Source organism: Astatotilapia calliptera, chromosome 9 (genome assembly GCF_900246225.1).
Source record: "Astatotilapia calliptera chromosome 9, fAstCal1.2, whole genome shotgun sequence".
Taxonomy (NCBI): domain Eukaryota; kingdom Metazoa; phylum Chordata; class Actinopteri; order Cichliformes; family Cichlidae; genus Astatotilapia; species Astatotilapia calliptera.
The window spans coordinates 10,394,753-10,455,700 of record NC_039310.1 but is presented as its reverse complement, the minus strand read 5'-3'; the positions used below and the strand labels follow the sequence as shown (position 1 = coordinate 10,455,700).

At 39.4% G+C, this 60,948-nt stretch overlaps 1 protein-coding gene and 1 long non-coding RNA gene across 6 annotated transcripts; one reads left to right on the top strand and one right to left on the bottom strand.

The window, feature by feature from the left end:
- The first annotated feature begins 3,243 nt into the window (after nucleotides 1-3,243).
- Nucleotides 3,244-24,421, top strand: rnpc3 (RNA-binding region (RNP1, RRM) containing 3). Of its 5 annotated transcripts, none has more exons than XM_026179650.1 (16): nucleotides 3,244-3,290; nucleotides 4,111-4,261; nucleotides 4,361-4,408; nucleotides 4,507-4,616; nucleotides 4,755-4,844; nucleotides 8,110-8,221; nucleotides 8,865-8,933; nucleotides 10,916-11,058; nucleotides 11,952-12,077; nucleotides 12,463-12,608; nucleotides 16,645-16,842; nucleotides 18,858-18,952; nucleotides 19,613-19,671; nucleotides 21,651-21,783; nucleotides 23,871-23,948; nucleotides 24,094-24,351. In XM_026179650.1, exons 2-15 carry the CDS (start codon nucleotides 4,115-4,117, stop codon nucleotides 23,937-23,939), a joined length of 1,545 nt encoding a protein of 514 aa, XP_026035435.1. In that variant the 5' UTR covers nucleotides 3,244-3,290; nucleotides 4,111-4,114; the 3' UTR covers nucleotides 23,940-23,948; nucleotides 24,094-24,351. The 5 variants fall into 5 exon arrangements, with proteins under 5 accessions (XP_026035435.1, XP_026035436.1, XP_026035434.1 ...); XM_026179651.1 differs by lacking the exon at nucleotides 24,094-24,351 and adding an exon at nucleotides 24,358-24,421 and having other exon boundaries at nucleotides 3,255-4,025; XM_026179649.1 differs by having other exon boundaries at nucleotides 3,255-3,448.
- Nucleotides 24,422-27,974: 3,553 nt separating this feature from the next.
- Nucleotides 27,975-30,227, bottom strand: LOC113029056 (uncharacterized). Its single transcript, XR_003273335.1, has 2 exons — nucleotides 29,780-30,227; nucleotides 27,975-29,253 (listed from the first exon to the last, which is right to left on the bottom strand). It is a non-coding gene; the product is annotated as an uncharacterized LOC113029056 (long non-coding RNA).
- Between the last annotated feature and the right edge of the window lie 30,721 nt (nucleotides 30,228-60,948).

Genomic DNA, 60,948 nt, shown 5'->3' with positions numbered 1-60,948 from the left:
GCCGCTGATGAAGTGAAGGAAGAATATATAAAGAATTATTTTATAGTGAAGAGGAAGAAAGTATTAAAAACAACAAAAACTTGCAGTAAACTGTCACCGTGTCTCTTTCTAAGCCAGGATCACTGTCACGTGACTTACAGATCTCAAGAGGTTTCACACACCTGTTTGGGCATCTTGGTCACAATCCTTACACCTGACACTCACCGTGTTTTTTTTGGGGGGGACTGCTCAAAAGTACATCTGCAAAGGTCATTCTGACAAATACCTACACAAACGCAGTACCACAAATCCCGCATTAGCCTCATTTAGCCTCAGCTAACTACCCAAATCAGGATATCTCCTTAGGATTTAATATCAGTGATTACAAATAGAAAACCCCTGCCTCTGGTCTTGTTCATGCCTTAATCACACGTCAAACACCATTTCCACAACACTGTTCATCACCAGACCTCACCTGCCTGTCCTGCTCAGCACTGACAAAAGCATTTATAGTTTTTTCTGTGCAAAGACCAAAACGCATTGTTGTTGTTGTTGTGTGGCAGGAGGGGGGAGCGAGCCCACCTTGTGCCAAGTCTACAAGAAATTTCATGAAGTAGAGGAAATCAGAAGACTACAGATTAAGTCTGGGAGATTTACAGGCTTGTTGTTGTTGTTTGTTGTCATGTTTTAATACCACACTGATGGCACAGCAGTAAGAACTTACATACACTTTTCCAGAGGATGTTACTTTAAGTGGACACCTTCATATATGCAATGCTTTTTTTTTTTTTTTTTTTTTTTTTAAATACTGAAATACAGTTGACATATACTATCCAGATCAACTCAGCTCATGTGCCATGATTGTTATTGCTTTCTACTGCTTCCACCAACCAGTTTCCTGGCTGTAGTAACAAATGTCGAGTTAGCAGGCATAAAAACTATCAAAATGAGCTTTGGAAATAAAACAAACAGTAATACTGTGTTTTCTGAGAGAGACAGAGAAGCAGTGCAGCAGTGATGGAAATAAAAATAATAGATCTAACACCTCCACTTAAAAGGAGCATGCTGCTTCTATATTGAGCCTTAACGTCTCCAAATGACTCTGTTTGATTTTCCAATAAATCACTGAAAGGCTGCTAAGCTTTTTTTCTTTTGGGCTGAAATGAGAATCTTACTCTGCATCCCAAAGCTGTAAGTGTGTCTGGATGAGAGGATTGGCTAAATGACAAGTAGGAGCATCAATATCTCCCACGGGGGCCTCTCTGCATTTAAAATGTCCTACTGAGAAAGACAGGGGCCTTTTTCTAATTGTGTCATTTCCTCAGATTTCTTACAGAGGCAGCCACAGCCTTTCATCTTCATCTCTCTCACTACCTGAAACTCTTTTACAGTTTTAGTAGTCCATGCCCTGCTTTTCACCTCTTTCCTTAAAACCCATATGTAGGGTGGGGCTTGCATTTTATTAACGGTGCGATTGAGCCACCTCTGATATGTCAAACATCACGATTTCATCACAAATTATTAACAATCTGCATCTTTAGTCCCTGAAATAATGCTCTCAGCACAGTCAACAGATACTGAGTCAGTGCTCCACACTCCGCATTTTTTCTCTTTCTCCATGCAGCAGCCACATTCCCGCTTCCTCAGGCTGATGTGTTACACTGGAGAGGGGAGGGAGGATCGAGTGTCCGCCGTTCCTCCCATCACCTGTGAAATTTCAGAGCCAGGCCACGGTGAAAGGGGGTATTGTGTCCCCCTGATGAGGAATGCCCTCGCGTCGCTCGTCAAAGAAAAGGCCTCATTTGGCCAGGAATTTGGAGGGACCTCGAGAGGTGTAGGGAGATTTTCTCAGAGGTGGGGATAGGAACCTGGATGTTTTCACGAGGCTGGACAGGAGAAGGACAGATCTTAACTTGAGTCTCTGTGACAGTAACAGATCAGAATTCATACAATATAAACAAACAAGAACACTGTAAACTTGTTTTTCTTAGAAAATGGTCAGTTACATTAGACAGGTTTTTTTGTATTATTAAAACACGCTTAGCTTTAATCACATCGCATTGTTTTGTTTAATAATAAAATACAATATAACTGTGGCTTAAGGGAGAATCTGGAAGTTACTGCTGAACCTGCTTAGAGCAGTCAGACTAATCAGAGTCTGATGTAGTGAGTATGCCACCTGCTGGTGAAAAATCACCACTAACGCATTATACTGCATAGAGCTGTGAATTTATTGTGCCTCTGAATTTTTTTATAGCATTTATACATGGATTGTACTAAATGATATAGAATCCATGACCGGGAAAGAAGAAGAAAGTGTGTACTTTATTGTACTTTTGAAAGAGCAATTAGCATAAAAAAAATATTGTTTTCAGCAATTTTGTAACAAATTTCTATGAATCGATATCTACGTATTGTGATTTAATAATTTAAAAAAAGAAAAAATAAGATTTTTTTTTTTGGTACAGGAAGCTTAAATATGCTTCTTCTTCTTTTTTTTTAAATCGTAATGTATCGGCTGGACGTGTGGGTGCACAAGAAACCTCGAAATGAGCAGGCACGCTGACAGGTTCCCGTATTTGTTTATTTCCTCGATTTTTGTCGTTGTATTTTGGAGGTAGTCATTGGAAGTGTCCACGTGCTCTCACCTTTGGCTTGACGAATTTAGTCATTCATTGTAACCACTAGAGGGCGATAAAAACACGCATCTTCAAGTAGCCATCTCTGTGGGAAATGAGAAGGTATCATGTCAGTCTTTACTGTAACACGTTATCGGCTTATTAATTCGACTGCTTTGCTCAGGTTTGCCTCCCATTGTCAGTCTTCACTTGAAGCCACTAGTGCGCATCATTTTAATACTTAAATCAGTATTAAAATGATGCGCACTAGAGGAACAAGGAATACAGAATGCGAGCTATAATTTAAGTTCATCTATAAAACATGAGACCAAAACTAACCATTTATTGTTACCGTGTATGTTCTATAGTGGTCTAACTGAATGACTACACCAACTACTTCCGGTATTTCCTTCATAATAAACACTAGAGCTTTAGCTTTCAAATAAGTGATGAAAGAAGCTTCAGTGAGCTATGTATTACTATCAAATATTACATATTAGTACTTTTTAAAATTATATTTACATATATGCGTGTTCTGTACGAGAGTCCCGGAGGAAGGGGGACTCGCAAAAAGAAGTTAGGCATTTTATACTCCAGTCCACAGGGTGGCGCTAATGTACATTCCTGATGCTGTCAAACGTTATAAGAAGAAGAGAATACGGAAGTGGGTTTGTTTACTGGCTGGTTTTGGAGGCAAGTTTCTGATCAGAAAGGTTTATTGCGGTTCGGAACTCTGTTTTATGTTTTAAAATCTTTACTTTGGTTCTCGAAAGTGTCCAGAACATATAAAGGCTGAGATAAATTAGCTTAACGTTAGCTCCGTGTAGCACCAGCGTTAGCGGCACATTACGGTAAGGACTTAGTCATCGTGGAGTAGAGCAGCTATTGGAGGAAAGGCATATTAAACTTGGCTTTGCTAGTGGAAAAAGCAGCACGTCTTATATCGCTTCACTTCAGCTTTTTTTTTTTTTTTAAATGACCATAATTCATTAATTAATTCGGCATCATTTGTTTAAATAAATACCAACGTTTTTCTATAAATGAGCCTAAACCTAGTACCTCAGCCTGCAGTCACGCACATTTCTCATTGTCTTTAACGATTGCTAGGGGTTGAACAGAGGCTTGCTCAGCCTGTTAGAAGCACGTGTCAGATGTCCAGTCTAATACATCAGCGTTAGTATCAGACTGATGTGCTGCATCTGGTGTAACCTAAATCTTCACTACTCGTATGGTCACAGGACTATTATATATGATTGTATGCGAAGGCTGGCACCAAATTAAACGATTTAGATATTGAACATAGGGCCGGTCAAAAGCATCAGTGGGGCAGACAGTATCAAGAGGCATTGCACCACCAGTTAGCCTGTGAAATTGCTCTTTTAGGTGAAAGGTTGCTTATTAGGTAGTGGTTATCACTGGACACAGGAGGTGAGTGCTGCTCACTGTTGGAGGTTTGTGAGCTTAACTTGCTGCCATTTCTCTTGCTGCCATTTCTCTTACTGCTGTCCTGCAGCAAAATGAATGAAGACCCAGTCCAAACAAACTGCAGTAAAACACTGCTTGTCCACCACTTACCAGCTGAGCTCAGCGAGGAAGAGAAGGAAGACCTCCTGAAGTATTTCGGAGCTGAGTCAGTCAGAGTCTTCTCAAACAGGGGCCGCTTGGTACGTTTCTCCTCACCGATTATCCCATGAGCTGTATCTCACATCCTGACATTCATTTGAGTTGCCAGGCAGTCTGAACATGTTTGTCCATTTCCACAGAAACATGCAGCCTTTGCAACGTTTAGGAGTGAAAAGTCAGCGGCAAGGGTAAGCGTTTTGTTTGAGACTTCCTCTCGTTTTTCTCTCACTTTGTCCTGTATGGTCTTTTTCAGTCCCCTTAACATCTTTTTTTTTTTTTTTTATAGGCTCTAAGCAGACTCCATCAGTTAGAGGTTCTTGATCAGACACTCATTGTGGAGTTTGCAAAAGGCCAAGATCACATAACAGTGCTAAAGGACCCGCCTGTGTCAGAAAGGTGAGCTGTCTGAATAACCCCGGGCTGCACAGACCTTCATTCTTATGTAAATTGATGGACTGTTAATGCCTCTGTCAGTTAACAGCAGATGATTGCATCCCTTGTAGTGGTCTGAACCTCCCCTCTGCCTTTCTGTAGCGGTGAAAATGTCAAACAAGAGCAGAAGAAGCAGGAGAGTAAAAAGCCAAATATTCCCATCATAGAGACGGGCGTTGCACCGAGTCTCGGGTAAGAATGAAAGCATGTCATCATGAAGCTGGTGTGACATGAGGGAAGGAAACATTTTATTTTTATCACTTGTTTTGTTTTTTATTTTATTTTTATTTTTTTGGCTGATGTTATTCTCTAGTGCATTATTCATTAGATACCTTGTAGATTTCTAGTCTTTGTTCTTTTTGCCATTTTGTGGGGTTAAAAAAAGAAAACAAAAACACTATATTGCATTCTGCCTTTTGGTGACAGGCCCTGTCTCCCATTACCCAGAGTTTGTGAGTCATTACCTGCCCAAACTCTGTCTTATTCGATTAAATATGTATGTGTGACACATGTTCTCCAAACTGCGGTCAGAGTGTTGCCAGTTTGGCTATGCAGAAACTGCCTGGAGGCTGGCTGACAGTAAACCTGGATGAGAATCTGAGAGCTGTAGTTGGGAGCTGTCAAACGCCTTGTGTCCAATTAGATAGCCAGGCCGCCACTGAGCGCCTGACAGGCCGTCTGTCCTGCCAGTTGGTGGGACCAGGTGGTCTTTGATACCTTTCACTCCATTTCTGACAGTTTGTCTTGCTGCTGCTGCTACAGCAACCCAGACTTAAGAGCTCCATATTCTAATACTAGTCTGCACAAACTGAGAGAATGTGCTGTCTGGTTAGACGAGTATATTGCATTTAGGTGTGTTAGAGCTTGTAGAAAGGTTGGATTAGGGACAAATTGAGATGTCCTGCTAGCTGCACTTGCTGGTTATTTTGAGCTTGAGTTCACCAATGACGGCGTATTTTAAATCTCCTGTACAGCAAAAATGTGATTGCAGAAGGAGAACTCTGATGTTTTTCACTGTTTTTCACTAGTCTTTGGTTCCTTTTATGGACTAAATAATACATTGAGGGATATTAAGTGAATTTAAAATACATTAATCTGTGCTTTTAAAAAAAGGGGACTCTAAAATAGTGGTCAGCTATGCTCATTTTCTTAATTCAATCATTGTATAAGCAGAAAGGCTAGAAATGCATTTTGTACACATTTACATTTTTGCAATTTGTTCTGTGGCAAATTATATGCTAATAATTAAGAAAACAATTTTACGTTGTTTTCTTTAGAAGAAATAAGTAAAGTCTGTTTGAGTAGGTGCAAATCAGACAGACTCATATGCTGATGCGTTGCAAAACATGTATTTTTTTTCCTGGCCATTAATAATTAAAGAGCAGAAGGGGAGATTTTAATCATCTTGCAAATTTCACATTGATGCAAACTGGAAAAAACTGAGCTGGGAGAGGCATACAACCACAGTCCGACTTTATCGGCGACCCCTACTAGCTGTTTGCTGCTAGCAACCAATAATATTAGCTGCATTCATAATGGTCGGTAAGGGAACGTTTTAAAAGTAAAGAGGAAATGGGAGAAACACCCTTCAACTATATTATGAGTGTTGATGTTTCATAGTTTGCCCACCAGAGGGCGCTTTGCAACATCCCTGTTTTTCAATTTTAAACACAAGAAGCACGTGTTTGGAACCACAAGCACAACAACCAGCTGATCCAGTCAAGTCGGGTAAATAAATGACTACATGTTGCAAATGTTTGGAAAATCTAAAAAAAAAAAAACAGTGGTTCAAAAGATAAGAATGACTTTTTAAAATCCTTAAATATAAGATAAGATAAGATAACCTTTATTAGTCCCACACGTGGGAAATTTGTTTTGTCACAGCAGGAAGTGGACAGTGCAAAAGTTATGAGGCAAAAATTAGAATACAATAAGAATAAATACAGTACACGGTTTTACACGGTGTTACAGTACAGTACATATCAGTATCGGTCGGGCTCTGTGGTTAAGTCCTTAACTTCAGCTTGCTTTCATTCTAATTGGAGAAGTTGTGGTTGAGCGCTGGAACAAAGGAGAAATGTTTGTGGGGAAAAACATCTTGCTGATGACGTGGCTTCAAGCCGCAACACAACAGAATCTACATTCACTAAATCAAATGATGACGAAGGTGAGTTGGAGTGCTGTTAAGGCACCATTTACCAGGCCTCCGCACCTTTAACTGCTGTTTCTAGTGGCAAATTAAATAACTCTCTCCTACCTTCAGTCTTTGCTCATTAGTCTTGAGTGTAGGTGAATTTGTTGTCCCATGCTGTGTAGATTGGCACCTTAAGAAATCTATTTCCCGAGGACCAACCTTGCTGTGCTGACACGGCATGGCTTGTGCTTTTAATCTTAATGACAGGCCTCCTAGCAAGAGGTAGGGCCACTGCCTGGGCCACACACTGATGTGTGACTGTTTTGACATATAGTCATGTGAAGAAGTTTATCCCATAAAAAGTATTTGAGAAAGCAAACGCGTGATTATCTTTGAACAGTGCTTATAAAAAGAACAAAAAACAAAACAGGGACGTGTTACATAATTGTCTGCCAGTCTCTGACATCATCTTGCTTTAACTTTTGACCAATTTATATGCAATATTCATTCATTCTCAGGATGTTTGAGGGTTTTCTTGCATGATTTAATCCCATGATTTCAGTGGGATTAAATCTGAGCTTTGACGAGACCGTTCCTTCTCCTCTACCTCTCCGTTTCTCATGCCGAAACCATTTTTTGGTGGATTTGCTGCTGTTCTTAGGATCATTATCCTCTTCAAAAGTCACTTCTGGTTCAGCATTAATTCTTGGAGCAGATGGCCTAAAATGATCTTCAAGCAGTCCTTGGTGTGATGCAGACTTTACAGTTGAATCAGAGACTGCAAGGGACATGCTCCGTAAAGCCATAAACTAACAGCGTAACCCCAAAACACTGTTTTTGATTTGCTAGTACAGAGCACATTATTCCTAAAGGTTGGGTGTTTTCCTGTCTGGTCACCGGCCAAGCGTGGTTTAGTCCTTTCTAGGATTTCTTGGCTTCAGACCGTTTCCGCCTGTCGTTCCCCAGAGCAGACTCGGATCACTTGTGCTTTAATCTGGATTCCAATTTTAGATTTGAAGGTGAAGGAGATAAATATAGAAGTGTACATGCTTCGTTCCCGTTTGACTGCTTTGTGTATAGAAATTGAGAAAATGACTGAATTTGTTTAGAGTACATCACCTTCATCTGTATGCACTCATTTGAAATGGATCGAGTGTTTGCTCCTTCAGATGTATTCAAAACGTCAGTTGTTTCCACGCTAATTTCCATACTTTTTTTTTTTTTCTCGTGACTGTTTTTCAGTGAAGGCTTTATTGTGTTTAAGGCAGAGAGTTGCAGGTTTAAACTAACACTCTTTTTTCCCCCTCTCTTTGTCTCCTACAGGTTGAAGTTTCAATCAAATCCCACTTTGAAATATTTATATCCACCACCCTCTAATGGCATTCTGACAAATATAACACACGCCCTCATGAGCGTGCCAAAGTTTTATGTTCAAGTGAGTAAACACAGCTTCCTTTGTGTGGTTTTATTTGTTATTTTACCTTGATGCGCAGATGCTGGCCATAATAATGATGTCCCTGTGTTCATTTTTGGTAAGTGGGAATTAGTGCAGGAAAGAAAAAACTCAAGCTAATGTGACAGCATTTCGAGTCCCTACATTTATATTGTAAAATAGGAATATGATTCTGGAATAAGTGTCCCAGAGGTTTTTGAACTGCATCCAGGCTCTTAAAGATCAAACAGCAAACATTTGCCTTTTAAATCTCAATTTGGGAAGCAAGTATTAATAATAAACCATAAGTGGGCGGCATGAGTTATGGGTTTAACATTTCCCTGGGAGCCGCGCTGCCTGGATTTTAATTGCTGCTGTTCCCCGTGTCAGCAGCTTGGTGGTGCTAGTGTGTTTCGGAGAAGCTCTCCCGGTGCTCTGCCTCATTGTAGGCATCTCACTCGAGCCTCAATCTCACCTTGATCCTCGTATTTGTATGCGAAAGCCTGGAAATCTGTTTTACATATGGAGCCCGAGTTTCCGGCTGCCTGTTTGAGAGCGGCAATATATATTTATATTACCTGCTCTCTCCCCCCAGCCTGTGCTATGAATTTTCACTGTTCTCAAACTCGTATCTCAAACTATACAGGTACTTCATCTGATGAACAAGATGAATTTGCCATGTCCTTTTGGCCCAATCACAGCCAGACCACCCATGGTAAGCTTCTGTACACCATCACTGAATGTAAAGCTCTTTCCAAGTGTGTAAATGTGAAGTTTTTTTTTTATTTTTTTATTTTTTTTTTATAAAAGCAGGTGTTATGTTTCACAAAATGTACTTCTGAGAGTTAGACAGCTTGTTAAGGCAGTAACACTCAGCTGTGTGTCTTTAGGTTGATGAGCAGAACTATAGATCCCTACCTTTCCTTAACTTTTTGACTCTCCCAAATACGGAGACTGAAAGTTCTTAAATGTAAAAAGAACATGTTTGAGCAGTAAATGTGAGCACTTTTCCAAGATCAGCCAAAATATTCCTACTTTCTTTTCATTCATAGTTCATATTCTTTTTTTTGTCAAAATGCACATATAAATATACAAATGTACTAGTTAGCTTGTTTATTAATCATTAGAACTTTCATGTGTTCACGTCACACTTTCAGATGCAGGAACACTTTGGTATGATCAGTATTTCTACACTGAGTACTCATAAAAGGTATTTTATGAGTACTTTATTCAGACACAGTCTGAGTAAACTAATAATACACAAACAGGGAAAACTAATGAGTAAATATTCACATTCAGAACTTCTCCAAAAACTACTTTGAGTTTGGTGTTTCAGTAAAGCAGATGCAGGTGCTGCTCTTCCCTCAAATGATTGGTTGGCATGAACCATACCTCAACAAAATCACAGCAGGCTTTATACCCAAAGCTGGAGAAGGCTGCAACGGCCGTTCTAAAGACCTGAGTGCTCATCAGTCTGCAAAGTGCATACAAATAGGACAAATTCAGGACAGGTTGCTACTTTAGCTGAAGTGGAGTGGGCAAAGATCACACAAGAACACAGTGTGCAGTCCTGCAAGAAGTGAAAAAACAACCCGAGGGTAACATAAAAGTACCTGCAGAAATCTCTTGGTAAACTTGTGAAATCCTTTTTGATGTCTCAACTGTTAGAAAAGCGCTGAGAAAGAATTGTGTTAATGGAAGGACACCCCAAAGCGCTACAGTCCACAAAAAAGGTTTGCAAAATAGGAAAAGAGAAAAGAAAATCAACCGCCTGTCCCAAAACACTTTCCTTTGCTATCATTGAAGGAATAATGAATTTTACAGGAGAAATGCAGGCAAGAAGTCCATGCCCTGAAGTTCAGGGGAGGTTGGGTGATGCAACAGGGCAGTGACAAAAAGCACACGAGTAGATCAACAGAAGGATGGTTAAAAGGATGAAACTCGCAAGACAGAGACCTGACCTTAACTCGGTTTTCATTCTGTGGCATGACCTGAGGAATTGTGTTTAATCAAAACATCCCAGAAATATTGATGGACTGAAACAGCTTTGTAAAGAGGAGCGGTCCAAAAAGATGCCAAAAACCATTTGGAAGTGTCAGAAGCAGCTACAGCCAAGGTCTGATGGAGGCTGCTGCTATTAGAGGGTCCGTTAATTATTAAAGTCAGGCTTTCACTCGTCTTTTCCAGCCTTAGTGATTACAAAAGGGTTCATATACTGTACACATGCAAGCAAAGCAGCAAAAACAGCAGAGACAGAGAATACAACAGAAACTTTACATTTAACTGTATGTAACTGACATGGTGGTTCAGAAGCAGAGCAATGATGCTCAATATTCAAGGAAATTCCAATGTTCAAAATGTCAAAGTCATAGACAAAAAAAACAATTGATAGGATGTGAAGGGCGAGATCCTCTCTCATGCAAAATGTCCGGGAATGCTGTGTCCAGCTGTGCTAGGAGTTTCCTTTTTTCCTCTGACACGTTGGTTCTATTGTGCGCTCATTTTCTTACATTTTATTAGTTATTAGAAGCTGGTCGTCAGGTTGCTCAACTGCAAAAATAATTGTTGTTTTTAGTACCGTAAAGTCGTCTCCTTTGACTGTTGTCGAATTTAAAATATCTGTATTTAATTTAAAATCAAAATCAGCCATCGCTTCTCCCATTTGTATGCTAAGCCATGTAATTTTCTTTCCCGCAGTTTGAACTCCTGCCTCCTGCTCCACCCATCCCCATGCCTCCTCCCTTCCCTCCCGATTATCCCCCTTTACCAGAGGAGGAGATGGAAATGAGCAGCGAGGAAGAATCCGAGTATGAGAGTGGAGACGACGAAGACAAAGAGAGGTGAGGCGACGACAGAGTGCAGCACAAACACTGTTTGAGACAGTCAGACTGGCTTTCAGATAGTTTTGCACCTCATCATAGCTAACGGTCATGCCGGCGTATTAACATATTATTCATCAGTATTAATCTTTCTAGAGAAAAGATTAGTTGCAAACGTGTGTGGAGACTTTCACATCTGTATCTCACTCCCTGTCATATTTTCTAAATATGCAGAAAGCTCGTTTAGATCCACAATTGTGTAAATGCAAAGATTTTCGTGTCTGACTTTTGCTCCACTTTAGCAGCAGGTGACAAACTAAAGGGCAAATATGAATCTTTGAACCTTACATCGACGGCGTTGGCTGGCTGTCAGTGGAATGATACTGGCATGGTTTGGGTCACTGCCAATCGATATGAAGTTGCTCTGAGTGATCACCTTTATGGTGTGATGAAACATTCCTGTCCTGATGGGAGTGGTATCTTCCAGAAAGGCTGTGCCTCCAGTGTTAGGGTCTGAGGATGCTGAATGGTCTGATGAGTAAAAAAAAAACTAGTGTGAATCATATACTATTGTCTTTGCGGTCACCAGGTCTCCTCCCTAGTTGACCACCTATGGATGATTTTAGACTGACGTGTTATAGAAGATAATCACCAAAGTGATGTCCCAGCCCTCCAGCTGAGCTCCAGAGACCTGGAAAATCAATGATCCTTCTGCACATTTACAAATCAGAATATAAATTTAGAGAATTTTTTTTTTTATACATTTCTAAATCTGATTACAGCAGATATTTAACTATCCATATACATTTGCAAATGTGTGATTACAGTACTAGCTTCATAGATTTTTTTATTTTTTATTTTTTGGACCAAGTTGGACGATTTCCCCCTTATTCCCTATGCTTGGTTTATTTCAGGATTGTTCGTCTGATGGGCCTGGTCAACCAAGCATGCAAGCGACCCTTGAGACCAAAAACAGCTTCAAAACGAAAGAAGCCCAGGATCAAGGATCTACTCTATGCTCCCAAGCCAGACTCTCAGAGGTAGACCAAAGGCACTCATGCATGTCACAGTCCTCACGCATAGCTCATCTCAGGACAGTATTCACAGGCAGCTAAAGAGAGAGGGCAAAAACCTCCAGATAATAAGTCTTCCTCATAAACACAGCCTCGTGCGGCTCGGAGACTTGTTGTTTCAGCATCACACACTCACACACTCCCTTAATGACAGGCCACAAACTCTGTTACTAAACTATAAATATACACAAACACACAGTCTCCTGGCCACATGTTTGTGGACTGGGAAATATCTCAGGTTGACCAGAACAAAATATCCTGAACCGTAAGGGGCTCAGGAGCTCAGTTTTATTGTAGGTTATTTTTAGAGATTGCAGTAGAGGGTAGCAGTGATTGTCTTTGTTGTCCTCAGTGCTGCGACTCTGCAGCCCTCGGATGTGTTTGAGCAGCCCCACGCCGCCGGTCCGAGGAAAATTGAGTTCCGCATTTCAGCTCCGGATGTAGCAGCTGCTGTTGAAGGAAGTAGGCCAGCTCAGCCTGAAGACGACGAAGGCAAAGGTAATCCTCCCTCCCACAATTTCTGCTGTCAATTATGTTGGCTAGTTTTACTGGATTGAGCTTTTTTGTTGAGTCATGACAGTTTCCAAGCTGATGCCTCTGAAACTGAAGATCGAGAGATATTCAGTTTCGAGTAATATAAAGAGGAAAGCAGGAGGAAGTTTAGAGTAGTTAATCAGTTGTAGAAATTCATGATGGGTTTTTTTTTGTTTTGTTTTTTTTGAAAAGGACAAACAGAGCTGAGATAAAGGAGCCTGCCATTGTTGAAGGGTAAAAATAACTGTTTCACAGAAATGGTAACAAAAAAGGTACAAAAATGAAATTGAGACTTTTTGTCCCAGTTATCAAAGTTATTGTTGGTCCTTCTCTTGACTGAACTTATTTAAGTTGTACTGATGACGCTGGAAAGATACAGTTCAGCCAGAGTTACTGTTTGAAAAGGAAATTGAGATAGAAGAAGTCGTCCATCAACCACAGGTGGCTTTGCAAGACCGTAATTAGTTTGTGTTTAGTTATGCACAAGACATGAAAGCTTGAGGCACAGACGATGATCAATGTAACATAATATGATTAAAGGATTACAGAATGACAAGGATCATTTCACAGTAAATTATCTGTTTTTAATTTATTTACATTTTAAGGTACCATCCAAATGCTTGTGCTTAATTATCACAAGATATTTATTTATTTTTACTTTTAATCGCTGCTTAACTTTTAGTGCGATTCCAAAGAGGGATATACAGACCTTTGCTAAAGGTGGATTTAATACTTCCAACTAGGGCTGCTCGATTATGGCAAAAATGATAATCACGATTATTTTCACTGAAATTGAGATCACGATTATTTGACGATATTTATTTAACCCTTTAAGACCTACTATAGAACCAAGTCCACCAGAGCTTATATTATTTTTATTTATTTTTTTTACATGCTGTAGTGCCATTTGTGGGAGCATTTCAAGTTGCTATACATCAATACAACTGTTATAGCCCATATTTTAATAATATGTATGCATTAAGTCCATAGTAATTACATAAATTGCAAAAAAGTGCAATAAACTACAAAAAAAAATTGAAAATCGCTTTTGTTTTGTTTACATATATTTCTACTTGGAGAAGTTTAAGAGGTTTATCCCTCAAAACTTTAAATACAAAAAAAGTTGCAAAAAATAGTTTCCCACCACAGGAAATTTATTTTGAGTGTCTTCATAGTTTTATTTTGGAGATACAGCAATTTTTATATACTGCAGGAAAAACAAAAAACAATCCTATGATGCAAATTTGCAAAGAAAACAGCATGTGCATCATTTCACTGTAGGAAGTGTTACGAACAGCTGATAGGAACGGCAAAGCGTGTTTCTGGAATATTATGTTTTTGTTCCTGCAAGCGCTTTTTATGCAATTTTTGCAAAGCTATATGTGGAACGAAACCGTGACCGAGGACAAGCTGATGGCATCAGATGTAAGTACAACTCCTCCGGTTTCATATGCAAAACAAATTATTGCGCTAGCTTACACGGTTCAGGTTCTACAGGGATTTAAAAATAGTTACGCAAAACGGAGCGTGCTGCTCTGACCGGCTTTAAAGGGTTAACAATGACTTTAAAAAAATAATATAAAATAGTGTGCAACACCACTGAAGTTTTTTTTTTTTTTAACTCTTTTCAACCAACGGCAGTCACTCTCCAAATAACTTCTGCTTAGCTTTCCGAGCTTCCCTCGGGTCCCCTTAATCAGCGGTCTCCAACCTTTTTTGCGCCACGGACCGGTTTATGCCCGACAATATTTTCACGGACCGGCCTTTAAGGTGTCGCGGATAAATGAGGGAGGGGCTAATAATCGGCTCAGTCATTTTTAATGATCGTTGAAAGCCCAGATCGTAATCGTGATTAAAATTCGATTAATTGAGCAGCCCTACTTCCAACAATAAAATATGATCTCTATAATTTGCTTCTTCCAACCTGCTGCCAGAGCTATAGAGCTCTCAGTGAGTTACTAATAAACTTTATGAGGATGTAGAAATGTGGTAAAGGTGAAGAGCAGAAACTGTAGAAGGAGGTAGGACAGGTCATCTACTAATCGGAAGGTTGATTCTTTGATCCCAGGCTGCTTCCAGTCTGCATGTCAAATACCTCTGATCAAGATCCTAACCCAGAGCTGCTCTCCAGTGCACCAATGAATGTGTGTGCATGTTCGACAGAGAGCACGTGCATGAATAAAAGTGAATGATGAAAGTTGTGTAAAGTGCTTTGAGTGTTCAGGTAGAGTAGAAAAGCTCCAGACATTTACCGCGTGTTTTAAATTAGCATAAGCAGTGTTAAAATATGACATCATTAAGAAATGAGAAGTGGCAGCCATGACAACTATGTAATGATGCAATGTTAATTAGTCAGTTTCCAATGTTGATTGTGCTAGTTAACCATGATCACACATAGCTTTCAAGCACTTTCTGTCATTGACACATGCTGATGGATGTATTGTCCATGTCCTGGCCACGGATATTTCAGCATGTGGATTGGAGAAGTCAGGGATCAACCCACCGGCGTTCTTTATGTGGATGACCCACCCGAAGTTTGCTTTTCCCCCTCTATTTATAAAAAAAAAAAATCCACATGTGTACTGAGCGACAGATGTGGAAAATTGTTAAATCTCTAGCATGTGAGAAACAAAGGCTAAGTTGTATTAAGACATGCAAAAAGCTACTTTTATAGTTACCGTTAAGATAAATCAGACCAATGCTGCAGTCTCCAAATATATCGCAAAAGTTTAAAGATGGGTTTGCGTATGTCCTTCTGTGCAGCTGAGGCAGTGTAGGGATTTAGTTATTACTATACATCATGTTTATTATCACATTGATGCAGGAGGTGTTTTGATGTTCCTATTGACATAAGTTAAAGCCCGCACCATGGACGAAGTCGCAGCCAAGTGTTACACAGCAGTATATCACGGTAGAAACTGCCACCAAAAAGGTTTAACCATTATCTGTATGAGCAAATGTCATTGAGGGCACAGTCTGTGTTACTTGTCAGCTGTGCAGTTCCCTGTTTGCCTTATCTCCCTGCTCTCTAGCTACAACTTCACTCTCTGGCAAGTCCCTGCGAAGTAAAATAGATCTCAAAGTCAAACACAAAAGATTTCCTAAAGGCAGGGGAAAGATAAACTATGACAGGTGGCTTTTTGGATTAGTCTTGTTTTGGGGAAGTGGAGGTGTGGGATCCGATAAACAAGCTATTTAAATGAAAAGGGGAGGTGGGGGTAGATAAGGAGAAGGATAATTTTGAAAGCAGCGATCTAGTTCTCTGCAGAGAGTGTATCAGAAAAGCTCCCCAACGCTGCTTGCTCCAGTGCACACACACATACACCTTGCGTGGGTGACAACTCCCCCCACCCTCCTCGGATTTGTAGAGGCTCACTGCTCTTAGTAATTCCATCTACAACGTGTGTGTGTGTGTGTGTGTGTGTGTGTGTGTGCATTCATGTGCTCCTCAAAAGAGTTATCCTTCCACCGCCTTTCAAACTCATGTTTGCAAAATAGGAGGGAATTTTGATTACAGTTCTTTATTTCACAGAGACTGAATGTGCTTATGTTTGCTCGTCTTCCAGTAGTCAGCGCCACCAAGTTTAACCTTCCACCTTTTTCATTATTTCTTTGCCTTATGAAACCCTGTTGTATTAATCCCGACAAAGAAATCATTATTTCCAACTCGGATTATACTGATGCCACAGTTAGAAATTTAAATATCAATATGTTAAACTAATTGTGACCAAGAGGATTTGCTTCCACCCTCCCATCCCCATCCAGAGCTGGTGTTGTTTACTGAAGAGGATAAACATTTTGGAAGTGATTATTTCACCATCTGCTACTGGTAAACACTTTGAAAACCTCAACTGTGCTAGAGGGAGAGTGTCATCCTCCTGTTTTTGATACCATAAAGCGGTTGAGCAGATCTAACCTAGTGGCACATGAGAAATACGTGCATAATTAATGTAACAATGTGATACACAGGTTTTAGCACGCTTACACTTTTCTCCCTTAGCATCGTCCATTCAAGTGGATCAGAGCGAGATCAAGCCCAGCAGCAATGAGGAGGAAGCAGAGGCTAAAGGTTTTGGGAAGCTTTACTTCAGCACGCAGGCATCAAAGCAGCAGGAGGAGCGCAGCGACAACGAGCAGGATCTCGTCTCAGATGTCATCTCGAGGAAGGAGCTGGAGAAAGGACGGCTGTCAAGAGATGGTAAATGTAACGCACAGAAATGTGACAGATTAAAGGAAAAGGCAACAAAGTCTCTTAGTAAAGGGGTTGGGCCACCTCGTGCTATCAGCATGTCATCGATTCAAAGTCTTTGTAAGGATAAAATGCATAGTGTGATGCAGGGTGTGATCTAGTCACTGCAAAGGCCACAGGATCTGAGTCACATCATTTTCATGCTTACCAGATTAATCAATCAGTAAGAAACGATCCAAAAATGCAGTTTTAGGTTAGCTATGTGATTACAGTAGTCACTTTTTCATGGAACTGTTGTTCTGTTGGTCCAGTTTATTGTGCATCAGCTGCTGTGTCAGTTTCCAAAAGTCCTTGCTTTCCATTTCAAGGAGCTGTAATATATTCTGATTCCCTCCTTTGTTTAGATGCGAGTAGAGTAGAAGCAGTAGATACTTTGAAATGCATATTAGCGTAAACTGCCAGTTAGCTGAGAGGCATCATGGCTAAAACAAAAAAGAAGTGCAAATTGTGGAAAATCTGCCTTGAAAGAAATCCTTCACAGAAACAGGAGTTGGTGGTAAATATGGAACAGAATTTTCTTTTGGCATTGCAAAACCCTGCTTCTAATTAGCTTCTACTGACTGTGACTGTCTAATATTACACTCACCTTTTTTTGAGTGCAAAATATCAAAGCATTCAGCGTCAGCATATTGTTAATCTGAAACATTTTAAGACGAGATAAGGGAGTAAAGTAACATCGTTCTCCCTGTGTAGAATCAACAACCTAGCCTTGCAGTCTACCTTTAGTGGTTCACATGTTTGCTTGGCAGGCAAAAGGTCACTGGTTCAATTCCAGCCCGAATTTACCACCAGAAGGTAATTCCAGACCCTTTGTGGGTTGCGTTGGGAAGAGCGTCTGCCGTAAAGCTGCCACATCAAACATGCAGAGCTTCCCACTGCGGCAGCCCCTTGTGACAAGCGAGCAGTCGAAAGTAGCTTGACTGTAATACTTGTTGCCGCCGATCAGTTCCTTCCTAGATACTCTACAATCAGCTGTAAGTGGTATTATTGCAAAGTGGAAGCGGTTAGGAACCACAGCGTGTCGGCAACAAAGTGGCAGCCACATAAATTTACAGAACGGTGGCGCTGCGTGCTGAGGCGTATAGTAGCTAAAAGTCACCAACGCTCTGCTGACTCATAAGACATCAGCTCAAAGACTGATCTGGTAGGTGGCCCAGTGCTTTTGTCTGTCTAGCTGTTGGGGTGTGTTAAATAAAACTTTGAAACTTCCATTACTCAAGAAGGCCAAAAATGATCAACATTACTGACATTAGCAGGGTTGTAGGGATGATGATGATTACAAGTCATTTTCTCTAATGAGGTTGTGATTTTAAGATTCCGTTATCGTAATTATTTACAATTTATCCAGTGACTCACAGACAGAATTATCATTTACAGGTCTACTCGGCTTTGCAGGGCAGGTTAGCTTAAATTCAGCTTCAGGGCAGAGCTGCTTTCAAATCCTGCTGTTTAGTTGAATAGGTGAAAACACACCTCCAAATAAACACTGACATTCCTCTGGCTCTGCTGTCCATTTACATAGGTTTAAATGTGGAAAAATGCACATTTTCATGTATATTTAAACCATTTTATACAACTTGTTTTGTTTCTCCCTGGCATGAGAGCAAATTTGACAGAAAGGTAGACCTTTATTAAATAGTTGGGCTATTCAACCAATACTTTGTCTCACGTTCTCTGACGCCGTGTTTTTAGAAGCACGTATACACCAGCTAACACACGATATGCCCAATTACACTGAAAAACAAGTTCATACATGTAATCATTGCTTTAAAGTCATGGAGCTTCTAAGCCTAGTTCTTTCTCAATCCTGTCTTAAATAAAACATTGAGCGGATGGTATTGAGTTGCAACGACTTTGAATTTATTTAAATTTTTTGGTATAGGCAGCCCTGTGATCCTTTGTACCTGTTTTTTTTTAAATTCACCTTGCATCAAGGCACCCCCTCCTTCTCTCTTTTAAAACAGAGATAAAAAGGATGTCTGTGTTTAAAAATTATGAACCTGGCGAGCCGACCTGCAGACTATACGTGAAGAACATTGCAAAGCAAGTGGAAGAGAAGGTAGGTCCAATTTTAGCTCTTTGATCCACTTTTATGCGGTTGTTTGGTTCACTGGAGTTGTTTCGTGAGAGTCTGGGATCATCGTCCTATATATTAAATTGGCATAGCATCAGTTATCTTTAAAAATGTCTTGTTTTAGAAGCTTGATGATAACTGCTATTGCATAAAGCATATAACAGGTGCCACTACCTCATAAAAGGTGTTCTTGCAATGCATTATATCAGGATGATGTCATACATTACTACTGTTTGACCCTATGCTTCCTGGGAAAATGGTGATATTTCTTCCCTTACATTTGATACGGAAGCTGTTCAGTGAATTCGCAGGCCTTCTTAGCCGTAGCTCACAGCTGTGAGTAACGGCCCTGGTGAAGGTGAGAAAAAAGGTGGCAGCGAAAGTGTTCTCTGTGTGGGCGTCTCTGGGCTCACCTGAAGGTCAGGCTGCCTTAATCTCCACCGTTAACCTCCCGGCTGTGTCGAGCTGATTTATCCAATAAGCTACTTTGTTGCCTTCTAGTTCGCAGAGAGACTCAATTAAGTGCGAAGCAAATGTGTCATCAACATTTTGGGTTAATATTTATTCAATTTTGTAATGATGCATCACAAAAAATAAATAAAATCCTAATCATTTTTGCTGCTAATGTTTATTATTTGTCTTCAGGAGCTGAAGTACATCTACGGGAGATACATTAACCTCTCGTCAGAAGAGGAGAGAAACATGTATGTTAACATCAATCCTCCGTATCATGTCTTTACTTCATATTAACACAACTTGTGATTCACTCCCCCCCCCCCCCCCCCCCCAAGTTTCTCTTCATGAGCTATTTTTTGACTCTAGCAATTTGTCACTTTCTCTTGAGAGTTTTTAGTTATTCATGCTGACACTGTCTTGTGTTATTAATAAGTACCTAAACTGATGTAGAGATCATGAGGGATGTTTTTATGTTTGTGCATCAGCACTACTTCAAATGAATATTCCACCTGAGTCATCAAACCGAGCTTATGTTGAGGACGGACTCTGAACACAGATTCAGGTGATAAAAAGGAAACTGCAACTCTGCGAGCCAATCAGTTTCTCACTTTAGTGACCTGCTTGGCTTTTTTCTTTTTTCTTTGGCGTTTACAACAATTAGTGACCTCAACACTTTTGAAAAAGAGTTCTGAACACCAGCTTTTTTTGCAACAGTGAAAACATTTTGAGTGTTTAAACTGCGAAAATGTTCAATTTCAAGGGGAAAAAAATGAGTCATTTGGAATTTGAAGGCAGCAACATGTATAAGAAAGTTGTTGTGGGGCCATGTTTAACATGGTGTCGCATTCACTCTTCTTTAACAACAATCTGCAAACATCTGGGAACTGAGGAGACCAGCTGTTGGTCTGCTGGGAGAGGAATGTTGCCCCATTATTGTCTGATTTAGAATTCTAGCTGCTCAACAGTCCTGAACTTTCATATTTTCCTGTTGGCTTTCATGTTTTTTAATTTTATGATCTGCAAAATGTTTCCAGTTGGGGAAAGGTCTGAAGTAATCTACAAAGATGTTTGTGCAGGATGCAGTTTAGCATCGTATTGCTGAAATATGCAAAATATGTTGTTGTCTGTATGAGAGCTCTGTTGCTCTAAAACCTTTATATATGCATATATGGGGTATGCAGGGTGCATGTTTTCCAAAAATGGTGACCTGCCGCTTGCGCTGGAGACATTCACAGCTGAGTGCAAAGTGGTGGGAATAACAATTAGCACCTCCAAGTCTGTGGCCATGGTTCCAGAAGAGGGTGAAGTGCCCACTCTGGGTCAAGTTCAAGTGTCTCTGGGTCTCGTTCATAAATGGGGGGAGATTCAAAATGAGCTAATGTTTTTCTTAAAATGGTACATTTTTTACCTTCAAATATTATATATGATTTTTTAATATCCTGTTTTAAGTTAACTATGGGGGTTTTGAAAATTGGGAGATTTTTGTTTTTAATTGTATTTTCAACAGCATCTCAGGTTTTTGGGGAATTGATGATTTATGCAAATGACAGCTTGTCTTTAGTGAATTCAAATAAACTGTAGCACAGAAAAGCTGGTCCTAAGAGAACTAAGGTGAACGTGAGTGAATGTTGTCACTTGATAACTTAACCAGCTGTCTGCAGCTGCTCACTCACAGTCAGCTGTGCAGCAGCAAAATTAAAGACAGCTTTCTGTCGTCTCTAAATTTCTTTGTCATCACAGTTTTAAATTGTTAATGTGTGTGATTACACAGCTGTTTGTCATTAACATGTACTTATATTGATGAAGTCAACCTTAAAATAATGATTTAGTCAGCTACCTTTTTCTGTCCATCTGCTTACCTGATGTTGCCAAATGATTAGAAATGAAGAAGAGAGATTCAGTGTTTCAGGTTTCACTGTGTGCTGGATAGACATGTTGTGTTCAGTATAGTTAGACATGCCTAATGTTTTGGTAGTAGACTGCACTTTAATACAGAGTTTCAATTATTCTACCAGCTAAATATCGACTCAGTTGAATCAATTAATTGGAATAAAAACCTGCAGGTTGCTGGGTCTCACTAACGCATGACCGACAGCCGCTGTTTTATGAGCTCGCAGGAGCAGATAACATTTTCCTTTTGTAACGCTGAAAAGCCAGAGCTTACCGTTGAGTCGACCAGGCCACAAGCTTTGAATGATAATGATGTGTCTTTATTCCTGTTCCATAGGTTTGACATTGTGTTAATGAAGGAGGGGCGGATGAAAGGGCAGGCCTTCGTCGGACTCCCCAGTGTGCAGAGTGCAGAGAAAGCCCTGAAGGAAACCAACGGCTACGTACTTTATGACAAACCTCTGGTTGTTGTATCCTTTCTGTCAGATGAAACAAAGACAACGTGTGAATTCAGGTTGCACTGATATTTGTTTGGATTTAAAAACGTAACCATTAGTGTGCATTATTTAGCATAACAATACAGTGCAGGTAAAAACATGGTAAACAGAAGGAAGTGATCTAAGTGGCTATGACATGTAAGTGAACGTGCAGAAAATGGTACAGACATCAAGGGGTAGTTGAGAGATGATTTATCAAGTGGGCACTTGCTTTCACAGATGTGCTTTTGGCTTTGGTCCTCGGTACCTTCAGGAGGATATGGTCTAATATCTGGCAGCTCTGAACCACCACCTGTTTTTCTTCCTCTTTCCAGAGATAACCATGCATCAACATTTGAACTTGTTTAATGGAACAAGGCTATTGACTTTGATAGTGTTTTAATGTGCATCCTGCACCCAATTAGCTTGTCGACAGCATATTAGTCTTTCAGCTCAAAGAGTGAACAGAGATGTCTGCAGCATAATTTACTTCAGGTGTTGTCCTGCATTCAGCTGTGTTGCAGGAAAAATAAAAAAGAGGATAAAATTTGTCTCTCAGTATCAATTCGGTTTTATTCATATTTATAATATTTTAGCCACTATGTGATTAGTAAAATGTGGGATGGTCTTTCTTTTTGGTTGCCGGTATTTTTTATGTCAGAAGATATCAGTATGGGAATGCACTTTATTTATTCCAAAGGTTTGGACGTTATTCCAAAGCAGGAGAACTGACCTTGCTACATATCCAAATACAAAGTAGCTCAGAAAACTTAAAAAAAACATTCAGTGGGAGCTAAATAAATAGGAAATTAAAAAAAATTCAATCTAAATAAATTAAAATCTGAATATAATGCAATAAAAGATTAAAAGAAGTCTTCTCAGTTGATGGAGCAGTCCAAGCAGCAACAGCAGTGTTGGGAGAAGCTCACTTGGCAGGCTGACCTGACGTTGACATGTTAACTTTGTTACCTTTCACCTTCATTTCTGATCTCTGTGTCAATCTCAGCTGCTTGACTCTTTGAGATTGCATTTATTGGTTCCTCTTGTGTGTAATGCTGTGCCTTTTCAAGTCTGTTTGATTAAAAACTAATTTGATGGAGGCTGACAGTAAGATTAGCTTAGCATAAAGCAAGGGCCAACCAGGTAATAACAAACAGCTGTGCCACTTGCTATTGCACCATTCACAGTGGCTGCTGGCTACACTGATAAGCTTGGTGTCAACGTTCTCATCCAACTCTGAGCAAAAAATTAAGTTTTCCCAAAAATTATTTATATAATTACTGCTACTGTAAAAATGTTAAGATTTTTAATCCCAAATTTTGCTCTGGATATTAAGTTATACGCTACAATTATCATTGTATAATTAGTCCTTTATTCTGAGAAATGTTTCCTGGATTGGCTTGTTTGCGTACGTTTGTTGTAAAATGAAATAAGCATGTACTCATAGCTTAAATGTGATATTTTTCTAGTCTGTTTGCAGTATCAGAAAGTGAACAGAGGTTCATTCAGGTACAGATATCTTTAGGCAGAGGACAGCCAGTCCCAGTTTGAATTCCCTGTCATGATTTTTTTCAGTTTGCCTGAGACTGCAGTATGGCACTTACCAATAGCTGCAAAAATTAGTAAGCTTGAAGAAAACCCGGCATAAAATCCTCATATGTTTTAGTCTGAGGTTTGTTAGCAAAAACACTCCGGTCACAGTCTTCCACACATTTGGATCTCTTCTCTTTATTTAACCTGCTACGTGAGGTGAACTGTTTATCAGTCTGTATGATTATGGTTATGTCACTGAGTAAGTGAGGCAACCTCAGGAAACCAAGAGACCCAAACTCTTATAAGGTCAATTTTGGCCAGAAGTCTTCTGGCATTTATGAACAAATAGCTGAGACCTTTACTCAGATTAAATTCATGAGGCAGTGAGTGTCACAAGGAAGAAGGCCGATGTGGCCTAAAGCTGCTCTGTGCAAGTTCAGAAATAAATGACACTCCATGGCTGTGAGATAATTAATGAATTATAGATTGCAGTAGTACATAGAATTGAAAATATTTGCTGCCCCAGACCTTAACTCTACAATTCTCAGCAATTTGCTCGATCTGCAAGACCGAAACAAGACAACACAGCTACCAAGAGAGGGCCAAAACAGAGGTGAAGTCAGCAGGTGAGCGATGATATGGTGATGAAATGATAATATGGAAATGATTTGCCTTTTCTCATGATGCCACTGTGCATATATAGAACAAGCCTTATGTTTATTGCAATGGTGTTTTCGCTTCACAATTATGTTTACACTTTATCTATTCAAGATACCAAGGCTTGATATTGTGGCCCAGCAGAACCATTTGTATCCTTATTGTGTCATATCCTTTGGGGAAAAAATGAGGGTGGAGCGGTTTAACTGCAGATATTGTAGCACAAATATATTATTATAGTATAGCTTTTTTTGGTTTCTTTTCTTTTTCTAGCCTATTGTATCTTATGTCTTTTTTTAGCACTGACTTTGTAACCATAAGCTATTTTTGAATCTTAAACTTCTTCATTGATTTCTGCCCTTTTTGACTGAATTTCAGGTGGAGGTCATCAGAGCATGTTTTCTTCCTTTCTGCCATTAAATACAATATTTTATTAAAATTATTTTTGTCGTGGTTTATTCCAATCATCGCCTCAAACACGTGTCAGCATTTGCGCGTACACTTCAGTCAAACTATCATTACTGATTATCTTTAGTCCCAAACTTGAAGTCCTGTCAGCCGAGTAAATACAGACTGGGGAAGGTATATGAGATCGAGATTGGCTCTGAAGCAGATGGTAGGCTGTCAAAACAGTGGGGGGGGGAAAAAAACCCACAGTCCTGAAGAGACAGCAAACAAACCAAACAGACTGCTGTGTGTGGAAAAATTGCTGGGACTGGGTTAGCTTACCTTTACAATCCCTGGCTGGCTCCATCTGTGTGATTATAGAGAGTAAACCTTGGAGGGTGAACTTCTCCCCTCAGCAGCCATCATATCTAAAGATTTGGAAATAAAATTGTTTTTTGTCCTCTAGGTATGAGCAATACTGGAAGTGTGCTTTGGCTCACGTCAATCACAAAGTAAAGTTTGTGATGTCGCTGATATTTAGGCATCAAAAGAAGAGAAAACGTTAATCTGATGATGTGAGAAGATTGTCCTTATGTTAAGCTTTCCCCAACTTGGAGCGCTTTAAAAGTAGATGCAGAGCAGCCGAGGGACACCTTTTTACAATGCGTCAGATCCATACAAGGGTTGCATTGTATCTTTTCTTGTATTCGCTCGAGCCGTTCTTCTCAGCTTGCCCACACACAGTAACATGCGAGCCTCCCGTAAACTGGTGGTGGATGTACCCTTCACATACACCTACTGTTCTATCTTACAGGTTTTTAATAAATTTGAATGCACACATGACAAGTGTACAGTGCAGCCTGTGGAAGGGTTCCAAAATGGCAATAAAAAAAGCATACAACAAAGAATAGATTTAAATGGGTCGTGATGAATGTGCAGATCAGTATAGGTACGAGTTGTCTGAATACATCTATTTTCAGGGAATGACAATATGTACTAATTACTGGATCTTCCTTGTCACATTTGACAAGTTGATTTTAAAGTGGGCATACTACCTTCAAGTAGCTGATACTCTACCACCAATCACAAATCAGGAATGTGTTATCTGCTACATCACACAATGCTGTTTCATTGAGTTATCCCCCCCCCCCGCGTGTAAGCACAAAAGGCTTCATATACCAGCTTGGAGGTATGATTTAAAGTTGGCAGAGAGAGTGGTTGCCGTTGCAACAGTTTTACCCAAGTAATGCGGGGTAATCTTACTTTTTGTATAACTTTACCTATGAAGCTTCTTGTAGTTCATTACATTCCAGCGTTGCACATGAGTTCAGCTTCTCGGTAGTTAAGATGTACGCACGAGGGGTTATCAATCAAACACGTGCTTGTCTGGTCCGACCCGCTGCTCATATGTCAACGCCAGTGTGTAGGAGTAGTTCCCATCTGTGCCCTACTCTGCCCGCCACCTCAACGATGACAAATGTGCCACCCGCAGTGAAAATATTGAGAGTTACCAGGACATTTATCAGGTAACATTTGAGCAATAGGGAAGATAACCTTTTGTAAGTGGACGCTGATAAAGATGTATGTTCTTCCTTTCCTCTAAACGGGCTCTGTCTTTGTTTAATACCTACTGCAACTACCCAGAAGTAATATCGTGATAATGTTTCATATTTTGGGTTCAACCAGGTGTGCAATCTACTTACTGAGTCTAGCCAAGCCTTTGGATTGCTGAATGTGTGTCCACAAGTGGGCATTATATGTTGCTAAGTTGGATGCCTGCAAGTACCTGTTCTGGTCACTGATCACAGTTGTATGAATCAACAGGCTTTCAGCCTTTGTGGTTGTGTACTGGATATCCCCAGTACAGTCTGAATGCAGTGCTCATAAAATTATTAATACCAGTAAAGAACTGGTTTGCTACATGAAGGTTTAATCAGACACAAAAGCTAAGAGTTAAACTGATAGATTTGGAGGGAGGCGATGCTCTTTGACAGAACCAAAGCAGCAGAGAAGATGGCTTTATAAGCACTTCTTAAATGTTCCGTTCAGGCTAAAACTGAATGAAACTACAACGTTGGGGTGGTGGGAGGAGGTAATACATTAAGAGCTGTTGGCATGTAAGGGATCCATTTGTGCTGTCAGATTATAATACCTATACCTGAATCAATATAACTGAGTGTTGGGTGTCAGCTGTGAATGACACAGTGATTGTGAAGCGTGAATAAAACAGCTGATGTTAATCAGATGATTAAGGTAAGGTCCTGTGCTTGAATGCAGTTTATCAAAAAATTATGTATCAAGGGGAATTAATGACAGAGGAAAATTAAAGAAATGTCCACAATCAGCACTTTGCTGGCTTAAAGTGAAGCCAAAAAGCATTTTGCTCATCAATTCGTTTTGTACTTCATGGTGGAGAAATTGTATGAAGTCTATGAAAAAACTATGTAATTCATCAACAATTTTACAGGGTGGAATTTATCCCAAAAATATATTTATATTGTCTGTCAGTGTTTTAACCATATTTAGTAAAATAGTTTTAATGCAATTGGGCATTAACACAAAATTAGATTTATTGTTTATTGAGTAGATACAGCATGCACTCTATTGTGGATATAATCTACACGTTTTTGCAGTTTGCTAGTCTGGATTCAGCCGTTCAAGCATGTTTTAACAAAATGTCATAAAACTTCTCAGGAATGAATGTCACAGAAAACTGGCCTCAAGATCAGACTGCAGTGCATAGAGACATTGCAAAAAACCCAGGAGCAACAGGCCTCAGTTAGCATGTTAAATGTTAAAGTTCACAGCAGTACAATTAGATAAAGACAAAGCATGTGTAGCTTTTTGGGAGGGTTTCCAGGAGAAAGCCCCTTGTCTCTAAAATGAACATGGCAACACATCTTAGGTTTTCAGAATTGCATCTCAACAAACCACAAAACTTCTGGAACAATGTCCTTTGGACAGAGGAGACCAAAATCGAGGTGTTTGGGCATAGTACACATGTGTTCCATGTTTTAATGAAAAACAAAGACAGCCTATCAAGCCATAGGACCTGGGCGCCTTGTTGTCCAAGATAAGGACAATGCTGGACAAAACTTCCTATCCACTCCATAACGTGCTGGCCAGTCATAGGAGGATGCTCTGTGATAGACTGAGATTACCTAAATGCAACATTGAATGACACAGGAAATCATTCCTGGACAACTCCTCCATCTAACGCACACGTACACAATGCAATAGTTGCACAACATTACTATCTGCACATCCTTTACAGAGAAAATAACAAAGTACAGTACGACAGTATGCACCTCAATGTCAACCAGACATATGTAATTTTGTTTTATATACTGGGATATTCACAGTTAGAGCTATTTGTATTTATTAGAGCTATTTTGTAATGTTGTAGTGTGCGTTATTTAATTTAGTAAACCTGATTGAAATGTGTCCATAAATGAAAATACCCAAACCTTAATGAACTGAAGCAATACTGTAAAGAACCGTGGACCAAAGGAGGGGGTATTAAATAAGGCGTTGCCACCAGTGACACTGAAATGTCATTTTCGATTTAGAATTAATATGTATAAAAACAAAAAAAGACAGACAGAATATTTTAAAATAGTTTGATTTATTTGTGCTGGCATTTAAATGGAAACTTTTAGAAAGGCATGGTTCAAAGAGAATACATGCATTTTTCTGTCAGTATATCGGTACTGGGAAACCAGCTGTTGGATAACATTCAACCTGACAGTGAACCAACATTATGAGGCATTGCCTTCCCTGAGTGAATTGATGTTAGCGAATAACTGTAGAATTCACAGCCAACGAGTCATAGCCTGGAGCTGTTGGGGTGCACGGGCCTCTCATCGGCCACAGCTTCATTTGCATACATATCTGAGTAAATGCGGGGAGTTAAACTTGTCGGGTTTTAACCAATTAAATGGCGAACGACACACTCTAATAGAGATGTACTGTATCTTGATCAAAGTTACTTCAATATTCCTTAATACACATCACCCGCAGCATTTCAGTCTGGTGAAAATTATACCTCCGTGCTATCCTTTTTTGAGATTTTCAAAAATAAAAACACGAGGTAAAAGAGCAGCAGGGATACACATAATGAGCTGTTGTTGTCGATACTTCTCTGAGCTGACGGCAAAGCAGAGACAAAACTAACACCTACAGCATGTACTTGCAAATTCTTGATTTAAAGTTTCTTATAGATGTTAACTCTCAGCTGTGTCTCCTTGTGTGGTGCATACTCTGTGTCATCTTTTCTTTGCATCTTCTTTTTCAACACAGTGTGTAACAGCCCTAAGGTTTCTGCCTTCCTCTTCCCCCACAGTATTCATTGCGGCTCTCATCACACACACCAACTGATGTGTATAGAAAATACATGAAACCTGCACTCAGTATGCACACTTAAAAATGCTAAGGTATGCATCAGCAATTTTGATTTCGATGTCTCGTTCTTAGTTTATCATCTTTTCTTCACACGATGTTGCTAATTTAGAATATGACTTACATGTTTTTCTGACTGCTTAGAGACTACCTTTGCAAACCTCACAACACTGACCAAAAAGCTTATATTAAATCATCTAAATCATAAATTTGAGCAGCCCAAATTCCAGCAAACAAATTGAATAAATCCAATTCAATAAATTAAACTGAAGTAGGAAATACCCTCTCATATTGGATGCATTGGTTCACAATTGGTCAAACCACTTTCCCAGCCTCCTAATGCTGTAACAAGCGTAATTTCATCAGTTATACTGTTGCTCATTCCTCTTCTGGTTTTACTTCATCTCTTGTTTTTCTTGGTTCTGTTGTTCCTCTTCCAGTTTTCACTCTTCTTCCTTTATGTCAAGTTTCAGATGTTTACCTGTACACCTATGTGGCAAAAATTGTAGATTTCAGAAATTATGAGTCCACACAAGTACTGTAATCATCTCCAATATACACAGCGATCTCAGTCTGCAGGTTCTCTGGCACTGTGAAAAAAACAGACTGCTTAATAACCATAAAAAGATTGTTAAAGTAAATCTTGACAGTACAATTTTTGGGTTTCTAAGCTGTTTTTTTCTAGTTTGCTAATTAATCTTACATAAAGTTGAGATGAAACCTACATTTAATTCCACATCAGTGTTACCAAAGAAGTGTTACATGCCTCGATACAGATACAGGTAACACATGCACATTTCAAAAGGTTACAAGACATAAAAGAAACTTGATATCAGACAGAATTGTTAACCCATCAAACCCTTACTCACTTCTGGATTCAGGCAAACACAACAGAGGATCAGACAATAAATCATATCTACAGTTGCGTTGACTCAGCAAGGGCAATAATAAATAAGGCTCATAATAAATAAAAATAAATAAAAGTTCAGAATATTTATTTGAAAGTGATGCTTACCAGGAAAATGTTAAACTGCTAGCGCGCCATCTAAAGATGACTACAAATATCAAATAAAGTGCAAAACCAGTGTTGTAGATTAAATAACACTATATAATGCTAACACCATAATGGTAATTATGCTAATTATTGGCCTTTAAAACAATATTATTTTTCAGTATAACCAAGCTAGCTCTTTGCTGTGCCTAATCTTCATGCTAAGCTGTGCTAACTGCAGTGGCTTCATAGTTAATGTATAGATGTAGCAGCTGAATCCTATTTCACTAATTGCTAGTGGGGTTTTTTTTTTTTGTTTGTTTGTTTGTATTCTTTAGCAGGGATTACCTAAACTGGGCTTCTTCCCCCGAGATTATGATCGTCATGGTCTCAGTGTTTAATGACTGTATTACCTTCAGCTGCCTTGAAAGTGAAGTAGCCTTCTGCAGTAGATTTATATACACCCATTCAGTGTAGGTGGAAAAACATTCAAAGTGTATTCTCTTTAAAAGAAAAAACTGCTTCTTTGACCCTGAAAGCTTCCAGCTTTATAAACTGACATATCAATAAAAAGAACATCATTGTGAATGTTCACTTAACATGAAGAACATTTCTAACAGACTGTCAGTCACTGGTTACATTGGCGCACCACAAGGGTTCATTTTGAGGTGACTGACAAGATGTTGCACTAAAAGGAATTTTACATACAAGATGGTGACAAATTAAAGGGACAAAACAGAACAACTTGCCTTTGTGTAAGGATTATAAAGACCACAGTGTTTGATTCAGATCATTTTCATGCTCATGATGAATGAGGGCATTGTCAGTCCTGAAGTGATGAAAGTGATGCTTAGCAGAAAAACGTTAAACTGCTAGCACTCAATCCAGAGACGACGACATATATTCAAATAAAGTGCAAAACAAGTGTATACACACTATATAATGCTAACACTATAATGGCAATTATGCTAATTATTGGGCTTTAAAACATTACAAGTTTTCAGTATAACCAAGCTAGCTCTTTACCGTACCTAATCTTCATGCTGAGCTGTGCTAACTGCAGTAGCTTCGTAGTTGCTCATCAAACCATCAGCACCATCAGTGACCCCTGATGCCCTGTGAATGAAGGCATTGTCAGTCTTGAAGAGGTCACTTTCTCATCAGGGTAAAAATGTGGCTCTGAAAGATAGAAATAGTTGTTCAGAGCACACATGTCTTGGTTTGCAATGGCCCTTCTGTTCAAGAAGACAAGTGGGCCCAAAAAATTCCAGTGAAATGCTCCTGACAGCATAACACAGCCACCAAATGCCCTTACTGAAAGGGTCATGGGTTTTATGTGTTTCCATCATTTTGTCATTGTATTTCTATTTCACAGCAGGTTTGTTTGACCTTTAATGTTTTCTAACTGCTTATTTTTTAGTCTATCATGTTTATATTTTCAGGAGACTAAATTAAATCTATGCAGACAGAACAAGCTGTCTGCCGAGCTGCATTAATCACTTTGTCCCTCTTGACCTCTTTTTGAACCGAAACCATTATAAACAATTGATGTCCATCATTGAATTTTCTTCCTGCCTCGATCAACTTAACCGTGAGCTTTTGCTGACTTTGACGGAGCAAATAGCAGGAAGGCACGCACTGCTTAGTCAACTCAAGAGTCTATGTATGTCATCAGTCTTACAAGTCTTTCCAAGAGTGAACGTGTCAATTCTAAGGTATGCTAATTCATTATGAAGAGAGCGATGGCTTGACCATTCATATTTCATGCTTTTAATCCTTGCAAATTTCATGAAGTTGTCCGAATGAGTAGCATTTAAAACTGAAGTGAAGTAATGTGCTTGAATAATTAATCTATAATGTCTTTGATGAGAAGTACAACCAAGGTCATCAGTTTTATTTATGCCAAGAAGCTTATTTATTCATCTTAATTGCATATTTAGCTTGTTTATGTTCGGAACCTTATGGATGGACTTCTTCTTTTTTATATGATGAGTGACAGAAAAAAATAGCTAATAATGGCTCAGCTTTTCCAAAGAACGCAAGAACTTCATTCCGAAGTTATGCAGTGAACGTAAGCTCTCGGCTGGTTATTGCATAGCCCTATAAAGCCTCTGTCGGTATGTAAAAGTGCAGACTGCATGCTATAAACTGCTCATCCCCAATGTGAGCTGCCTCCTTTTTTTTCTGACATAACACCTCTTTCCTCATTGCTCTGCCCTGCGCTGTCCGAGTTGCCAACTAAATCTCAGCCTCATCTTGTCCGCTGTAACCTTGTTTATTCCCAACAGTGGCATTAGCAAAGCTGTAAAAGTATTTATGGGGGTACAAATGCGGGACAGCCAATCTAAGGTAAATCTATAAATCCTGGCTGTTGATTTCTCAGGGCCAGGAGGTGCGGGCCGGTGATCAGTAGAGGTGGAAAGTATTCCCCGGGTGACTCTATGTGAGTAACACACAGAGGCCGAGCAGCATGCCAAACAGTGCTATGGCGACACTGTTGTGCTTTTAATGCGGCTAAGCTGGCCTTCGCCTCTAAAGTGAAACGCCGCCTGGCTATCCATCTACCGTGAGCTGGTATCATTAGCTAACACCCAACAGGGGTCTGACTCAGCAACTTTTCGTAGGGGTGTGTGTGTGTGTGTGTGTGTATGCATGTGTGTGGGGTTTATTTGTGTATCACGCACTCCGTCCTTGGGAGGGAGTAGTTATAGTGAAAGCTATAGCTCGTTATGAAAAAAAAGTGTAACAAGCATAGTATGTGCAGTATGTAGAAGCCAGTTACTTTCACAGTAAGTGGGACTAAAGCTCAATCTTTATTATGATCCCTTACAGGAAATTTGATTGCAACACTGAGATTACCAAACCATCAGATTATGGAGAAACACACTGATTCATTTCCTGACATCGATGCAGGATTTATAGGGCAATACCATCAAGATCCTGTCTACATTAATGCATCTCACTATTCTAAGAATTTCTGGTTATCGGTAGCCGTTTCCAGATATTTGTAGTTATTTATGCACATAATTGTTCTGCACTTGTCTTAACTGCTAACAGCTACAGGACAACAGCAGAATAAGCTGACATAAACAGTTGCTGCATATCATTGGCTTGTAAAAATGTTTATGACTGCATGGTTTCCTGCCTTCTCACTGACTTGACATAGCTATATTTACATTTATGACCTACAGTAATGGGTCTTTTCTCTGTGTTAGCATGTTTGTTTGACTTCCAGAAAAAAAGCGTATAAATGCATTTGTCATATTGAGTCTTTTTTTTTTAATTAGCCATGTTGGATTGGCGGGATTGTTTTCCTGTCCCTTTGTAAACGGTAATGGATATTGGTGGAGATATGGGTATTATTCCTGTAAACATCCAAACAGTGTGGAACAAAGGACTCAAACAAAGGGAACAAAAATAGGTATTATCGATAATAACGTGTGCAACAAATTATAGTACCTTTCAAAATTTGCATAAATGATGGCCGATGCAGGGGGAACAAATTTGCTGTTAATGTAACTTTTAAATATTTTTCAGTGACACTCACTATAACATACATCCTGGGCTACATAAGCAGTACAGAAATTCACTATCATTCAGCAGAAGAAAGGCAGGCAGGCATTCCCGCAGTAAACACACGTGTGTTAATCTCTTTTATGACAGAAGCACTGTAAGTTGGAGACAACATCTTTTCAACCTCAGTCAAACTTGTCTCTTTCTTTAACCTTGTACTCTTCTCAGTATCGTGCAGGGAAGGCGCTTCTATCAGCTTCCATCTCTAATAAGATTTACAGAAAGTATAGTAGACAGACCAGGGTGATATGTCTTGGGAGCTCTACCCTCAATATTGGCAAGGAAATCAATGTGGTGAGTAAACCTACCAGCACAGTCTGCAATCAGCTGCTAGGCCCAAAGTAATCACTGAATTGAAATAATCCTGTAAGGTTCCCCCACTGTACCAAAGTTAATAACAAAAGAGTCATCCAGGCCTTCGCTTGGAATTAGATATTAATCCTTGTATCAAGAATAATTACAAGGAAGATTCAGAAACAGTGACCTTGCCGAGTTGCTGGTTGACTGTCTTTACTCGTTTTAGCATTCAACAGGCGCCCTGGTTCCTGGATGTGTACTCAGTGACACATTTTCAGTGGGACAGTATAGTTCCTCGCTGCTTAATTCTTTGAGCTACACTCCAGGAACGGTCCCTCGACGGGCAGGAACCTCATCATAAACAATTTCTCACTTGTTTATATTAATCCCATCTAGATATCCACTCATTCCCATAGCAGCTCTTTGTAATTCTTCTCTGTTGTCACGGTTTTGGTAGACAGGCAGCTAACACTCACTAATTAGCTGTGAATATTAGCTGTGTGTGGTACTGGAAATTTTCTTCTAATTCTCATTAATGGTTGTCAGGTCACTTGTTAACACTACTATGGCAGATTGCAAGGCCTTATTCATATGAAATCCCATTGAACCTGCACAGAAATTCCTATTATTATTATTTTTGCACATTTTTTTTAAATTTGGGAGTTAAGCCAGCAAACCAAGGCACTGTATGTTGAGGACCAGTTGCATATTTCTTAGGGGATATGATGAGCCGTCTGCTCTTGTTCTTGAGCCTGCCTCAGTTTGGGGAGATAAAGCATACTCTCCAGCAAAGTCCAACTGTCAGTCAACTGTCAGACAGCCAGGTCAGGTCTTTGTCAGAGCCTCAATCATTTGTGTTTATTAGAGGTCAAGTGGAGTCATGTTTGGCTGAATTTCAAGCCCCTCTTGCCTGCCTCTCCAGGGGTAATGGCGATTCATTTTGCAGAAAAGTAAACACATTCCCATTTGGCTGATTCTCAGAGGCGCCATTTCATAAAGTTTCAGTATGAGATATTATTTATTGCCCAATATATTCATGTTTCTGGGCACTCAATGGATCATAGACTAAACACTGCTCAGACATGATTATTCGGTAGATGTTAGCCCAGAAATTGTTTTCTGTGTATCTAATGTTTTTCATTTCAGTAAAACAAACAAACAAATGTTTCATAGCTGGTTTCTCATATTATCAAAAACAGTAAATAAATAAATAAAATAAAATAGGTGTATCTGCAGCACAAAGATTTTTTTTTCTGTTTTCTGTGACCATTGCAGAAAGCAGAATGTGTGATTGTAGCATCTATCGACACTTAATAGTGCATTTCTTTCAATTTCATTTAGATTCATTGACAGCAACCCTAGAATTACCTGCTTATCTTTGACTTAAAGTACTGAAAGCATGTTTATGCAAGTACATTGACACTTTTGTCTTTCATATGCATGATATACAGAGGTGTCAATACCAACTCCTATCTCCATTATTTAAATGAAGGCTTCAGGTCTTCCCACCAGGCATTCTCTTCATTGCTTGTACATATGAGTCCTCTCCATGGCCCCGGTTATGTATACCAACACTACTGATGATAAAGAGCCAGAGCACAGGATCTATGAGGTCCACCACTAAACTTTCAGAGTATCAGATGAGCAAGTTTTATTTATATATTTGCATATTCTAAAATATGTGGGCACATAGAACCTGCTGTACAGAACAGAACTTCAGCTGCTTGGTGGGGCTTTCTGTGTGATGCTCTCTGCAGTAGGTCCCAGTGTGATGTACAATAATGACCTGTCAGAAATGCAAGCTTTTGAAAAACAGGGATAATCCACAGAGGCTATCTGACTAAATGAATTCTAACCAGAGCCAAGCCAATCCCCAGAGACCCCGGAAAAGCATAATCCATTCTACTTGTCTCTTATCACAACTGACATGAAAAAAAAGCACACCAAAATAGGACGTTTAGCTCAAGGACGATGATTTCCTTTTTAGATTACATTGTCTTTTGGTACACAATAACTATATATGTTATAATTAATTAGCTTTCATTCTCTGCTCAGAATTTCAGAATCAGATTGTATTGTTTGCTCTGGGTTTTTTATAAGCTAAATAATACTTATGCTGCATAAAGATGGTGCATATAGATGTATCCTAAAAGGCCAAATTTATGTTTCAAAAGTTGCAGTGAAAGTGGCTGCACTAGAGCCTGACACATACTCAAGTGTTTGGGGCCGATGCTAATACAGACTGGGATGAATTACCCCAGCCATATTGTTCTTTGACAGTTTTTATATCATACACCTTATACACTACTTATCAGATGCTTACATGCTGTCAGTCATATCTGTGATAGACCAGTGTGGACCGATTTATTGTTTGGGCTCCAGTTCAGATATCTTATAAAAGGAGCAGCTGTTTGTGATAACAAATAATGGATTAAAATGAAGTCTGCAGGGGGCAAAGAAATTAATTAAGAATGCGTCATCAGGAGGAGCACGGCACCCAGACTAATAACAGATAACCCTTACTGAACCAAAAAAATATTTTGTGGTTCGGGAGATATTGTAGTTTAAAAACCACTGTGAGTAAGTATGTAAGAAAATACAGAGGAGTTGCATTAATGTGACTAGTTTAAATTTAACAGAACTGACTCAGTTCTAAAGGACTGGTTGTTAAGGTCATTTGTTATTTTAATAAAATCCCTTACGTCAATGATGCTGTTACCTTTAGTTTGCAGCTAAACCTGTTACCAACTTTTTCTTTATCATATACTATAATGCATCCACGTACTGACTGCAGACTTGCTATTTTGAGCTGTATTAGCTGAAGATTTGCTGCCTGGGACTGCTGCATTCAGTCATGGTATCATAATTACAAGTTGGACGTATGAGATTTTGCGGGTGGAAGCTTTTACAGCATGTACAAACACAGCGGCTTATCCACTGACGTTGTCGAACAAACATAGCAGAGTCAGAATCATCAATTATAGTCACACAGATTGTACTAATTCAGAAGCATCAATACCGGCTGATAGACAAAAATACGTTCAAAAATTGATTGAAACTGAATTTGTTGGAGTGTAGCTGAACTCAACAGTATTCCAAGAGTATGTGGCACAGGAAGAGTACACGGTACATTTAATGATTGTTGGGCAGTGTTTACATATAAATGTTTAAAACCCAGAAATTGTTACCAGTCATCTATTTGAAGCGAAGCCACTGAAAAATGTAGATGGCACCCAGGATAAATCTTCTGTGAGATGGATATTGTTTTTAGGACATAGCTGTCAGCTGTGTCAAAGGTGCTTTGCTGTCAGAGATAAGTAATGCTGAATGCCAAAATTACTTTTTGATGGAATCTTTACCCCATAATAATCCAATTCAGTCAAATAATCAGTCTCCATACAGCCCTGAGTGTGAGTGAACTTAAACTGTCAGCATTCAATTAGGCAAAGATTTTGATCTCTCTGTGGCAGTGCTTGTCAAGCTGAATAATATAGCCATCACCCTTGAAGGTGAAAAAGGTCCGCTGCATGGATGGAGACCTATTGTCTAGAGGATTGACAAGGGTTGATGCAACAGGCTAAATCAAGTTAAGGTCTTCACACATGCACACACACACCAACATATTCCCTCTTTCCTCAGCACTTGTCCTTCCATCCCCAGAGAAGGCATTTTTCATGCTTTCAAACCACCCAGCAGTGACAAGCCTCTGACAACCCTTGCTTACTGTGACACCTTTGTGGGTCCAGAAGAGGTTTCAACCACAATACCTCTTTGACGGGCATTCTTGAGAGAAAACACATATTATTCTCCTAAAACGCCAATTTGATTGATTGGCACAGTCAAACTTATAAGAGTGAAAGCTTCCATAGAAGACTTTGACACATAATTATTTTTTAAGGAGTCCCACTGAAACTTTATGAATGCTGAATGTGTGATTCAAAGCCTTACTCAAGCTGCTCCCACCAAAACTTAATTCCCAACACTTAGGTGATGAAGTCTGAATCGTTACATTAACCAATTCATATTACACATCAAGAGTGTAGGAAGAGGAAGCAAAAGATGATGGACTCTGTCATACTGCCCAAAATTCAGGGTGTATAAAAAAGAATCATTCATTTGCAAAGGCTTATTCTTTAAATAATGGTCAAAGGCTTTTGGCAAATTTTAAACTACATGCCTGAATATTAAGTTTTACATACAAAAAGTTGGAAAGTATCTTTGATCCATTTCTAAATAACTGCAGATTCCAATTCAAACAACTGTACATAAGTACAAGTTATTCACATGTGTCCCACTTTGCCAGCATCTGAAAGAAGACCTGTCACCCTCTGATGAGAGGAAATTGGTTAGGATGTTTGAGGACAACGCAGGAACAACCGGGTCTCAAGCCCAGCATGAACTGGAAACTGCTGCAACACCAGAGCCCCTGTTCACAGTGAAATGAGTTTATGTAACCATGGAGAAAGAGTGCGCTGACCAAGAAAGAAGGCCCTGCTTACTGAAATTTCAGCTCCCTACATGGACAAATCAAATGCCTTTGTCAACAAAAATTGACCACAACGACAATGTGTATGTTTGGAGGAGTGAATGTGAGGGTTTCAAACCTAAAAACACCGTACCGACTGTAAAGCATGGTGGTGGTACCATGATGCTCTGAGATCATGGTGTACTTTGCGCAATGTGGATAGCATAATGAAGAATAAGGCCTACCTTCAAATTCTTAAACATTTCCTCAAATCAACAGCTAGAGGATTGAAACTATTGGATGCAGGGCAGTGATCCCAAGCACACAACACATCACAGCTGGTTTTGTAATGAATAGAACAGGCTAACATCAAGGTGGGGTGTATGTTTGTATTTAAGCTTATATATTTAATTTTGATGTGAAGATTTGAGAAAATCCAACATAAATTCACACTTTTTTTCAAGTCATATAAGATGTAAACTCACAGTCATTCAAATTACTGGGAAAAGTTCAAACAGTTGAAAGAAATGATTAAAAGCCCAAAATTACCATGACGTTCATGCCCATGATGAGTGCATGTAAACTCCCTTTGTATGCATGTTCAGCTGGATGTGTGCAAACTATAAAATGTATTTAGGAACAATATATAGTACGTATTACAAACAAATTCAGCTTACGCATTTTTTTTCAACCATATGCTTGATAATGCAGACATGAAGGTAAGAGTAATATGACTTTTTTGTTAGTAGTTGAAATACTAGACACTTGTTAGTGTACGTGGAGTTGAAAAACTCTTTTATCGAACCACCCATTAGACACATGAAAGTTCACTTTTTAGCAGCTCTCATCCGCCACCGGTTTGTTTTATATAAACACAGCAGCTTGTCATGGTAATTAATGATAATAAATTAGGACAGACTAAAGCAAAAGCTGCCTGTACATAGATTAATTTCTAGGTTAGTTTGCCATACATCTTTAAATATGACATAGTTACAGGCTGGAAACAGTTGCAGGGCAAGTATAAAGTGGGCCATAGGAAATGAAATTTTACCTTATTAAATTCTTTTAGTTTTAGTCATTTTATCATTCTTCCCTTTGACTAAGCCTCTTTTAAGTTTCCTGAGCCTTTTATATTTGAACCTTTTAACTAATATACTGTCTGCTCATGTACCCAAACTTGTACACTGGACTGTTGTTGTTTGTGTCAGAGGGCAGCGCCTTGCCTTCACAAAGAGGCCACTTCTGTTTCAGCTGACTGCAGCTGTGGCACTTGCCATGTGTGGCTGGGAGACTATGTACCTGCTTCAGCTGAATCCATTCCTCCCTCTCCCTATACCCTGCACAGGGACAGTCTCCCAAGGTCAGTCAACCTGACACACACACACAACCCCACACTTATTCCCCCTCACTTCCCACCGCTGACAACCTTTTCCATGAAATCAGAAATCAGTATGGCCAACAAGTCGTTGCTCGCATGAGGCAAGATCAGGGTGAAATGCTAGCATGACATCCCAATTTTTTGTCATGGCAACCTGAACACCTGATATAAGAACTGAAAGCAAAAAGACGTGATAATAAATCATGTGTTTTACCAACATCTGGTATGAAGGGACAATGTGTTGGAGAATCTGAGAATTGAAAGCTAAAAAAAAAAGAAAAAAAAAAAGAATAGCTGCTGACAGCTAATGCCCTTGGGGGAATAAAGTGGACGGGAGCATGTTTGTGGACCAAACAGGATGAGGCAAGTACTCTGACATTTTCCGCAAACCAACACTTGATGAATTTTACCCCAAGCATAGGACACTGCAGACATTTTGGTTGACCCCTCCCACACCCCACACACTACCAAACCTCCCCCCCCGCCCTGCCTTAACATATTGCACCTGTTCAATTATTTAGCTGCTACTCTGTGGCTCGGTCCTGAGCTGCAGTGAAAGCTGTACCTGCCGATTAGAGCAGGGCTTGTCACAGGAGCTGGCCAGATATCTCCGTCGGGTCGCCCAAGAGAGAAAGAGATGCCTTTGGCCACATTACGCAGGAGGAAATGTCATTACCTCATTGCAGGCTTGTCATTTCCAGCCTTTGGTCTCCCAGGGACAGCGAGAATTTGCTTGCGTGCAAAGGTGTGTGCACAACTCACTCATCCGCCAGACATGTGGTGAGACACTCAGTGTTTTGCTCATAAAACAAAATCTCAAAAGTTTCTTGCTTTCATCACAAATCCCTAAAACATCTTAGTATAGAAGGATTCAGATAGTTGAAAACTAGACCCGCCCAGTCATACATTCGTTGTTTATAGCCACTTCTGTAGAGACTTGTAAACCTCTTATTAAAATGTTCATTATGAAAACTGGAGTAATTATAGTTCCATCAAATGTATTTATATAATTAAATGTGTTAAATGATGGGTATTTTCAGATGGCAGTGAAATAATAGTAAAGTTTTCAGAAAATATTCATCAGGCTGTGACATAAACATGAACATAATGGCACGAATCAGAAGAACTCATGGGATATGTCTTTTTTTAATACACAGACGCCAAATCATTTTAAATGTGAATACATTTTTTTTTTGCCTATTTCAGTAAATAAATCAACCAAAGATAAATGTATTGTTTGAAAATGTTGGATTTATGGAAATATTCAGTTTATTTGCTGTTGTGATGCAATAAGTGCACTGTTAATGGACTTTTAACTTGTTGATGATATCTGCAGAGTGCAGTGATCTGATGGTAAATCAAGCAGAAATGATGATGAGCCGTTTTTTTTCACCCACTGGGGGGCACTGTTGAAGCAAATACAAGTGTAACGCCTAATCTGCCTTCAGTGGTCAAAATGGTTTAATCAGAGTCTGTTTGGATGCCTTGGTCATTTTTGGGGTGTTGTATCTTCCTCTGCTGCAAGGAACTGCTGGAGTAGTTAAGTCTGCCCTCCTATATGTGTCTGGGACAAGGACCAGAGAGGAGACATGCAGGTGAAGTTAGAAAGCACACTTTAAAATATGTGTGTCTGTGCATGCATGCCTGGACATTTGTGCATGTTATAAGATGAGAGCATTCTACATTTGTCCATCTCCCTGAAGATCCCATAAAAAAACCCTCACATTTGGCAGTATATTTTACTTTATTATGTTATTTAATTTTTTTTGCTGGACTGTATTTACTCTGTGAATGTCTGTCCTAAATTTCAGCATAGATATGCAAATCAGGAGTTATTAATCAGAGAGTCACAGGGATTATGCAAATAACTAAGAAAGAGCGATGAGCAACGAGAGGGGGGAAAAGGAAGAGTCTGGACGTCAGCAAACGTGTGTTGGCATTCACCAGAGGGAGATAGTTTTATTTGAGACGCTGTGATCATCGTCCCCTTGTTCTGACCTGATGTAGATAGTTCTGGTGAAAAGGTCGTCTCTATGTTTGAAGGTGCTCAGCGTGGAAGCATTTCTTAGCCCGTCAGTCTGATGATGAGCCTGTTGTATTCAAGGGGAGAGCCAGACTGCATATTAATATGGAATTTCCTTATAAATAATATTCCGATGCGGAGCAGATGTCGACATAACAGCTTGCACCAACATTGGAAATGTACGTACGCATAAACATGAAATAAATAAATTACATCCTGAACAAAACAGTTTATTGCCATCGAGGCAGTCCCCTGAGGGCCTGCTCCGTTTTTCTCTTGATGATATTTCCACAGATAGCATTTTAGACCAACAGTTAGGTAGACTAAGATAATAAATGTCTCTCAGCGTGACATTAAATTACCATGAAACAGCTGATATTAACACGTCTTCTGGGACAATGCTTTCCCCAGTTTCTAGCACACATGTGACCTTCCATGCCCAGATGTTTGAAAGGATGCACTTGTGCTCTAAACACCATATTATAATATTACGCCACAATGTCTTGCTTCTTGTTCAGTGCTCAGTGGCAGAGAGAATGGCAGGTAGCTGGTGATAAAAATGGAGAATTTGCAGTTTAACAGAATCTCTTACAAAAAATATTCTTTAACATTCCAAAGAACAAATAAATGACTAAAAATAAATACTTTTGATGCTTCTCTTTTCCACCAGACGTGCACAGATATGATTTCTCACTAGTGTTAGTCATATCGCCTTTATAGCAGTACTTATACTTTGTGTAAGATTGTGTTGTTTCCACTTTGTTGTGGAGTTTGTCTTCCATAAAAACTGCAGAGTAGCACAACTCCAAATGAATGATAATATTGCTTACTTTCTGCTGCATGTTTAAAGAGGCAGGTTTGGCATGTCACCATACTGCAGGTAAGCATTGTGGTCGGCACTGGTTTAGCCTGCCCTCACACTAAATTCTGGGAAAATGTTATCGAATAATTTTCCTGAAAAGGAAATGGAGTAATTCCTTGTTGAATTTGGTTCTCAGCTCTTGAATGATATGGTGCATATGTGTGTTCCACAAGTGCCACAGGACCCCTGCTTTCAAAGGCCAGTGCAATTTTCAAATCGGGTTTCCACTTGTTCCTAATCTACTGGTGGGACTTTACAGATTGGAAAAAGATCACGTGAGAAAAGCTTAGTTACCTGCAGTCATTCTTTCCCGCCCCGGTGGACGATTATTGGCAGGTTTTGTGGCCCTGCCGCGAAGGGTGAACGAATGCATTTCTGCAGATGACTGTGAGGCAGGGAAAGATTGAATTCTCCCTCCCTTCCATCTGTGTGTGGTAGTGGAAATGGGTGAGTCTCCTAGAAGTAGGCAGTGATAGATGAGGTACATGGAAGAAGACAGCTACCCCTGCTCTCCAGCCTGGCTGAATCAGGAAACTGTCTGCCAACTAAATGCCTCTTTCTCCCTCCCTCTCTCACACTCTCATTATAATTTCTCCCTTTCCTCCTGGCCTCCTCTCTTCCTCTGCTTACGAATCAATCGTTTTGTTAGTGCTTACCAGACAACAGATCTTTAGTCATTATGATATTGTGCTTTATATCACTGCTTAATGAGCACTGCACCCACTGCAAGCATTCCAGGCAGCAGCTAATAGAAAAAAAGCCTAAAATAGACTTTTCCCCCCTGTGTGCACATAAGAATATCTCTTGAGTTAATTAACATGTTTACATACTTTAACTTTTAAAAATCAAAATATATAACAAACACAAGGACTCAAACACCCTGCATTTATAAGTCATGGTTATTAATTGAATAGGTGTCAGACCACCTTAAGGAGCTGTTGACCCTAAAGGAACCTCATTAATGTGACTTTCAGTGTGCTGCTCACTTATGTTTCAGAGGTTCTTTGTGGTGGTAACATTTATACATGGACAGTGAAATTTGCAGTATACTGCCATATTTCCTCTCAACGACCAGGAGTTCATGGGCTACTAAGCCAGGCCTAAAGTTAGCCAGTGACACGTGGCAAATGATCTTTGACCTGTGACCTTTGGAAAGGCTCCAAGTATGCTCCTCCAAGGTAAATGTTTTCCATCCTTTCATTCATGGCTCTTCGGGCCTCTGAGTGCTTCTTTATTCATTGCTTGGATAAATGTACATGACCCCTTAAAATAACAAGAGCTGCCCCAGAGGCCACACTTGAGTGATGTGACATTCCGCCTAACCTGGGATGACTTTTAAGAATCGGATAAGTGGACAGTAGGAAGATGGAAGGAAAAGACGGCGATGGAGGATGAGGGAGATGGTAAAATGGACAAAATCAAATCAGTGTAAGCAGATAGGTTAAGTAGAAAAGGTTGAAGACAAAGTATGATACAAAGAGCAAAATAACATCAAGAAAATCCTTTCATTTTTTGACAGCAGATTCCAGTTTTTTGACAAAATGGCTGATTATTTTGTGAAGAAGAACTGTTTGTATTTGCCTCATGCAGCAGAATAATTTCATGTAAACAGAATCATGCGCATTTGACTGTTCGTCTTTCAAGGAAATTCCTAAATGCAGAATTTCCATGCAGCTGTAGTGCAAATTCTCCTGTCAAACACACAGGCGAGCGCTCATCAAGGATTCCACTTAATCAGTTGAAGCTAATGCTTTACAAACAGTCTCTGTAAAATGTTAAGCAGAGTTCGTAATTAGCCTATCATGCAGTCATAATCACTTCAGAAATAAATTAAGCCAGAGGTATTTCAGCAGGCTAATGACCTGTATTGGCACTCACTTTGTTCCTAACCTTGTGGAGTCCTGTGGATAAATATATACCTGTACTTCATCTGGGCTTGCACTGAAGACACTCTGCTGCCTCTTGTTAGTTTTTGGACACTTACTAGTAAAGCACTGTCTTATTCTGTAAAACTGCCCAGTTCATGAGTGGTAATAGTGTTCTTTTTGTGAAACAATTTTTAAGTGATTTTCTCTATTGCTAATTTAGGATTGACACTTATGTTGGAGATAAACCATTCATACATCCGTTTCCTTGCATTTAGCCAATTTGGAGTCACAGGAGCTGGATCCCAGCTGTCATGGGGCACAAGGTGGGGAAAACCTTAAACAAGTCTCTATTCTGCAAAATCCCAAATTGGCCTTAGGACAGCAGTGTAATAAAAGAAGTCTATTGAAAAGTCTGTGAATTAAGATATACTGGAGCATCAGGGAATTGAGGACAGCATAAGACAGTAGCATTTTACTACTGCCCTCAAAACTGAGACCACAAAAAGAGGTTTCACCAGATAACAAGATGGCATTCCACAGACACCTTTACACGTGGTTAGGTTAGGAGGCACCGTGAGGGACTTCACCCATGAGTGATGGTTGTGCAATGCCCACGGGAGACTCACGAATATGGTATGAAAACAATGGCTCATCAGGATTGAAAAGGGATAATTTAATAAAACTGTGCCCCAAATTAATTGAATAAATGAAATACTTTCCCCCACCTTTTTTGCAGAATACACCAAATGCATTTAGCTACACATGCTATTGCACATCCAATTGTACTTGAGGTATAATTAATTTGATTATTTCCTCCTGTGCTTTTCTTGCTGTGATAGGTTAAAATGTCTACTGAAGGCAAAGCTTCAACAAGTCATCTCCTCATCCTGAGCCCAGCTGCCAGTAAAGTTTGAGGAGAACTTTACTTTATGTTTCCTGCTCAGTGAAAGTGAGTGAACAAGATGTTATGCTCTATAAATGTGTAAGTAATAAATGAGCAATTTTCCCCTGGTTGTGTAAGTGCTGCCCTGACATAAGCAATGGCCACTTCCGTTTTAATTTGGTGCTTATTAACGGCTAATTAGCTCATTGGGTGATACAGTTGCTTTTTTTTTGTATATAGTATTGTAGTCAGAGGATTACAAGTTAAGCTTGGAACAACTGCAGTGTAATTGAAGGGTGATTTATTGTTAGTTGCCTCTCTTGTCAAGTTTCTTCATTTGTGTAACAGTTGACTGTCTTTTTCAAGCTAATAGTTGACACTGGTTAGCTAGGGCAAACGTGATCAGAGGCTTCATTTGGGTTGTTGCTCATTGTATGCAGTGGCAGTTTACATTGAAAAGACAAGTTAAGGATAAAGCAAAGAGCTCTGTCAACCTTTAAGAGTAGGTATGACCTGAGAACTAAATTACAGATATGCTAATAATTTAACAGCTTGCATTAATTCAATTCAATTCAATTCAATTTTATTTATATAGTGCCAAATCACAACAAAAGTCGCCTCAAGGCGCTTCATAGATACAGAGAAAAACCCAACAATCATATGACCCCCTATGAGCAAGCACTTTGGCGACAGTGGGAAGGAAAAACTCCCTTTTAACAGGAAGAAACCTCCGGCAGAACCAGGCTCAGGGAGGGGCGGGGCCATCTGCTGCGACCGGTTGGGGTGAGAGAAGGAAGACAGGATAAAAGACATGCTGTGGAAGAGAGACAGAGGTTAATAACAGATATGATTCAATGCAGAGAGGTCTATTAATACATAGTGAGTGAGAAAGGTGACTGGAAAGGAAAAACTCAATGCATCATGGGAATCCCCCGGCAGCCTAAGTCTATTGCAGCATAACTAAGGGAGGATTCAGGATCACCTGGTCCAGCCCTAACTATATGCTTTAGCAAAAAGGAAAGTTTTAAGCCTAATCTTGAAAGTAGAGATAGTGTCTGTCTCCCGAATCCAAACTGGAAGCTGGTTCCACAGAAGAGGGGCCTGAAAACTGAAGGCTCTCCCTCCCATTCTACTTTTAAATACTCTAGGAACAACAAGTAGGCCTGCAGAGCGAGAGCGAAGTGCTCTAATAGGGTGATATGGTACTACAAGGTCATTAAGATAAGATGGGGCCTGATTATTTAAGACCTTGTATGTGAGGAGCAGGATTTTGAATTCAATTCTGGATTTAACAGGAAGCCAATGAAGGGAAGCCAAAACAGGAGAAATATGCTCTCTCTTTCTAGTCCCTGTCAGGACTCTTGCTGCAGCATTTTGGATTAGTTGAAGGCTTTTCAGCGAGTTTTTTGGACATCCTGATAATAATGAGTTACAGTAGTCCAGCCTGGAAGTAATAAATGCATGAACTAGTTTTTCAGCGTCACTATGAGACAGGATATTTCTAATTTTAGAGATGTTGCGCAAATGGAAGAACGCAGTCTTACATATTTGTTTAATATGTGCGTTGAAGGACATGTCCTGGTCAAACATGACTCCAAGGTTCCTCACAGCGTTACTGGAGGCCAAGGTAATGCCATCCAGAGTAAGAATCTGCTTAGATACCATATTTCTAAGATTTTCAGGGCCGAGTACAATAACCTCAGTTTTATCTGAATTAAGAAGCAGAAAGTTAGCGGCCATCCAGGTCTTTATGTCTTTAAGACATTCCTGCAGTCTAACTAATTGGTGTGTGCTATCTGGCTTCATGGACAGATAGAGCTGGGTGTCATCGGCATAACAGTGAAAATGTATGCTATGTCTTCTAATGATGCTGCCTAAGGGAAGCATGTATAATGTAAACAGAATTGGTCCTAGCACTGAACCCTGTGGAACTCCATAATTAACCTCAGTGTGTGAAGAGGACTCTCCATTTACATGCACAAATTGGAGTCTATTAGATAGATATGATACAAACCACTGCAGTGCAGTACCTGTAATACCTACAGCATGTTCTAATCGCTCTAATAGGATATTATGGTCAACAGTATCGAACGCTGCACTGAGGTCTAGCAGGACAAGCACAGAGATGAGTCCACTGTCAGAGGCCATAAGAAGATCATTTGTAACCTTCACTAAAGCTGTTTCTGTGCTGTGATGAGCTCTGAAACCTGACTGAAACTCTTCAAATAAACCATTCCTCTGCAGATGATCTGTTAGCTGTTTGACAACTACTCTTTCAAGGATTTTTGATATGAAAGGAAGGTTGGAGATTGGCCTATAATTAGCTAAGACTGCTGGGTCTAGAGATGGCTTTTTGAGTAAAGGTTTAACTACAGCCAGCTTGAAGGCCTGTGGTACATAGCCGATTATTAGAGATTATTACCTAGAGTACCATAAGAAAATATCTGATCCAAGCATCCTATCCTGTCGTTTTAATTTCACAATAACAATATCTCATTTATAGCCACAAAAGTGGATTTATAGTGGAAGCCCCCCCCCCCCCCACCCCTCTTTTTGTTTTAGCAAATAAACAATATCTGCCAACCCTATTTATACTTTTCTCACTGTGATTAAGTACATCACTTTGCCAACAGCATAAGCACTAAAAACAATACTGTTTGGGCTTGTACTAGTCGACCAAAAACACCACAACATCTTAACCTTTTCAGTTGAATCTGTATAGGAAAAGAAGCTTTAAGTTACCAAAGAAATTAGTAGTTTCTGGTTAAATATCTCTGAACTTCTTTTGTTGTACAATGCTCAAGCCTTATGACGTTCTATTACACAGTGACAGCAGGATTTCTCTTTTAATAAGCTAACAAGATTTTGTCATTAAATTTGGATTTCTGCTTCAGTGTTGTGAAGAAAGCCTGAGGGAGAAAACATATCTGCAGCCATCTTTTCATTGTTGTCAACAAGAGGATGTCTCACTGGAAGCAGCTGAGATAAGCTATGGAAGTTTGCACCCACCTTCATATAGTACAGTCCCTTTTCATTCTTTACACACACGCATGCACACACAGACACACACACACACACACACTGGTTGCATAAAAAGGTTAATTAATTTTACACTAAGGATTTTTATCATCTCTTGCCTCTGACTAGCACTGCTGTTATGGTGCAAATGATAATCAATCCCGGATCAATTAGGCAGTAATTGCTGAGTCAATGGGGGAGGCTGGTTAAATATTGATAAGTGTCTAAAAGGGCCATCAGCTCTATTGACAGCTCAGGGAGACAGACAGCACTGGTTCAGCAGAGATGGGAGGGGGGAGTGATGGAGAGATGGCTTTGGGGCTCGGGTCTTATTCTCTACTGAAGCTGGCCACTGTGGTAATCCATGCAAGCCCATTTTTTGCTGTAAGCTCTGTTCATAAGTTTGATATTATTTTTGGAAGTACCTGCTCTAAAATTATGAAACTATCAAGACCCTAACCTAACCTGCATAAGAGGAGACCTCAGCCTGTAGTGCCAGGTGACACAGCGTTTAAAAACAAAGCTAATCCTGATGTTATTTTTATAAAGCTATTTTTTGGATTTGTGTTTGGTTAATCTCTGTACATTAATTTCTGTGCATTCTATACTAGTTGTTCAAAGACATAGATATTTCAAGAGCAGATTGTACAATAACAGGATAACTGCAACCCCCATAGCAATGCCAAGGCTGGTGTGAAGTGAAATTTGCCAATAACCTTTCTGTGTGGAGTTTGCATGTTTTCACTCTGTTTGCGTGGGTTCTTCCTGGGATTCTGGCTTCCTTATACAGTCAAAAGGCATGCAACTTTAATTGATGATTCTAAATTGCCAATGCGTGTGAATGTGAGTGCACCTCTGCGAGAGAATGGCGACCTGTCTGTCACGGTCTGGCTGGCAGACCGTGGGGAGGTGGGGAAAGGAGGATCCAGGCACGGTGCTCTGTGTATAAGCAGTGCGTTTATTTACAAGGTGGTGAAAGCAAGCAACAATAAATCCCCTAGTGTCCCAGACTCCCGTGTCGTGTCTTCTTCCCAAAAGTCCCAGTGTAGTGCTCTCTGCTCCAGTGTCTCCTCTGCTCCAGTGTGTCTGCACTCCCCGTGCTCACCGTCTCGTCCCACATTCCTCATGAGGGAAAACAATAGAGGCAGCCTTTAACACACCTTATCCCGGCAAGCATACACTCACAGACTTTCTGACTATGCTATAAGACTGACGTGAAGTCAAACGCAATAATCCAGCATCGGTGGAAGCTCCATCACTCTTCTAAATAGCTCCCCCGACGAGCCCAGATGAGGAGCAGGTGTGTGGCAAGGACTTCGGGTGTGGCCAGTCCTCAAGCCAGGCCACGCCCCCAGGGCTGAAGGTGCCTGTAACTTGGCCACAGAAAAGAGGCAACACACACACATGCCTACATACAGATGTGAACAGAGGCAGTGCAGACAACACACCAAATGATGATGATAATAATAATAATAATAATAATAACGTCATAGTCCCCACTGCTCACGGACCCCGAGTCCCCAGAGCCGGTCCGTGACAGTGTCAAGGTGACTATGGTAGCCGGGATGGTCCACAGCTAGGACTTCAGAACTGCCTTAATTATTATAAAAATATAATACCTCTAGCCAATAACAGTTGGGAACATTTCTGTGAGATTTTTGTCCATACTGACATTATATCATCATGCAGCAATTTAAGTAAACTGAACTCACTATTGTGCTCAAGAAATAATTTGAGATGGTTTTTTTGCTTTTTGACATGGCATGGTGTCCTGCTGGAAGTATCCATCAGATGGGTAGACTATAAAAGGATGCATACAATACTCAAGTAGGCTGTGGTATTTAAAATGATAGGCCTTTTCCACAAGTAGCTACTCAGCACAGCTTTGCTTAGTTTTCCATTAACTGGTAGTACCAGGTACCAGGTACTGTTTAGTACTCCACTGGGGTTCCAAGCAATCTGAGTCAATCTGAAAACGTGGCGTCAGCAGACTGCATGGCACTGATTGGCCAGTCAGTGGTGTCACTTGACGAGTCATGAGAGCAACTCCTTCACAAAAATTAAACATTTTTGAAACCTGGCATCGAGGAAAATGGCTACAAAAAACAAAACCATGGCCCCTGAAAGAAAGCCGTAGACCGAGCAGCAGGTACGTCCTCTGTTGTGTCAAGGTTTGTTTCATTTACAGATGTGTTTGTGTCACATACAAATGACATCTCTGACTTTTGTGTGGTTGTGTCACATAGAAATGGCATCACTGACTCTTGGACACATTGCTACATCAACTCCACAGACATTGAGGTGCTGCCACTTGGCAGCAATCACAATTTTGAATGTTAGTGGGTAAGTTTCTAGATAGTTTATCTAAAATAAGTAAATAAATAAATCCACGTATAAATATATTATCTGACTGATTTTCAAACCAAACTTATTTCTCATGCTTAAGGATGAGCAGAAGAGAATGGATGGATATATACTCATTCTAAACAGAGGAGCAAGAGACAGCGGGAGCTCTCCGTATTGGTGGGATGGTTCTAGCCCTTCTGCAACACTAAAAGTATAAATAGTTATGGATAATGAACTGACGCTTTCTGTAAATAAACAGTATAACCTGTGCTTAATAACATTAATTTACCCAACCAAAGGACTCAGCTTCAGAGGAGCAAAGAGCCACTCCTTTAAAGATTGTTAAGAATAAGCCCATTGATTGTGTATTTTGTAAAATGTATGTGCATCACCAAAAATTAAATTATAGTCAGCTGATCAAATATTCTGATCAAATATGTATTTTATTGGTCTAAATATTTAGTTTTTGTTCCTGATCCAGTTGGTGGTCTAAGGCTGTAATTGACAAATTGGGTCTTGGGACTACAGTAAAACAGATTTTAGTTTTGGATTGTTATTGAATTTAATATACTGACTTATACTGAGTAATATACTGAGTAGTTGGATTGGACTACTTTCTAATCCACTACCTAATTCTTTTTTTTTTACATTATATAAAAAACAAAGTTTGTGTACATTGACCTGACATTAAGTGTTGCTTGAGATTTAAGGTGGTCAGCTATCTTTTATTCATACAGCTTCACGGCAATCCTAATCATTATTAGTAATGGCTGGCGTGCTTTATTGTAAAATTTTATATGGAAATTTGTTTTGTGTTGTGACACATACTATCTTTAAATTTTGCCTGAGGATGTTTGTGAAGGCTTATTTGAAACACACAGTTTGTTTGTTGGTCCATCCACTAAAGCGTGATCTTGAAAGGGTTTAATTGAAGCCAGAAATTCATCTTATGCACGAGCAGTTTGATATATTTTTGCAGAGAAAGTCTCACCAATTAGAAAATAGCTGTGTATTTTGGGGTATTGATAAAGAACTTGGAAAAGCAATGAAACACAATGATGTACAACCTTGGTCATATGCTGTTCACAGCATGTAATCTCCAAAATAATATTTTCTGATCCAGACTTCTCTTCAGTTTGCGCTCTAATAAAAATATCAAAGCACAGTATCTTTAATTATTTAACACATTTAGTAACAGCATAGTCTGTTCTTTTAACAGTTTGAGTTACATTTGGTCTGAGCTTAAGAGGGGAGATGAGCAAGGACATTGTCCTAATTATTATGCTGCCTAAACATGCTGTGTCGGTAAATGATGTTTGCAACAGGCACAACCTCTGGCTGCTTAGAGCAGCTACTTCCTGACACTCCCAATCAGCTTGATTGATTGGATCCCAAGCCTCTCCCTAACTCTGATTGGCAGCTTAATGACAAAGGGGAGGAGAATAGCTAAAGGAGACGGGGCATTTTGTGGCAAATACAAAGTAAGTTTTCTCAAAATATATGTTTGTAGGTGCCTCAATTGCTAGTCTGCAGTAAAGGCTGTATCATGAAAATAATCATCCATTTTAATCTGTCTGGGCCCTTTTCTTCAGCTTTCCTAAATCGGTCACATCTATCAAGATTAGGTGACTGGTGGAGCCCAATCCTCCTTTAAAATGAATCAATCTCAGTGAATGCCTGCAACAACTGATGCTGACTGTCCAAGTGACTCATAGTATAACCAACTCTGACAGATTTTCAAGGCTTATATCAAACTACTGATTAAATAGCTAAGGGATCCAGCCACTGAAGATGACACTGACGTTCATGTTAGTATCTATCTACATTTGTTTCTTGTAAGCAGTTAATGGCATTAGCCTTTTGAGAAGGGCTTTTAGCCACGTTTTTCTATAAGTCATTCCTTGTTACAGTAATGAATCAAAATGAGGGTGGAAGCAAGTGCTGGTGTCTTCTTTGATGTTGATCCTTTCTTTGTGTCCTGTCTTGTATTTGACTTCACAGAGATGTTTAAAGTAAAGTACATTACACACAGTCCTGAATACAAAACTATGTGTTTGCTTTAAATCTGTGAAACATGGTGTATTTGACTGAAAATTTGTTCTTTGATTTGCAGGCATTGTGAGTTTTGTTTAAAAATTGTTCATGTTATCAATGCAGTTATAAACTGTAGGACTGATATCATTTTTATCTAGGAAAGAGTGTCTCAATGTAGTAAATAGTTTGTAATCAGAGAATTAAACGTGCATTTAATCTTAAAAGGCTTGTTATGTGGAATGGCTTTGAAGTGAGCTAATTCAATATGAACATAACCCAGGGGCACTTAAGATGGAGATTGGGGTTACGATAAGATGTGCCTTTAGAATACTAGTGCACAGCTGGCACACCCAGAGACGACTAATCGTTTGAAGGAAATCTTTTCTTTGAACTTTTCTCGAGAATACTGTATGAAAAAGATGAATTCACAGCCGCTGATTGCATACCACCAAAGAGTAGTTTCCAGTAGCAATCTTTCTGTGATATTTTCAGCACTCATTTTCAATTTAAAAACAAAATGTGTTTTACATATACCAATGTATTTCCCATTGGTATATTTCCCATACATTCTATTCACCTAAATATAGAAAGCGCAGCACGCCACAATGTTCACAAATATGTACTTTACATTAGTCGCAAAACATCACAACTACAGGAAGAAATGTGACAAGTGATATAACTGGAAGCAGATTGACTTCAGGACCAGCCATTTGGTACAATTCTAATTAATCCACTAACTCTCCATGGGACTGCTGTTACCACCACAGCCGCTCGCACAAACTTACTTGGCCAAGGACACTAGCTAAGAGGAATTTAATCAATGTGATGGATAACATTTGTCTTTACAACTCTCACAGCAATTCCCATGTTAACCATTCAAGGCAACAGTACTTTTCCATCCAAATGTTCTATTTTTTTTTTCTGCTGGCAAGTCATAAGTAAAGCCGAACCTAAAGGCAGAGCAAAAAAAATACAGACATTGTCATCACGAGGGGGCAGAGCAGCAGACTACAACGAAAATGCACATTTCAAAGCCTGCTTTTTTTTTATAGAACTGTAAAACAATGCCATTGTGCTGCCTCTTTGAGACATTAAAGACCTATCAACCCTCGGTTTAAGAGCTACATGTTATTTTGCCTTTTCAGATTTGTAGACATGAACAACTTTCATTCGCAGCCAGAAAGCAGACAGCCAAGACTTTGATGAGTGATGCAGCCAAGTTGAACAAGCAGTCTACTTTCAATTAATGAGAGGCTAAATTTGTGTGGCTTATTCACGAGTCATTATTTTCCAACAGTTTAAATATTCCAGAACAAAAAGATGTACGTATGGTGTATTTGTGTCGATACACTGTTATCTGAGAAGATTACAAAAGCATTTTTTAATGTAACTGTACAAGAAAGGAATTGGTGTCCTGGAACACAGAGAATAGGTGTCTGAATGGTTGGGCTGAGCTTTTTTTTATGTTCCATAGCCTCTTTTTGGCAAAAAAATAGGCCTTGATGCATCACAAGCATGATGCTAAAGTCCTTGAGAAAGAATCCGCTGAAAATACCTTTATTCGTATAGTACCTATATTGTTTATTTTTTATAGCAAACTAACCATTTAGAAACCGTCTTCCGTTTTAAAGTTTTGTTTCTGCATGCTGCCATGGGCGCAATAAATCCTACTTTTGATAATGATAAATGCCTCTTGAGTGACGATTAATCACAGAGAAACACACACATTTGTGGGCCTCGGCATTATTTATGAAACCGTAGTTTATATTCCACCGTCATCTTATTTCACACAGAGAAAATGTGAAATATGATGTGACTTTAATTTTTCCAGAATGACTGGGGAGTGAGCATTAACAGGTTATGTCATGCTGTATAATAAAAGCAAGTCTGTGGCTCAGATGTTCTCCACCTGCATGTGCTGTGAGCACAAAAGGATGGGCTGGTAAGCGGGGAGGTTTTTTTTTTTTTAATCAAACAGCCCTCCAGCTGTTGCCCACCAGGTGAAATGCACAGTGTGTTCAACCAAGAAAACATGGCAGGAGATGAGAGAAGACCTTGCATGCCAATTGTCCTTTATTGTAACTTTCAGTTGTGCTGGATTGTGACAAGGCTACATAGGGTTGCAGTAATGTGGCACTGTATCATCATGGGACCTGTGTAGCATTCAGCTGATCTAAAATGATGCAGGAAGAGTACTGACAGGGACTAGACAGAGAGAGCTTATTTCTGCCATACTGGCTTCTCTTCATTGGCTCCCTATCAAATCCAGAATAGAATTTAAAGTCCTGCTTCTCACATACAAGGTCTTGAATAATCAGGCCCCATCTTAATAACCTTATAGTACCATATCACCCCGTTAGAGCTCTTTGGTCTCAGACTGCAGGCTTACTTGTGGTTCCTAGAGTATTTACAAGTAGAATGAGAGAAAGAGCCTTCAGCTTTGAGGCCCCTAACAGGCCACATTATGCATGTATTACTGTTTGGTAACATGCAAAACACTTTTCATTGCATCTTTCATCTGATATGTTCATGGGTATCAATATTTTGTAATATACTACCAACATTACAAAGAGAAATCTTGACTAAGATCATAATTTACTGTTTGAAACTGTTGTCGCCAGTGTTGCAGTAAAAATTAGCAATGGAGCAACAAGAAATGGTTTGTAGTTCACGGTTATAGTGACATTCACATGCAATCTGGTAGTCAGTACAATACAAATGCAAAGAAATGTCCAAAAAGCACGTGCCTGCTAAGAATATTTATATTTTCAGTTGCTTTGAGGCTGGTGGTCTCATTCAATGAAGCAAACGTTTGATTGACACCAGGATGGCAACAGTGCGCCAATCAATCAACCACATGAATGAGGGGTATTCCCAAAACCATATGCTGCATATGTGTAGGACACTGCACTGTCTCTTGGACGCCTCACCATTCTGCATTTTTTATAATTTAATTTGAATGACTAACAAGTGGGTGTTTGTAGAAAGGGCTGAATATTCAGTGAAAATGTTAATGCATCATTTTATGGAAATTAGGCACTGAGCCAAGAGGCAGCAGATTTATAAACACCTGTTTACTTTTGATGTTTTGCCACACATCGCAGCAATTGCCACAGAACCTGCAAAATGAAGAATCTACTTGAGGGACATGCAGACATACTACCTAACCCCCCGCCCCCCAAAACATTGTGGTTTCTCACACTCTGTTTGTATTTCAGTTATTAGATCTATAGAATGCACATTACAAGGATGATAGATTGATTAACTAAACTATATCGAAACTTTTCTTGAAGAAAGAAGGCAACTCCTCTTTCTCTGCATCAGAGAAATGAAAGTCTGTCCCATTAAATATTCAAAAAGCTGTTTTTCCCTGGGAAATTAATTCGTCATCTATATATGGCTTGCTATTTATCACTCTTTCCTCATCATCATGGATGGATCCTGATTCTAAAGATTCCCCCACCCCTCTTTAGACATATAGGAAAAATTGCAACAGAAAAATATATTAAGCTCCCTGCCTAGTCATGATGAGGGCATGTTTGGTGTGCCTCATGTTGTAAGCAATAAATAATCAGTGAATTATCTGAGTATAGATCAGGCTGAGACAAAAGTATCCAAGCTGAGATTTCAGTCATTTTAATATGTAGGTTGGTATAGAAGGTAGGTATACAAGTGGCTGAAGCAATAGGGGTAAACGATTATAAAACCTTGTTAACTTTGTGAATGCCAAAGTATTCAACACCTCAACATGAGACATAATGTGAAATTTAAATTCTTGACATTTTCTGCACAATAATCCTTAAAGAAGGCTGCACAAATTTTCCACTTTCCATCAAACCTACCAGTACTAATCACTCTATAGTTACACATTATAGTCAAGAATTATCTGTTCTGATTATTCTTTTTAAATATATCACATCAAATATTGTTAGTTTGTTCAGTCTGAATACCTCTGTCACTACATAGCGCCTACACCCACTGCTACTGTTTTCACTGCGGAGTGGGGGTTGTGGAAACTATTTCTTTTTATCTTGTCGTCAGCGCTTTATCTTGCAAGGGATTGGGATGGGCCGAACACAATATCTTCAAAGAGTTCGGAGGGCTTTGATGAGTCCATTTCCTCCTCTGTATGGATCAACTGGGCTGTAGCCTTTACTTGCTCCGATAGTTTGAGTGAAGGTCTTTGACTCAAGAATGAAATCTCTACATATGACACGAGGTCCAGCAGGTTAGCTTTTGATGCTTTAATTTCAAGACACCTGCCTCTTTGAGAAATTAAGAAAGTGGTATTACCTTTCATTATAATAGATGCCTCTCCAATTTATATTAATCCTTGTGAATCATCTGAAAATGGCAGGTTCTAATACTTAATTGGAAGTAAAGACATGTCATTATGAGGTTAATCATTCTGGACTGGTAAATTTACACGTTCAGTAGTATTTTTATGATTCTGGGTTTTTCCATTTATAATTATTATTTGAAAATTGCTCATTTAGATTTAATTCTTTAGAGCATGGTGGTACCATAGAGTGGTTAATATGAAGCTTCTGGTTTGTAGAGGCTGGTTGACTGGGCCTGTCTATGTGCAGTTTCAATCCTAACTCTGTAAGTGCACAGTCCAGATACATGTACTTTCTACTGCTGATAAACTTGCTATAGATCTGAATGTGAACAGAAGTTTTCCATCTCTCACGGTAGGCATGCAGTGGACTGATGACCTGATGTCCAGGGTGTCTGCTTTTCATATTATCAACCATGATGACTTATCGACAGCACAGAGCAGTTATAGTCATAGGATGGACCTTTTGGGGTTTGTCGCTAGCATGAGGGCAATGTTGTTTCCCACACTACATGCTTATTCTAGGCAGATTTTGATTAGGTAGCGTGTTTATAACAGAAAAAGGTGATAAAATACCAAAAACATTTGGTGCAACAAATATTGTGCTTGTTGGTGTTACATTTATAAATTAAAATCTGTAGTTTAAGCAAGTTGAGAGCTATTTCATGTCAGTGAAAACCTTAACCCATAGCAAAATACAAAACAAAATATTTAGTATAGTATGGCACAAGGAGGCAGAAGACTAAAATCTAATTAATATTGTTTATTGATCCACTTACTGGTTCTTATTCATTACTAAAGAAGTTTCGATAGTCTGCAGCGTAATATTAGGCATTTATTGTATGCTTAACTACTCGTAAGTCCTTTGGAGTTTTTATGCATCAATGTCACTTAAAATATAAGATTTTAAGAAAAGTTGTAAAAGAAGATAAAGTGAACTCAATTAACCACTGACCATGAAAATACCACACCAGTCTCAATAACATGGCAAAGCGCAGATGTCACGCTTTGCCTCTCCAAAGCGTGAAATGGACACACATGCAGAAGTTGCAATACGTTGCAGTAATCTGCAGTACTAGCAGCAGGAGATATTTTATTTCAACCCATCATGAAAACAAACACTTAAAGAAACATTTACATATCAGCCACCTAGCGTTATCTTACCAGGCATAGAAGGAGCTTGGAATGTATTTCATACCCTTCTTGGTCAGTAGTGACTTGTTTGCTTTGCATATATTATCTTCCCTTACTGGTACTGCAACTCCTGTAGGTGTATCCATTTCATGCTTAGTAAAGGCAAAGCGTGACATCCACACAGTGGACTAGCATGTCCATTACACGCTTTGCCATGATAGTGGGTTGGCCATCTGTATAGTCTACCTCCTTCTGTTGTCATGGGTTCTCCCAGGGTCCACTGGCTTCCTCCCACACAAAGTCATGCTTGTTAGGTTAACTGGTGATTCTACATTGGGTTTAGGTGTGAATTTTATTTCTTCCATGCAAGCCCTGCGGTGGATCTGTCCAGTATATCCTTTCTCTTTAAAATGGATGGATGAATGACGGCCACATACCGAATGGTGATCTAATATTGACTGCATAATCACCTGGTGTCTAAGGAAATCAGGTGCTAATTGAATACTATTTAGGAGTGTAAACTTAATTAAAAGTACAGTATAAATTTGCCATGCACTTTTACAGATATACATAAATTTAATTGTCCTTTAGTGTCTGTCTTTCCTTGAAAACATGTTCTTGAACCAAAGAAGTAGTAAAGTAGGAAGTAGTTTTTGTTTAGAATTTACAGATGAAGATCTGATTGCTGAGCCAGGACTGCATAAAATCAGTTTTCATGAAATACCACAGAAAAAGGATAAGGCTTGTGATAAACTGACTCTATCCTAAATGTCGTGAAACCCCCTACGGTAAAATGTTTGACCAAAAATGCAGAATCAAAATAAAATTTATGAAATAAAACTGCGACCTGGCAGAGTGCTAAAGTAGTTACTGTTTTTTGTATTGCATAATAGCATCAGTATCTTTACTCACAAGCAATCTCTCTGAAAATCTCACCTGAACAACTGCCTGTCACTACTGTGTCAAACACTGAACTATGAGTTCAGTGAAAGACGGTGCTGATAGAATGAAAGAGAAAAGTGTAGCTTAACTGAAGATTTCCCTGCAGACCCTGTATGCCAGGTAACACTGCTCTCCCACTTAATTGCGCCTTACATTTAAGAGTCATTTTCTCAGATCCAGGAAGGCACTCCTGTCTTGATTTGCTTTTAACAACCCCTCAGACCGCTGCTTTCCCCAGACAAGGCTATATTAGAATTTAATTAATTCTGTGGCTAGCAATGCTCAAAGGTAATGGCGATGCAGGTATGCAATGCACAGCACAGGTCCACAGTACTGTAATGAGTAGCATAGCCTGCGTTTAGAGTGGCTGGTTAGCGTGGTATTCTGCAAAAGCTTGTTTTGAGGTAATGCTGGAGGGACTGGAAAGTCAATGACACCTTTGGCTAGAAGAGTCGAGGTTCCTGGATCTGTGAGGAGAACTATAATAATACATGAACTCTACAAACACTTTTCTTAACAAATGTACAGAGTTTAAAGTGTTAAAATGAATTAAAAATATCCACAAAAATACAAAAAAGCTGAACTGGATATTATAAATTGGACAGTGTGTCTGTTATGAATTCATTTCCTCTCTGTTTATTTAAGTAACAGGACATAGATTAATATTCTCACAGCACCACATGAGACTGTGAGATATTCAGTGAATTAATCCGATAATAGAGATGACTGAAAATGCATTGCTACAGAAACTTTACTCTGATTGGCAAAATTATATTCCACTATATGAAGACTGTGCATCCTACAAGAAATGATAATGCGTCTCATCATTGTCAAAGTCAAAAGTGTGCTCAACATCATTATTCAGCCCCACAAGATAAAAACAGAAGGAGGCAGAGGGCATTGATTTTGAGAGCAAGGTATAAAATGAACCAACATCTCTATACCACCTTTAAGTCAAGACACAAGTGCATGTGTACTGAAAAACATGTATTTCTGTTCTCCTTATGCCCAAGGTATCTTAACGTCCTTTTAACCAGGGCAGGTTCTTCAACGTGCATAAAAAAATATAGGACTGCTTTCTTGCATTTCTCTAAAACTGGTATCCTGTCTCAGAGTCACTCTGAAAAACTGGTTGATGCATTTATTGCTTCTAGACTGGAAAATTGTCATTTATTATTATCAGGTTGTTCTAAAAGCTCCTTGAAAACCCTTCAGTTAATCCAAAATGCTGCAGTGAGAGGGCTGATGAGGACTAGAAAAGAGAGAATATTTTTCCTTATTAGCATCTCTTCACTGGCTTCCTGTTAAATCCAAAACCAAATTTAAAATCCTTCTCCTCAAATAAAAAGTCTTGAATAATCAGGCCCCATCTTATCTTAAAGACCTCATAGTAGCAAATCACTCTAATAGCGCACTTTGCTCTCAGACTGCAGGCTTCTGCAGGCTTGTGGTTTCTAGAGTTTGTAAAAGTAGAGTAGGAAGCAGAGCCTTCAGCTTCCAGAACCTGCTTCTGAGGAACCAGCTAGCAGTTTGAATTTGGTAGACAGACACTATCCCTGCTTTTCAGTCTAGGCTTATCATTTTCCTTTTTGATAAGGCTGAAGGTTGGTTCAAATGATGCTGAACCCTCTCTTAGTTATGCTGCAGTAAGTCTAGGCTGCTAGGTGCGTGCCATGATGGCTAACTCTGGCTCTCTTCCTTTTGTTCTGTCTCCCTCCTCTCATCCATCACAGATAGTTGCCTTTCACTGGCAACCAACTGTTCTGCTGGAGGCTTCTTTCTGTTAAAAGGGAGTTTTTCCTTCCCACGGTCACCAAGTGCTTGTAGATAGGGATTTGTCTAATTGCTGAGGTTTTCTCTCTATGGGGTCTTTACCTTATGACATAAAATACCTTAAGGCAATTGTTGTTGTAACTTGGTGCTATATAAATAAAATTGAATTAAATTGAATACCTGATGAAGTTAATGTCCATATGCCATCACATTTTCAAGGTTTGCTGCTACTGTTTGATTCTGGTCAGTGTATAGGTG

Coding starts and splice junctions, on each gene's coding strand:
- rnpc3 (XM_026179651.1), top strand. CDS start 4,115: ATGAATGAAGACCCAGTCCAAACAAACTGCAGTAAAACACTGCTTGTC. Junction 12,609..16,644: donor TGAAGACGACGAAGGCAAAG/GTAATCCTCCCT, acceptor TTTCTCCCTTAG/CATCGTCCATTCAAGTGGAT. Junction 19,672..21,650: donor TCAGAAGAGGAGAGAAACAT/GTATGTTAACAT, acceptor CCTGTTCCATAG/GTTTGACATTGTGTTAATGA.